General features: G+C 31.6%; 1 protein-coding gene across 1 annotated transcript; it reads left to right on the forward strand.

The window, feature by feature from the left end:
* The first annotated feature begins 2,623 nt into the window (after positions 1 to 2,623).
* LOC139491246 (cleavage stimulation factor subunit 3-like) lies at positions 2,624 to 53,099 on the forward strand. The gene is made up of 21 exons (XM_071278773.1): positions 2,624 to 2,823; positions 4,992 to 5,093; positions 5,467 to 5,562; positions 22,045 to 22,077; positions 23,695 to 23,792; positions 24,424 to 24,525; positions 25,620 to 25,746; positions 26,812 to 26,970; positions 28,176 to 28,257; positions 28,898 to 29,007; positions 30,731 to 30,847; positions 32,191 to 32,265; positions 37,684 to 37,827; positions 39,462 to 39,564; positions 39,955 to 40,024; positions 40,218 to 40,314; positions 40,588 to 40,692; positions 45,109 to 45,253; positions 45,519 to 45,613; positions 46,097 to 46,157; positions 50,969 to 53,099. The coding sequence occupies exons 1-21, from the start codon at positions 2,803 to 2,805 to the stop codon at positions 51,157 to 51,159; spliced, it is 2,133 nt and encodes a 710-aa protein (XP_071134874.1). The 5' UTR covers positions 2,624 to 2,802; the 3' UTR covers positions 51,160 to 53,099.
* Positions 53,100 to 53,330: the final 231 nt, after the last annotated feature.

Raw genomic sequence — 53,330 nt, forward strand, 5'->3', positions numbered from 1 at the left:
CTATAATTATTAACCATGACTAAATACATTGAAAACTCGGATTTTTTTTTCACAATATGGCTAAAAATAACCCGTTTTCCTTCGTTTTCCTTACGTTAAGATTAAGAAACATCAGTATTGCTGGATCCTGGAAGCATTTTTTTTCAAACAATTATTATCTGAATTTAAAGATATTTTTGTTATAAATCAAACTGGTAAGGTAAAAAATAAAAAATAAAGCAAGATCAGAGATCGCAAGATATTTTTTTTTATCGAGGACCTTGAATTTCAATATTGTTGAAAGCTGAACAGACATGTGTAAAACTATAACCAGGGACTTTCAATTCTAAAATTTACTTAGTATAGAAAGTCCCTGCTACAACCGTCGGAATGGGAGTGTTTAACTACGCAGGCATTGACCATAATGTTCTCGTATGATCTGGAGACGCGTTTAAAAAAAATGACAGCTGATTCAGCCGGTAACGAATTTTTAATATCACAAAAGATTCACAATACAAAGGGAACTTCCTCTGCTTCAATGAGCCGGTAAATAAATGTAAATAGTTAACTTTTATTCAAAATTGTCGAAAACAAAGTTTCATCTGTGTTTTTCATATACATGTGTTTGAATAACAGACGGACGGCTAAACTGGAATCCGCTTGTATTACACTACACTCAAACTCTATGAACAAACGGTGTGGCAGTCAGCTGATAACCAGCTTAACGGACGGCCACACAAAAAAAAAAACAAATACTGAAACGGTTCACTTTCGATGAAAAATCCGGAAAATGACAGATATATATCATATAACATGATAACACTGTTAAAACTTAAACTTTTATTGTTTATAATATAAATTCAAGTTCTTCGTGTACATATTGTCAATATTTCATTTTAGTACTTAAAAAAAAATTTTGGTGTAGAAAATTCAGGGGAGGCAAGTGCCTCCCCTGCCTCATAGGTAGTTACGGCCCTGAATGGATTTAAGAATTAAATTATAAGAAACGACTGTAATACTTTCAGTTTCTGCCTATTCGAAATAATATAAAAAATGTGGTGCACACTTTATTTAACCCGCTACGCGGGTTATCAGTGTGCACCACATTTTTGATGTTATTTCTTCATAGACAAAAAATATTACAGTCATTCCTTAAATTAATGTATGTACATCTCCTTTTCACAAATCTATTTTAATTAAGGAATGACTGTAATATTTTTTTCTGTCTATGAAGAAACAACATTTAAATTCAAATACAACCAAACATCCAAAGAACAATTAAATGACAATAAAAAAAAAACCATTTTATTAACCTTCCAACACAACAATTCAAATTGATCTGTACTCTGAGGATCTGTAACACTACCAATACTTCTACCACAGCCATTTTTCTCATGTGCTACTTTTTGAGTAAAATGAGGTCGAAATTTTGTATATTTGCTCAAAATTCGGATTTGTGGCCGTATTTTTCTTTTCGAAAGAAAGACAAAACTTTTTTGTTTTAATAGATGAATAATTTGTTATATCTGTATTTTATAAATATCCTAAAAATGTATACATTTTTTATTCAAAAATAACTCATATTTATGAAATGTTCATGAATGTAGAAAAAACAAAATTGTTTACTGTATATTTATCCAATTTAAAAAAAAATGCACTGTTTACGTTTTCATGAAAATTGGAACCCATTATCTTCTCGCGTAATCAAACCAAATGGCATTTTAAAAAGAGGGGTCCGTGAACTCGTTTTCAAGTTAAATAAGTTTGAATGATAAAAATCGATCGAGAACAACATCTTTTCCCGATAAGTCATCGTCTTCGTTTATTCATATTAATTATATATTTGAAATAAAATCGACTGCGGTGCACTCGATATGCATGGTTCAACAAGAACCCATCTTCATATGCTATTCTTTTTTTCTCTCATTCACGTAGTAAAAAATAAATCCCGAGAATTCAAGAAACAACAAACTTATAGGAGAGGACTACATTTTGGAATATAATATATATATAAAACTTACCATTATTAGCTGCTTTGACTATATTCTCTTAGTAATCCCCACTGAAATTATGAAGACTATCTGAATAGATTTTGAATACAAAATTCATGATACGCATAGTGATACATTTTGTCTTATACTTCATGGGCTTCATGAAGCAATACATATTGTTTACCTTTAGCTGTACTTTCTTTTTGTCTATTTTTTTTTAAGTTGAGCTACTGTTTAAGGGGGCCAACATGTAGGATATATCTAAATAAAAAGAAAGTTTATTCACAAAGCAATTTTCAAACTTGAGGAAAATAAATCTTTGCTTGCTTTTTCTTTTATTTTACCTTTTTCCACGTGTTAAACAATGTTTTAAGTAAGACATTTATAAGCCTCTAAATCCTCTAACAGTCCATTCTGTTATCGGCTTATATCCCTTACTTAAATAGTAGCCGTCCATATACCAAATTTCTGAGTTTAATATGTTAAAATAGAAATGTTTATTTGTCCTGTTTCAAAAAAAATTATAGGAGTTTATTCTATTAAATATTTATTAAATTATAGCTTCCCTATTTATTATATGAAATAAGAAAATTGGGGACAAGATCGAAATAACGTTATTTGTTTTAGACATTTCCTTGATGTTTTTACAACCAATCAAATTCGATTTTGTTTCAGATGACGAGCAGCATGTCTCGAATGTCTGCCGGTTAGCCAAGCACCTGAAAAAGCTGTTAATGCATGGACACACGCGATGCCTACTGCAAATAAATAGTTAACATGAAACCGTAGAAGTGTTCTTGTTATTTACGTGTTGTAGTTATTTATTTGAATCATGGCAGCAATGCCACCGGAGGTAAGAACGTCAATGCAACGCGACATCTTGTTTGTTTATACCCACGACTTTTGACACGCTAGTTACAGTGGCGGATCCAGAGGGGGGGTTCCGGGGGTCCGCACCCCCCCCCTTTATTTTGGCCGATCAATGCATTTGAATCGGGACATATGTTTGCACCCCCCCTGCACCCCCCCTTTGCCCTGGGCTAGCACCCCCCCTTTCGAAAATTCCTGCATCCGCCACTGAGTTATCTGGTTATAAAGCGACAGAGTCTGAAGATACGAATGGATATGCTGTAACCGTTACGTACACTGCTGTATTATAAATTATTCAGACGATAAAAAGCCATTTAACCACGCATTTAACAACATGTTTTGAAATCAGTGCCCTTTAAAATATATATAATGTAGTGCTAAGCATTATATCATGTATATCTTAAGGTTCACCTGGACCCTTTGTCTGCAGCATTCACGATCAACTTACATATGAGCCCAAAAGCCCGCAGCTCAGTTGGCTTGTTGGCCTAAAAGCAATTTTACATGCCAATGTGTGGTTAAGAATGAAGACTTGTTTTAGATAGCTGCTTTCACCTAAAAATGTACAGAATAGATCATGATACTAACCTTTGAGTCTGGATAAGTTTCAAGGAAATATTATACACCATAGCCTAGATATTAAGGTTCATGTGGACTCTATGGTTAAAATGGCCGTATTTTCACCTCAAAATTTACTCTGAGTACAGACAAACCTGTGCATCTATAAAAAATTTCAGGCATAGCATGCCCTAGATAAATAAATTTCAAATATGTTTTGTGTTTTAGAAAAATAAAAACTTACCAGGATTTTGCCGTGCACTTTTTTTCATTCCTCCAGAAGGTGCCAAAATAAACTAAGTTGGGAAACAGGTTTGAGAACTTCCCCACAGGTAATAATTGAAGTGAGCTGTTTTGTTTCACATGGACATGAGATGGACAATAGATACCTGACAATAATTGGTTATTTAAACTGTGTACCCAGTGGCGGATGCAGGAATTTTCGAAAGGGGGGGTGCTAGCCCAGGGCAAAGGGGGGGTGCAGGGGGGGTGCAAACATATGTCCCGATTCAAATGCATTGATCGGCCAAAATAAAGGGGGGGGTGCGGACCCCCGGAACCCCCCCTCTGGATCCGCCACTGGTACCTGAGTGGACCATATCAAGGTAAACTCAACTGTTTGTTAATTTTATCATCTTCTGCAGGGACGAAAAAAAGTGTACGGTAAAATTCAGTTAAGTTATGAATTTTCTAAATCATACAATGCATTTGAATTCTATTTATCTAGGGCATGCTATGCCTTAAAACTTCTCAAAATGCACAGGTTTGCCTGTACTCAGATTAAATTTTGAGGTGAAAATACGGCCATTTTAGCCATAGGGTCCACATCAACCTTAAAATAAAGATTTATAAAGTGCATACTATGTTTAAAAATACAAAACTTAAAAACTGGATTATTCATATTGGCTTAAGTTTATATTGGTCATGTGTTGGTTAGCAGAAAATATATAATTGCACATATATTATACATGTATAAACAATTTCAAACTCAAAGTTGTGACAAAAGGGATAAGATTTGCAGCTTGTTTGAGCATACATGTATATTTTTTTAATAGTCTTCCCAAATCATATTATTCAAGAAAAGTTTTATTTTGTAAGGGTTCAATATTGCTCACTCTCCCTTTAAAATTTAGAATAAAAATATGCCCCAACAAGCTGTAAATTGGTCACTTGACTTGGTAGATTAACATAAACTGAACATGATGAGAAAAACTCCAAAAAGAGATGAAACATTCAAGCAATTAATCATTTTGGAACCATTGTCATGAATGATGATAATACCATTTGTATAGATTGGTTTTCATTCAATAGCTTTCCTTTTAAATCAGTGAAAATAATTTAAATGAAAACTATTTTATTCAAGACAACTGACATTGAAAACTACAATGTCAAATTTTCTTGTATTAATATTTTATATATATACATGTATTACTATGCTTTCTGCATATACAAGCCTATAATTGTCATAGTTTCAATTCTAACATAAACATACATTATACAAAAGTATCATAGACCCCTTTTAAGCTTTTAAACTTATTTAACAATACAGCAGTTGAAGGATTTAATCAATTATTTTTATTGAAAACTTTTCAGCAAGTGGGGTATGTCCCTGACAAATTGAAGAAAGCTGAAAAGAGAATTCGTACACAATCTTACGATACAGAAGCATGGAGCGTGTTAATAAGAGACTCGCAGGTACATATCGTAACAACTAATAATCATGATAATTGAATCTGTATTGTCATAAATTGACCATGTCTATTAAAAAATCATGGAGCTTGTTAATAAGAGACTTGCAGGTATATATCGTAACAACTTACAATCATGATAATTGAATCTGTTCGCATAAATTAACCGTTTTCATGATTAATATCAAAATATAACTGATCATTTAAAAGTATACTACTACATGTATAATAACTTTTGTTATTATACTTGATTACTTATTCATGTATTTCCTTTCAATATTAAGAAAAAATAATAAAAACAAAAATGTAAGACATTTTTACTGTATGTTTGTTGTTTTCAATTGTGAAAACTCATCATTTCTTCCTTTTTTGAATTTTAGATGAAACCTATAGAGAATGCAAGACCAGTCTACGAACAGCTTGTAGAACAGTTTCCTACTTCTGGAAAATATTGGAGGATTTACATAGAACAAGAGGTTATTTAAATTTTGTTTTTACTATTGATGTCACATGACCTTAAAGTGCTGAAAATTAACTATACTGTAGTTGAATTCAATTTTGATTTAAATTTCTGTTTTTAAATGCTTTTTTATAGTTGCATATTTTTATAAGGTACTTTTTATCTTTTGCAATTGCAGTCATTATGGTCATGTGATATCATACTGAGGGTAAAAGGTCTGTTAAGTAACTTTACATTGTTACTGATGAACATGATGAATATAAATCATTTACAAAGTCTTTAGAGTTCTTGTTTTATATGTTGTTGACTTATTTACTTGTGAATGTGATTGAATGAGAGTTGTCAACCATCTGCTAATTTTTTTCTCCATAGTTAATAAGATGGAATCCAGACTAAAAAACTCTCAAAATGAAGCTAAATATTATCTTGCCCATGCCCTTTTATTTGTTTATTTTATACTTTATAATTTGGATCAATGTTTTACATCGTTTTAAATCTAATATGAGAACTAGAGTCAAATCAGTGAATTTGACTTATAGTGCGGGACTGCCCCTTTAAAGCCCATTATTTTGTTATTGAGGAATTTCATAATGGGCGTCGGATTTACATCTCCTACGATACATATTTCTTGAGCCAATATTATATCTTGTAGAAATAACACGTGCTGGTGACATTTTTAAAAGCCTTTGGACCAATTGGAACCAAACATTTGACACCAATCCCAATACTGCCAATAGTGATTAGTTCGAAAAGTGTGTTCAACCAGTTAAAATCAAACTTAATCAGTGTGTAATCAATATAAAAAAATGCATGGCCAGAAGAGAAAAGACAAGAATACACAAATGGAAAACTAAAGACTAGCAACATTTACCTGACTAAAAGGGGGGATAATCCCTTTTTGATTTACAGATATATTAAAAGCAATAAATTCTCTTATAAATAAGTCTTGGTATACAGGTATTAGTTAGAATGAATGGAATGAGAGGAAGTGTTTAATTGAAAATCTTTATTTCAGCATTCAACATAATATTTTAAAAACTATAATATTAACACTTACATTTTTTTGTGTTACATGTATATAATTCAAACTGCATGATGATAAGTAATCAGTGTAGATGTTTATTTATAATTTTATTTAATTTATATAAAGTAAAAACATGAAAAAGAAGGGTAATGTTATGGTACATAAATAAACATTGCCAATGACATATTCAAATGGTTGTTTTTAATTGTGTTTTAAATTCCAGCTTAACAGGAATATTTCACACAAGGCTGAATATATTTACAGGTGCAAAATGCACAAATTTGGAAGTATCAAACACATGTATTCAACATGTATATTGTTAACTTATTATGAAAATTATTTTTAAGCTACAATTCATTGTTATGGCACATTTCTTATATGAAGCAGAATGTGTGAAATTTTCCGCTTCAAATGTGTATTCATCAATTGATAGCTTCAAGCATTAGTAATTTAAGGAAGCTTTCATTTGATTCCAAGTATAGAATTTTTTATTGGTTTCAGCCTTCAATGACAGAATTATCTTGATTGAAGTACAAATGTAGCTTGAGGCATATTTATTACACACAAACAGAAAAATGTTTTAGGTTAAACATGGTTAAACATTGTAAAATGTCAATTTGCAGAATCCATTCATAAATTTCAAATTAAATTCTGTAGCATGTCCTACATGATTGAGCCTTTACACTACAAAATGACCATTGACAGACACATATACAGCAAATAAAAATAAACAAAAGATGTCAATAGGTCCATGAGGTCAAAATACTGTGTGAATTAAAACAGATGACTTTGAACATTGTATAACTGTACAGTAGGTGGAAATTGGGCTTTGAACTATAGCTGTTTATAGACTTTCTTTTCTTAATGTGGTAAAAATTATTTCTTTCACTGTGCTCCATTTTCATTATTCATAGGGAATTGCTAATTATAGAAACAAATCTGTTTCAGTTGACTTGTTATCGTCAAATGTGTATAAAAAAATTGAGAATGGAAATGGGGAATATGTCAAAGAGACAACAACCCGACCATAGAACAGACAACAGCAGAAGGTCACCAATAGGTCTTCAATGCAGCAAGAAATTCCAGCACCTGGAGGCATCCTTCAGCTGGCCCCTAAACAAATATATATACTAGTTCAGTGATAATGAATGCCATACTCAACTCCAAACATACATGTACCTCGTATGCAGATTCCTTATGTTAAGAAGTTTCCGTCTGTCATATGTTCATTGTCAATGATGCTGTTTTCATGTTTCAGCAACTGCTTGAAAATAATTTTTTTGTCGTGGAATACTCCTCTTCTATAAGTTACAAGGTAACTTTATATGGTGTTTGAGTTCCTCTCAAGGTCTTCATGTCCATCACACAGTGAGCAGATATAAGTTGCTCAATAAGGGGGGTTGCTCCCAGGCCTACATTTTATCTACCTCTGGTGATCTGATGAGTTCACCTGACTTTACCTCATTTCATGGATCAGTTATCAAAGTGAAATTTTCATTGTGAAGTTCACTTCAGGTACTCAAAGCAATTCCAATAGGTCGACTTGTCTATATATTGTGTTTAGAAATTAATTGTAGTGTAAATGTTCCTCTGACGGGTTTCATCTGACCTTGACATAATTTTCATGATTTATTGGTCAGTGTTACGTTTTTACTTGTTTTGTCCTTAATCATATTTCATAGGCAATTTATCAACTATAATTGGTATATGGAATGATTGCATGGTGATCATGTTGTCTGGCAGGTCTCAAATTTAAGGTTTATTGGTCAAAAGTCAATTTTTGTAATCAGGTTGGTTTTTCATATACTTGAAGCATTAGGCTAAGTTGTTTATGTATGTCTGGCTGGGTTCATCTGACCTTGACCTCAGTTTTTATGATACTAACTTAAAATCATACCTTTATATTACACACTTGCAACATCAATTCAATCATGATAAGTGAAACCAGTCAACATTTCAGATCGCTTAAGTGTGTGCACGCATAGATCAATTCAAATTTATATTTTTAAGGTGGTACCCAATACCTTGACTAAAACTGATTTGGATCATTTAATTTTTTAAAAATTTAATTTCTGAAACTATATTTACTTTGAACCTCTGACAAAAATATAAAAAAAATTAAACTTGAACCACACACTTTATCGGTAAAATTTCATTGGATATATAGCAGGTTGGCAAACACTAATTTTGATCATTGAGAAGCAGGGGCGCAGTTGCCGTTAGGCACTTTAGGCACATGCCTACACATTTTTTTTCACAAATATTTTTTTTTATTAAAAAAAAAAAAAAAAACATTATCTGTAGATGAAAGCCGGTGAAGTTGTCAAAACTCTTTAATTATCGAATGTTATGTGTACACTAGTCTCTCGTCCTTAGTGAAATGAATGGAATATTGGATAGAATTGAATGTTTTTACGATTTTACCTTATATAGAAACTATAAACTAGAACTTTGGTTCAGATCATTTCACCTCTATCAACAAAAACTTGAATGAACCTCAACTTAGACACATGAGCTTTTTAATTAGTTGTTGTTAGTTTTCAACTAGCTTTCCACTTTGTCTTCACCCGACTTGCCAATGTTGGTCGTCCGTTTGGCTATGCAGGATGTATAAATACGCAGCCACTTCTGATCAGAATGGGGAAATTAAATCTGATGCCTAGTTGTAGAGAGAATGCAACTCTTTGAGGAGTTCGCAGTTGGTCTACTGAAAGGCAAAATTTCTCCTCCTATCCAATAATCCCTCATTTTCCAATGTATGTCATTTTTAAATTTCCAGACCTTCGTCCTGGACGACACTATTACAGGATCTAGCTCCAAGTTGTGTTTATTGCAAAGAAAAATTTCAACAGTCCTGAACTTGCATAAATATTTGACACTGGGTGTAAAAAAAACAATCAGTCAACTGGCTTCCAGTAATTTTGAGTACTCTCAAACCTGCATGTAATGGCCACAATTATTCAAAATTACTAAGCAGGTAGGAACTGCTGGGGGCCTTCAGCGGCCCAAGACCCCCTGACCATTGGTGCCTACAGTAGACTAAATACCCAGCTACGCCCCTGGAAAGCTTATATTTCACAACAATATAAGGTGGTTAAAACATTCAGCAGATTTACAGAGTTATCTCCCTGTAGTGTTATGTACCACCTTAATCCATTTTTGGCCTAGTATTGTTTGTTTTGCCCAAAACAAAGGTTTTCGGATAAGTAAGTGACAACAGTGGTATGATTGTATAAAAAAACCATAACTTATGGTTAAAGGAGTTTTAAACAATCTATAGATGGCTCATTGATATAAAATTTTTGGTTGACATAATTCAATTGTTATTTTGGTTCGGTAACTTGGGAAGTTAGTGGTCAGTTTAATTTTGTCAGTTTCTTTGGAATCAATATTGGTCTTTGCAAGACTCCCAGTGACCTTTTTGTTTTTAAGTTTTTGTGCTTTGTATACAATTAGGAGATGTGGTATGATTGTCATTGAGACAGCTATCAAACAGAGTTCGAATATTGACTCGAAGCAACAAAAATAGATCACTTAATATCTTGTCACTTTAAGTAATATGTCGACTATATTCTATCTGCAGGACCATATTAAAATGAACATATCTTTATACAGTGACCTGTCTCCTGACATTCTCATTTTCAGGTTTTATTATATATTAAATCGGTGTTAAAGTTTTCATGCTAATGTCATTTCACAGTTGCTTTGATTGATATGTAAACTATTTGAAGCATACAACATATTTCAGGTTTATTGTTAAATGCTTGTGCAGTATATATTTTAACTAGCAAACAAAAATATCTTGTACACCAAAAAGCTTATGTCAATTAAAAACAAAACTTGAAACAAACAAACAAAAAAACAAACAATTAGTATTATCAAAAAGAAAACATCTCTGTCAAGAAGAAAGTTGTCTTTAGACATGATTAGAAACATAATTTAGGAGCAAAAACACTGCTTTAGAAATCTGATAAACATTAACATACAATTTAATCCAAACCATGAGGGTTCATGGACTGATTATATACAATATTTAAGGAACAGTGGGTTACATTCCTGTATGAGTTCATATGCTGAAACAGGTAAGCTTAAATGAAATACTAGTAGGATCAGATCATTACCCATTTTGTATGAAGTTTTATGATTCAACAGCACCTTTGAGTTGCTAAAAGAACATATACTGATGAAGGGTTATAATAATAAACCATAACAAAAAAATGGAGACAGTGCTTATAAACCAGTGATATTTGGCTTGTCAAAGAAATCAAACACTTGTTTGATTATTAATAATTAGCTCCCCTGAAACTATATACAATGCGAAAGATTCCTTAATTTTCGTTACCCTGGACATAGAATAATTGGCTTTGGTGCATGTCCATTCTTTCTTGTAAGAACTCTCACTGAAACAAACCTTGCCAGAATTTTATGAATTAAGTCAAATCTTGTAGTCTGTTCAAAACATTTATTTTAAAAGTTATGCTCCCTTAGAAATATAATTATGGTATTTTGCATTGAAAGTGTCTCGCAGCTACATTTCTTGTAGGATTATAAAATTTATATGACAGGTTTATATGTGCAATTTCTAGAGAAAAATTTGACAAATTAGTTTCCAACCATTATTTTTGAAGGAGTTATACCCTTTGGAAATATAAATTTAAACATGAGATATTGCATAATTGAATATTTTGCATTTTGCTTACAAGAAAGCACTCCCACACCTACATTTTTGAAATTTATATCAAAGATTTATATCTGCAATGTCTCATACTAGTTTTAAAAATCAGTTTCAAATATTTATTAGTCCCCTATCGACAAAGTCTAAGGGAACTTTAGGTTTACACTCGGTTTGTCTGTCCAACCGTCAGTACGGCAAATCAGTTTTCCACACTTGTTTCTTACATCCTTGAAGATATCAATTTAATAATTGATATGTAGTTTTATCGGGACAAATTACAGTTCATGTTCGAATTTTGTTCCGGTCTGATGATTTTGTGCAGAGTTATGGTCTTGGGACATAGAAAATTGACTCAAATAATCAGTTTTCCGCCCTTTTTTTGTCATTATTGAAGATTTTTATTTGATAATTGATAATCATATTATATCATCACGATGAGTAACATTTCAAGTTGAATTTTGTTCCTGTCTGATAATTTTTTGCAGAGTTGTGGTCCTTGGACAAAATATATTCACTCTAATAATCACTTTCTCATGCTGGAAGAAATTGATTTGAAAATTAGTATATAGTGTTATCATGAGAAGTTACAGATCAAGTTCCAATTTTGTTCTGGTCTGACAATATTGTGTAGAGTTATGGTTCTTGGACTGACAAATTCATTTTGATAATCAGTATTCAACACTTTTTATGCAGAGGGGGGATTAAGTTTTACCCTTGTCCATCTGCATGGTCATACCTTAAATTGATGATTGTTCTCTCGCTTTAGTTTGCCTCAACCAAATGTTATGTAACTTGTACACAATTCTTGTACCGCAAATCACAGATCAAGTTGAAATTTTGGAGGCTTAATCACTTTTGCCGCTCTTGAGTTATGCCCTTTACAAATGGAAAATAGCTGATTTTTTTGTTTCAGTTCTCTTACTTTAGTTTGCCTCAACCTTGTATTATAAAACTTGTACACATTGCTTATTACCACACAACACAGACCAAATTTAAGAATTTGGTGGTTTCACTAAAACTGTTCTAGAGTGTTGCCCCTTTACAAATGGAAAAAATGCTAAATGTTTTGTTTCTCTAACATCAGTTTGCCTCTACCAAATGTTATGAAAACATATAAACAATGTTTGTTACCTAAAAACACATCCCAATGTTTGAATTCTGGTGATGTTGTGCTCCTTTACAAATGAAAAAAATGTTGATTTTTAGCTCAAGTGAGCTTTTCTCATCACTTGTTGTCTGTCTTCTCCTCTGAAGGGGGTCTCATTGGGGGGTTCCGATCTCGGATCCCGCTTACTGTTTTGTCAGATTCCCGTATCCCGCTTACACTATATATGTAAGCAATTCTCATTTTTTTGTCATTTCCCGGGTCCCGCAAGACCTCTTTTCCCGTTTTCACGACACAATAATTTGACTTTCATGTGTCACGCTTACAAAAAATTGGCAATCCCGCGTCACGCTTAGACCCCAATGAGACCCACTCTGAAACTACTGGGCCAAATTAAACACACTTGGCCACAATCATCATTCAAGTATCTAGTTTAAAAAATGTGTCAGGTGACCAGTGGCCAACCAACCAAGATGGCTGCCATGGCTAAAAATAGAACATAAGGGTAAAATGTAAATTTTGGCTTATAAATCTAAAACCAAAGCATTTAGAGCAAATCTGACAGGTGTAAAATTGTTTATCAAGTGAAGATTTATCTGCCCTGAAATTTTCAGATGAATCTGACAATGGGTTGTTTGGTTACTGCCCCTGAATTGGTAATATTAAGGAAATTTTGCCGTTTGTGGTTATTATCTTGAATACTTTTATAGATAGAGATAAACTGTATACAGCAATAATGTTTAGCAAAGTAAGATCTACAAATAAGTCACCAAATCCAAAATGGTCAGTTGACCCCTAAGGAGTATTGCCCTTTATAGTCATTTTTTACCAATTTTTTGTAAATTTTGTAATCTTTAAAAAATCTTCTCCTCTGAAACTACCAGACCAAATTTCACCAAACTTAGCCACAATCATTATTAGCGTATCTTGTTTAAAAATTGTATGCAGTGACCCAGCCAACCAACCAAGATGGCTGCCATGGCTATAAATAGAACATAGGAGTAAAATGTAGATTTTGGATTATGACTCTGAAACCAAAGCATTTAGAGCAAATCTGACGAGGGGTTAAATTGTTAATCAAGTCAATATTTATCTGCCCTGACAACTGGTTGTTGGGTTGCTGCCCCTAATTGGTAATTTTTAAAGAAATTTTGACGTTTTTGGTTATTATCTTGAATACTATTATAGATAGAGTTGAACTGTAAACAGCAATAATGTTCAGCAAAGTAAGATCTACAAATAAGTCACCATGATCAACATGATCAGTCGACCCCTTAAGGAGTTATTGCCCTTTATAGTCAATCTTTATTATTAATTGGGTAAAATTTTGTAAATATTTACAAAATATTTTCCTCTGTAACTAAAAGGCCAAGTTTATTATAGATAAGAGATAATTGTAAGTAGCAAGAATGTTCAGTAAAGTAACATTTACAAACACATCACCATCATTAAAAACAATTTTGTCATGAATCCATCTGTGTCCTTAGTTTAATACATGTATGCACATAGACCAAGGTGAGCGACACAGGCTCTTAAGAGCCTCTAGTTTTCTTTCCATGCACTAACTTTAGTTTGCCTCAACCTAATGTTATGAAATTTATACACAATGCTTATTACCACAAAACACAGATCAAATATGAACTTCAGTGGCGTCACTTTTACTATTCTAGAGTTATGTCCCTTTATAACATTATATGCAAGCAGTGGCATCATCTATGTTCCATGGACACATTGCTGGATTTTTTCTTACTGGTTTTCTAACTTAAAGTTTGCCTCAACTAAATGTTGTGAAATGTATACACAATGCTTAAATCACCATTAACTGTAGATCAAGTTTAAATATGGGGCATGTCTCTTATGCAGTTCATGAGCTATGTCCCTTTATAACATTATATGCAAGTGGTGGCTTCATTTATGTCCCATGGACACATTCACCATTTATTTTTATGGGCATTATGTATGTCCTACTTCAGGTTAAAGTTTTTGGTCGAGGTAGTTTTTGATGAAGTTCAAATAATATCAACTTGAAATTTAGTACCTTATGATATGATCTTTCTAATGTTAATACCAAATTAGAGATTTTATCCCATTTTCACTGTCCACAGAATAGAAAATGATAATTTGGATGGGGCATCCGTGTACTTAGGACACATTCTTGTTTAGTACTTGAAGATATTGACTTGATACTTCTTGTATAGTTTACACCTTGACAAATTATTAATCAAGTAAGAATTTTGGTCCAATACAATGAATTTTTAACTGGAAGGGAAGACACGTATGTTAATGTTAACTTGATTGACCTCATTTTCATGGTTAATGCTTCTCTTGATACTATTAGCAAATCAACTTTCAGTTTTCTTTGGGAAAATTCTGAGGGGTACATTTCCTTCAGATAGGGTTCATCCGACCTTGGCCTAATTTTTGTGGTCTATTGATCAATGGTTTCTTGGTAGGTCTTCATGAATAGGTCCATTTTATTGGATACAATAATCAGGCCGCTAGGGGATTCAACTACATTTGATGTATTCTATGATTGGAAGATTGGTATGTCTAACTGACCAATTTCATCTGACCTCATTTTCATAGTTCATTATTCAGGTAGTCTGTTTCTACACTATAAGCAGTAGATTTACTATATTTAACAATTGTAATGTTTATGAAGGCACATATTTTTCTAGCAGCAATCATCTGAACTTGACCTTATTTTCATGGTTCATTCGTGAACGGTAAGTTTTTTGGCTACACAATTGTCTGATTGTCAGACACTATAACAATAAGTATACTATTATTAGTATATAGAGTCGTAGACCTTTATTCGGGGTACATTATTTTTACCCAGTTGGATAATTGGAAATTGTCTTTGGGGCATTTCTAGGTCATGTTTAGTCAAATTTTAATTCATTTGATTGGTAAATGCTTTAAAAAATAAGTATATAATTTAACATTTTTATCTCAGAATCAATTCCAAATATATGAAGATGACCTATTTTTAGCTTTATTGAATCGACTGTTACATATTTCTCTCCAATAGTTTTCATTATAGTCCAGTCAATCTAGCATAATTTGACCCTAACCTTGAAGTAAATGCAACAGAAGATTTTTAAGTTTAAATTTTTTGCATTAAACCCAAAATATACACAGAAAAAAGTTCCATAAAATCTAACTTGAAGAAAACTAAAAAAAAATCATGATTCAAAAATTCCTATGGAGATTTGCATTGATATGGGAGATAACTCTGCAAAAAATGCAGAACTATCAATAAAATTGATACAAAATTATAACTTTTCCACTTCTATTCAACAGAATGTTTTCATTCTTGATAATTTAGCCTCTTTAGAGTATAACAAACAACTCTGAGGATTTCATATCTTTTATTAAGCTTCAACCTAGATTTCATAATTCATTATTTGACCATTATTAGATTTTTCAGCATGTCAAGGTAAAGAATCTCAAATTGAATAAAACTTAAGTTAAGAATAAATTCTCCTTTTTGTGGTTTAAACTTTCTTTTAACAAGTTAGATGCTGAAAAAATATAATTAACATATGTAAACAATACCAAATATTCACATCATTTTTTGAAAAAGGTCACATTTTTTTTAGCCATAGATTTGCAATGTCTTTCTTTAATGAAAATGTGCCAAAAAAATTTAAAATACCCATAACACGTTGGTTTGACATTTCATGAGCAGAAGATTACATAATATAGTCAAATACAAACTATTAATCTCATCAAAGTTTCATATTTTACATGACTTTTAAGAAAATCAACCAAAAACTGACAAAAAAAGAATAAATTTTGCGGATTATCTCCCTTTCCAATGTTAATTTCCATAAATTAAAAATGTAAAATTTGAGTTTTCCTCAAGTTAGATTTTATGGGACTTTTTTCTGTGTATATTTACTGCTTAATGCTATAGATTATAACTAAAACATTTTCTGTTGCAATTAGTTTGAGGTTGAAACATAGTTTGACTGGACTATTACTATTTGATTAAATCCCACTTTATATTCAGAATCTGTACCCAACTACTATTCAGTAAGGTCATCATTGTTTGTAGTACAATTTCATGATTAATTTTGATTCAAAAGGATCCTGAATTTTAATTTTTTATTCAGAGTAATAGAATATGTTGTCTCATTTATCAAGACATAACATGAAATATTGATTGAACTGTTTCTTGTACTGAGGAAAATTGTTTAGCCAATTTTACTTTTTTGTGAACGTTTATGAAAAGTTGACATGGGCCCCCTCTGAATCCACCTCTGACAAGTTACTTAAAGTCATAGAAAATAGATTTTGTCAGTGGACATCTTGCATAATTACAATGGACCAGTTATTGATTTTCGTCACTCTTCAATGCATTTATATTGACACAAGCTAACTTTCAACTGAGGTTCTTGTATGTGCTTCTTGAGACAACGGAAACAGTATTTTGTCAGTGAGTGGACAGATTTATAATGGACCAGAAGGCAACAAGTACATGAACAACAAGTACATGAACAACAAGTACATGAAAATTGTTAGAGTTGTTTCCCTTTGCCAAGGTTATTAATTTTGTTCATGTGAAATTTTAAAGTTTACCAGTATACAAAATGAGTTTTTGCAATATTTGTTTTAATAGCCCCAAAGTTTCTTACAAGGTGTTTTCGGTACTGTGATATTTTTGTGTAAAACATGAAGCTTACCACTCTTGTCATCAACATATTTCTTTAAACTTTTCTTATTCTTTGAAGGAAATATTGAATAGTGCACATTGCATCCAACTTTATGGTACATCTATTACCTGTTCAATCATGTTTATTTTATAACAAATTGAAAACTAATAAGTAATTAAGCTAATAAGAGGGTTAACCCTGATTCTGTCCTCATTTTCATTGTCCTTTATGAACTATTTTAAATTTCATGGTTACGTACATCAGATTTTCAGATGATATTAAGTTATTGATCAATTCAATATGTGGGATAGAATAATTTTACATGTAGACATATTTTAGATCGTATAAGGAATATGACCACTATATTTGAATATGGAATGTTTGTAAGGTGCACATGTCTCTCTGGTAGGGTTCATCTGCCCTTGATCTTATTACATGAGGGGGGATAGGACCTTTATCGGGACTCTGGGATCGGGTGTTTTTAAGCTCGGGATTTCGGGATTGACCCTTTTGTGATCCGGGAATCCTTTTTTCGGATTTCGGGATGTCGGGATTTGCTTTATTTAAATTCGGGACCTCAGGATTTCGTTTTTTTTTAAGTCCAGGATTTCGGGATCAAGACCCCTCCTATCCCCCCTCTTACATGGTTCATTGATAAATGATAAGTTTTATAACTCTGTTAGTTTATTAGATAATATAGTCATTAGGTAAACTGTAATTGGTTTATGGAATGATTAAGATTAAGATTAAGAATCGAAATGGGAATGTGTCAACCAGAACAAAGTGCAGAAAACAGCCACCATTGGATCTTTTTAACACAGCAAGAAAATCCTGCATCAATGTCTGTCTAGCAGATCTGCCATTGACCTCATTTTCATGGTTTATTGGTCAATATTAAGATTTTGTGGTTTGATCTGTTTCTCTGGTACTTTTATCAATTGGAACAATATATTTGGTGTATTGAATAATTTAAGATGTCTGGCATGGCTCATCTGACTGTGCCCCCTCCCCCCCCCCCCCCCCCCATTTTCATAGGCAATTGCTTATGTCAAGTTAATGTGATAGTTTTAGCAAGACCACCATGTCCCAGACTTTCATCAGGAATTTAATGATAAGTAAAACAGGCTAGACATTTCAGTGTGTGCACTCAAATTGTTTTAAGATGTTAAAAACAGTTGGGGAACTTAAATGAGTGATTTTTAAATCATGAAATTATCAGCTCATTTCTTGTGTGAGTTTATCGCCTTTGAATGATGATTTTTACCCACTTTTGTTTATCTCTCTCAAAAAAAAAATAGTAGGGATAGAAAAAACTACATAGATAACAAATCAGCTATAGTAAGATCACCAAAAACAAGATTTCATTCATGAACTGAATTCTAGTCTACAACGATAGAGTTGCTATTTTTTTAGCTCACCTGGCCCGAAGGGCCAAGTGAGCTTTTCCCATCACTTTGCGTCCTGCGTCCGTCGTCGTCCTGCGTCCGTCATCGTCCTGCGTCCGTCGTCGTTAACTTTTACAAAAATCTTCTCCTCTGAAACTACTAAGCCAAATTTAATCAAACTTGGCCACAATCATCATTGGGGTATCTAGTTTAAAAAATGTGTCCGGTGACCCCGCCAACCAACCAAGATGGCCGCCATGGCTAAAAATAGAACATAGGGGTAAAATGCAGTTTTTGGCTTATAACTCAAAAACCAAAGCATTTAGAGCAAATCTGACATGGGGTAAAATTGTTTATCAGGTCAAGATCTATCTGCCCTGAAATTTTCAGATGAATCGGACAACCCGTTGATGGGTTGCTGCCCCTGAATTGGTAATTTTATGGAAATTTTGCTGTTTTTGGTTATTATCTTGAATATTATTATAGATAGAGATAAACTGTAAACAGCAATAATGTTCAGCAAAGTAAGATTTACAAATAAGTCCACAAGACCGAAATGGTCAGTTGACCCCTTAAGGAGTTATTGCCCTTTATAGTCAATTTTTAACCATTTTTCGTAAATCTTAGTAATCTTTTACAAAAATCTTCTCCTCTGAAACTACTGGGCTAAATTAATCCAAACTTGGCCACAATCATCTTTGGGGTATGTAGTTTAAAAAATGTGTCCAGTGACCCGGCCATCCAACCAAGATGGCTGCCACGGCTAAATATAGGACATAGGGGTAAAATGCAGTTTTTGGCTTATAACTAAAAAATCAAAGCATTTAGAGCAAATCTGACTTGGGGTAAAATTGTTTATCAGGTCAAGATCTATCTGCCCAGAAATTTTCAGATGAATCGGACAACCAGTTGATGGGTTGCTGCCCCTGAATTTGTAATTTTATGGAAATTTTGCTGTTTTTGGTTATTATCTTGAATATTATTATAGATAGAGATAAACTGTAAACAGCAATAATGTTCAGCAAAGTAAGATTTACAAATAAGTCAACATGACCGAAATGGTCAGTTGACCCCTTAAGGAGTTATTGCCCTTTATAGTCAGTTTTTAACCATTTTTCGTAAATTTTAGTAATCTTTTACAAAAATCTTCTCCTCTGAAACTACTGGGCTAAATTAATCCAAACTTGGCCACAATCATCTTTGTGGTATGTTGTTTAAAAAATGTGTCCGGTGACCCGGCCATCCAACCAAGATGGCTGCCACGGCTAAATATAGGACATAAGGGTAAAATGCAGTTTTTGGCTTATAACTCAAAAATCAAAGCATTTAGAGCAAATCTGAGTGAAATTGTTTATCATGTCAAGATCTATCAGCCCTCAAATTTTCAGATGGATCCGACAACCGGTTGTTGGGTTGCTGCCCCATAATTGGTAATTTTAAGAAAATTTTGACGTTTTTTGTTATTATCTTGAAATATTATTATAGATAGAGATAAACTGTAAACAGCAATAATGTACAGCAAAGTAAGACCTAAAGATAAGTCACGCATGACAAAAATGGTCAGTTGACCCCCTAAGAAGTTATTGTCCTTTATAGTCAATTTTTAACAATTTTCATAAAATTTGTAAATTTTTACTAACATTTTCCACTGAAACTACTGGGCCAAGATCATTATAGATAGAGATAATTGTAAGGAGCAAGAATGTTCAGTAAAGTAAGATGTACAAACACATCACCATCACCTAAACACAATTTTGTCATGAATCCATCTGCTTCCTTTGTTTAATATTCACATATACCAAGGTGAGCGACACAGGCTCTTTAGAGCCTCTAGTTTAAGATTCACATAGATCTAGGTGAGCTTTACACAGGCTCCTTAGAGCCTCTAGTTTGTATTGATACTCTTTCCTACATAAAAGAAGATTACAACATCATCGGTGACTCAGAACCTCTGAAGGTTATGTGACATTTAAATATTTTTTTTATGAAATGTCAATAGTTTATTATATCGGGATAATTCCAGTTCATGACTTTTATAGACACAGAATTGGTGTAAATAATAGGTAAATGTCTTGAATTTCAGTTTCATAAGTACCATAAAAATAAGGGGGTAGTTCAAAATCCTGTACTGGTTGAGAGACCAGATCAGTCCGAAATTGACAGTTTGTCTTCAATGATTTTTAAAAGAAACTCTTTGGAGAAAACTCTTTTAACTTAAATGTGTACCACTTTCCATCCCAATTAGATATTCAAAGTTATGTTAACTTAAAAACCTTTGAAAGTCTTCAAGATTATAAATTATGTGGTATTATAATTCTTGCCCAATACTAGAGAGAGAGAGTCTATTGACGAATGAAGTTGAAAACATTGTGGTCAAGGTCAATACTTTGTTGGAAGGATGACAAGAGGGGGAAACACAGTATCAATTTGTGAGTTTTGTTCCCAGTACCTCTAGTCTATTAACACCTTATTTACTTAGCTTTGTGTTCCTAAACCTACATATTTTTTGTCAGGCAATTGATACACAGACATTCATATTAATTTTTGAACCCAGAGTTATAATGTCAAGATTCAAAGGCTGTAGAATTTCAAATAGAAATAAAGTTATATAGATATCATCCTATGAAATTTTAGTATTAATACAAAATACCAATTTTGAATGGTATGAAAAAAATCTGGAAATTGAAATGATTGTTAATTGAAAAAAAGGTAACAGTCAGACTAAAGTGTCAATAGGCATGATTCATGGTGGGAACAATTATACTAAGGAGAAAAGGACATTGTCCTAATTGTAATATAGAAAAGAGGAAATACATATCTTCTTAGTCACTATTTTTGCAATAGACAGCATAACACCTTTTAAAAAATGCAAGAAACTATATGTTATCAGAATTTTGTTTTGAAAAAAAATTCTCAAGTGGATTGAAAAAGTTTGAATTGTTGATTCTATTCTGTTTTACTTAATTTATTTTTTATTTTGAATTATTAATATTGTGTTTTTCGTGATTACCAGTTCAAATTGTTCATATCATGTAAATTAGACAGCAATCCTACACAACAAGTTAATCAAATATCTGTCTACAATGCAAATACTTGTACATGTATAAACGTCTTGTATAGATGTCAGAAATAGGCCTCTAATGATGGACAACAAGTAAGCAATCCTTATGACAAGCAGAATATTCCATTGTCACAAGACTATGCAATTTGCAGTTGAATTCATCAGTGAAGATAGAGATCTGACATCAACAAGAATTTCTAAGTAGACAGGAACAAAACCAAACATGACAACCACACCATTTATAGATGAATGATTTGAATATGTGTTATTGTTTAAGTAATATTGAGTAGAATAGACCAACCAGTTATAACCTTGTTCAGTAGACTTGAAGATCATGAAAAACTGAACGGGGACAATCACAGACAAGATTAATGACAAATATTTGTGCTGTGGTTAAACTGGAAGTGTGCAGAATAGAGCCACCTATTAAAAATTTGTTAAGTAGAAGATCAAATTGTACAGCCATGAAAGGGTCTTAACAAATTAATCTGGACCAAGCTCTTTATATCAGATGTATCAATGTTGTAAACAGAGAAACAACTGCTTGAAAATGGCATTATTATATAAAAAAAAATGTCTTTATTTTACAGCTAAAGGCAAAGAATTTTGAAAGAGTAGAAAAGGTAGGAAAATGGCAAACACTTTCAAATGTTAAGAAATTGTTAAATCTGTGATTTTTTTAATGAAATTTTGATTGCAAGATCTAAAGATGTAAAAAGATAAGGGAACTTCTAAAGGAATGGTACTATCAAACCATGTTTTATCAGGACTATGAAGGATAAATAGATACAAGATGTGGAATGAATGAATGCCAATAAAACAACTTCCATCCAAATTACAATTTTTTTTAAAATAAACCATTATAGGTAAAAGTTCAGCCTTCAGCATGGAGTCTGGCCTCTTATCAAATAGCAAGCTAAAATTAGCCACAAAAAGGGAAACCAACAGTCTTATCTATATAAAAAAAAACGAGAAAGGAGAAACACTTATGAACTACATCAACAAACGACAACCACTGAACAAAGTATCTTATTGACTTTTCCACTTTCTGTTGACTCTTGAGCTTGGTGGTTTACAATCAAGTACAAAGCGAAAATTATATTTGAGTTTATCTGCAGTTGCAAAATTTTAATTTTTTTTTATGATATCCTCCTCTGTTAAAAGATAACTAATCTAAGATTGTTATCTACACTATTACAGTTAAGTGTCGATGGGAGATAATCCAATAAACTCTTCTCTTTTTTCCATGTAGAAAATCTAAAGATGTATTAATTGGTACTTTCACTTTGCTAAGAATTAAAACCTAATTTATACATGGATGGCAGAACAGGTGATTGGTGGGTTGCACCATTGGAAGAACAAATATGTTCCCCCTGTTATTCAAAAACTTTTAAAGAGAGTTGAAGAACTTGATATATAAGATGAGGAAGAAATATATAGATTATCATTTCTCATTGGCCTTGAACAGTTGGTGTAATGGTTGGAGAAGAAAGCATATGGTGTATGGATTACTTTATCGTATAAAAGCTCACTCTTGATAAACCTGACAGATAACAGTGCTTTTATTGCTGTTCTTCATATTGAAGTCATAGTGAGGCTTTGTGGTATCTTTCACTTTTCTATATAATGTTGTATTGACTTTTGATGTCATATCTGTAGTTAGCTGCCAAACTGTAGTTCTTAGGTACTCATGGTATTATTTTTTACAATTTGGGGACAGTCCCCCCAAAAATAGTATAGGACCAACAAGAGCTACCATTCTAAAGCTAGTCTGTAGTATCTTTAATCCAATTTGCTTTTCCTTCATGTATATTGATGACGTCATTGTAGCCTTCCAAATTGCTCTGCCTCTTTCTTCCAAATTAAACAGTATTTTTTGTTATATTTCTAATGAATTAAACAGTTTGGTTTTTTATGTTGTAAACCAATTAAACATTTTTTTACTTTTTAAACTGAATACAGTTTTTGGTGTTTGCTATTATAAAACAATTTAAGTTTGGTTTTGCTATTTTAAACTACTTATACAATTTGGTTCTTGCTATTTTAAAACAATTAAATATTTTGGTTCTAAAAATAACACATCAATTGGTTGAGGTGTTATATTGACAGTTATCAGAAAAAAACATTCAAATCAGTTTAAAATACAAATGACATGTCTTTTTTAAGTCCAATATGAGTGCTTAGTAATATTTTTTCCAAATATATGATGACCTTTAATATGCTATTGTTATTTTTTTCAGTTATTTCAAAGATGTTTAGTAAAAGTATTAAACATAGACCTTTGGAAGCTGTATCTGAACTACATCAAAGATACCAAGGGTTCACTTCCATCTTACAGGTAATACATCATAATCAATTTTATAGGTAGACTCTTTAGAATATGAAAGAAGGGCGAAAAATACCAGATGGACATTCAAATCTGTAGATTGAAAATAAACTGACAATGCCATGGCTAAAAAAGAAAAAAAAAACAGACAAGTATAGTACATAAGACGCAACATAGAAAACTGGAGCAACATGAACCCCACCAAAAACTTACGGTGGTCTCAGATCCTGCTCCACATGTTGCACCTTTCATGTTGCTCATGTTATTACAAACCTTGTAAATAGTATAAGAATTTTTCTCTACATACTACAGATCACAAAATGAATATTTTTTTCCTGGTTTGATTTAAAAATTGAGAGACAGCTTATAATATGAATAATGTGTTTAGCATATAAGCCAAGAATACTGACCAGGTTGAAATAGAGGGGAGCACATTATGTCTTTAGCTTAGTCTACTACTAGTATTTTGAAAAGTCAATGTTAAACACAACATTTTCCACAAAAATGTAAACAGTTATAAAAAAACACATAAAGCTGAAATATCACAACTAAACATCAACAAAACACAAACTTCAAGAATTTTTGCCTAAAAAAATCAGTTTGCTATACATTGGATTATTGTGTGAAGTATTATTCATTTTAGGGAAAAGATGGCCCAGGCTTACGACTTTGCCCTAGACAAGATGGGTATGGATATTATGTCATATCAGATCTGGGCTGACTATGTTAACTTTTTAAAATCTGTGTAAGTATATATTTGTATAAATGGTAACAATTACTGCATTAATTTTCGCTTATTTTTACATAATAGAAAAACAAAGGCCTGGGGTATTCATCCATTACACAAAATTATTACATGCATGTAGCAAAATAAAAACCACAATAATCAAAGGGAGAGCACTTGTATTGCTGTTCTCCATGTCAAAAGTCACAGTAAGGCCATCAACACAGAACATGCTAATTAAAATCTGGTTCTTAATGATACCTGTGTTTTACCCTCTCAAAGGTCTTGTAGTAGAGTGCTTGTGTCAACTGATGGAGATCATTGGTCTGGTATTTAACCTTGTATAACAACAACAAAATTGAAGTGACATTTGCTGCTTCAGTTCAAAGTATGCAACCATTAGAAGCATTGGAAAATATCTCATCCAAATCTAGTTTGTTTCAGAAGTGAATATGTCATTCTGCTAATACAGCCTGTCGATTATTAGGGTGAGGGTCTACAACAAAATACTTCACTAGCATGCTCTCTTTCTGAATATATTTGTGATATTCTGTACTGAATAAAAAAAGCTTACAATTAATCAATCAATCAGTCATTCTGCAGAGATGCTATACAGTGGCTGATCAAGAGGGGGTTTCTTGGGACTGGAACATCCCTTTTTTTGGACGATCAATGCATTTGAATAGGGACATATGGTTGAACACCCACCTGCCTTTTATCTCTTTATTCTGGTTTGGGAATGGATGGCTGGATCTGCCCCTGCTATGCTTTAAATTCACTTCATAGCGACTTGCCATATTCCATTGTAAATAAATTCTAGCATGAATATAAACCCAACAATTATGTATAAATCATTTAAGATTTGTCTGCAAGTTATGGTAAGAATTGTCTTAAATAACAGCAATGCTTCCACTTTACCTTATGTTTCAATTGATAATAACTTTTTTGTTTTAACAGGGAAGCAGTTGGATTAAATAACAGCTACTTATTTTACCACATTTACTTATTTATAAATTGATGATAATTTTCTTGATTTACAGGAAAGCAATTGGATTAGATAACAGCTATTTTACCATGTTTCTTTATAAATTGATAATAATTTTCTTGTTTTACAGGGAAGCAGTTGGTTCATATGCAGAAAACCAGAGAATAACAGCTGTACGGAAGGTCTACCAGAGAGGAGTTGTCAACCCAATGATTAATATAGAAATTTTCTGGAAGGAATATTGTGCTTATGAAAACGTATGACAATTTATTTCAGATATAGTTTTATGAAGGTATCAGGTGGTTTTACTTGACACAACTAATCCATAAAATACTTAAAATAAACTAATATATATGAAAGGACAGAGGATTCAAGTATTCTCTATGTTGACTATGGATTTTCATTTTAACTTGGTTATTTGCAGAGGGATGATGAAGTGCTTTCAGTTTACCATTTTAAGATAAAATTTGTTAAATTTGCATGTTGAAAATTGTATTTCATCCTTCACACTCAAGTTTACACAGCTTATAAAACTGACTGCTATGAAATTGTATTAGTGCATACTGTAAAGTGAAAACTTTTTGTGAGGGTATATTTTTACTAATTTTGCCAGTAATATAAAAATGCTAGTTTATTCTCTTCTCAAAAGAATAATGTATATTGAAATAAAGACATGGACAAGAAAAATGTGAAAATGAAACCTGGCAATCAGGGTCCGACATAGAAATTTAAACTCTGTCAAAATAAACCTCTTTACAGTAAGAAAATTACATTAATCCAATCAAATAAACCAATTTCTATTCATGTTAATTATGCAAAGCAGAAAGTTCATAAACACCTGTAATGTTCTTTATCAACAACAACAATACTTTATATATTAAGAGGGTTACATAGTAAGCTACTGTGGATTCATTATTATTCGTTGGATACTGATGTTCATGGATTTCTTGGGTACTGGAGAACCACGAATTCAAATGTTCAACGAAATACAAATTTTCTAAAAGAATGAGTGTAGACTTTGCCAAAACCACGAAATTAAATATCCACGAATATGTATGTTTTCTTCAAACCACGAAAATCGGTACCCACGAAAATAAATGAATCCACAGTATATAAAAAATCTTCCTGAAGGCCCTCATCATAGAAAAGCATAAAAAAAAAATGCTAACAAATACATGGCATACATTAGTATAAAAGTCAAGCATGATGATAATGTTCAATACATGTACAACTTGATAAAAAATGTTATGAAAAAATAAACATGATGAAATTATCGATATTCAATTATTTTTTTTAGCGAAAGTTTTAATTTTCTATTTTAGAGTATTAATCCACTGATAGCCAAGAAAATGACTGAAGATAGAGGTAGAGAGTATATGAATTCTAGACGTGTTGCTAAAGAATATGAGGCAGTGACGAGAGGAATAAATAAAAATATGCCGTCCATACCTCCAATGAATATACCTGAAGAAGCTACACAGGTCAGTCTTCAAAGGAATTCGCCCATCAAACTATACTACATTTGATTGTAAAGATTATACACTGTATAAGAGAAATTGTACAAAAATTTTTGATTTCTGTCATAATTGAAATCAAGACTCATTGAAATTGTCTTATTAAGTGTTACAGAATTTATTTTGTTGATAAGATTTTGCTCATTTATTAATTAGTCACTTTTAAAATATAATTATTTATAATTAACTGGATAAAGAAATAAAACGTTTACAATTTCATAAATTGGAAGTTATGTTTTTGTCGAGCCTTCGACTTTAGTTGAAAAAGCGAGACTAAGCGATCCTACATTCCGTCGTTGTCGGCGGCGTCCAAAAATATTCACTCTGTGGTTAAAGTTTTTGAAATTTTAATAACTTTCTTAAACTATACTGGATTTCTACCAAACTTGGATAGAAGCTTGTTTATGATCATAAGATAGTATCCAGATGTAAATTGTGTAAAAATAAAATTCCATTTTTTCTGTATTTTACTTATAAATGGACTTAGTTTTTTCTGCGGGGAAACATTACATTCACTCTGTGGTTAGTTTTTTCTGCGGGGAAACATTACATTCACTCTGTGGTTAAAGTTTTTAAAGTTTTAATAACTTTCTTAAACTATCCTTGGTTTGTACCAAACTTGGACAGAAGCTTGTTTATGATCATAAGATAGTATCCAGAAGTAAATTTTGTAAAAAAATAAATCCATTTTTTCCATATTTTACTTTTAAATGGACTTAGTTTTTCTGCGGGGAAACATTACATTCACTCTGTGGTTAAAGTTTTTACAATTTTAATAACTTTCTTAAACTATCCTGGGTTTGTACCAAACTTGGACAGAAGCTTATTTATGATCATAAGATAGTATCCAGAAGTAAATTTTGTAAAAAGATAACTCCATTATTTTCTGTATTTTACTTTTAAATAGACTTAGATTTTCTTCCAGTTAACATTACATACAGTCTGCAATTAAAGTTTTCAATACATTTATTAGATTCATTAACTATCCTAAATTTTTACCAAACTTGGACAAAAGCTTCTTACAATCATTAGATAGTATTAAGTGGAATATTTTTATTGATTTTTTTCCTCTTTTTTGTTGAGCCTGTGATTTACCGCAAAAGTAGGCGAGACACTGGGTTTGCGGAACCCTTACAAATTTTTTAGATGAAAGATGTCAAAACTTATTTTAGGTTGATTTGTGGAAGAAATATATTTCATGGGAAAAAAGCAATCCTCTAAAGACAGAGGACCATGCTCTTATTACCAGGAGAGGTAAGTATCATTATTCTGATTTCAGAAACTTAAAAAATCATACATCAAAATAAATCAAAATAGCTTACATGTGTACTAAAAATTTTGTATTCTAATGAAATGAGATGAAGTCGATTATTTTCTACACCTTACTCATTGTCACATAAAAGATGTTATTGTTGTGTTGTTTTTTATTAACAACAAATCACCTCATTTTCAGTACATAAGTGACTTATCATAACAGTCTGAAAATGGTTTAAAAAGTATGGCTTTCAAGCAATCTAACTTTCAGTACCAAACATTTTGAAAAATGAATAAAAACTATAGCTTTCAAGCAATCTAACTTTTAGTGCCAAACATTTTGAAAATGGTATAAAAAAACTATGGCATTCAAGCAATTTAACTTTCAGTGCCAAATATTCTGAAAATGGTATAAAAGTCTATGGCTGATAATGAAATGCCACTTTACTTGTCTGAATTCTACTGTTTATCCTACCTTACAAAAAAAATAAATAATGTAGTTATTTTAACATTTGATACTTGAACAAACTGAGTGATTTTTCATTGCAATCCCAAATAAAAATCAAAGCATGGTCATTTTTGTCCACTTATTTTAAAAGAGTTATCCCTACAGTGAAATGATCTGTATGTTGTATTTCAGTAATGTTTGCCTATGAGCAGTGTTTGCTCTGTCTGGGACATCATCCTGACATCTGGTATGAAGCAGCATCATATTTGGAACATTCAAGCAGGATTTTAACAGAAAAAGGGGTAAGCTTTGTCAATATCAGTAAGATTTATTATTCAAAAAGGAGAACAAAAATAAACCAAGTAATAGACAACCTTTAAATTTGATGCATTTCCGTCCTAAACTTTGGTTTAAGTGAACATTATTTGTGCGTCATCACTTTCTTCCCATGGTCTATTATAAATAATGTTTATATAAAAGGGTTGTCATAAAACATTTAAAAAGAATTTGGTTTAAAGGATTGTCATAAATTATGACTTATAATTCACACATATATGATATTACTAATTTTGTTTTGAAACAATTCACACATTGTGACATTTTGATAAGTTTTTTTTTATATTTGAGTTTTGAATGATAGTCTTACAAATGTTCTAACATGTGAGACAAAAGGTCATTATGTCACCTAGGCAACCTATTGACTTTTCATTCATATTAGTAAGAAGGTTTCTTAACTTGTAGGTCAGCACTTTCATATCTTTTTTAAGCTAAACTGTTGGTAAAAACATGTGCACACAAAGGTTAAAGTATATTTAGTTGTGAAACTGTCCATTTCATGCCTTCTTATAAATTGATTTATCGGTAATTTGTACATTTTTTCTTTGATGTGTACTCGCTGATAATGTCAGTATCAGTGGACTGGCCGTGATATAAAAATTATTGGGTTAATATGCAAATTACATGCGCGAATGCAACGCGTAAGGATTTACTTTCCCCTTTCATTCACAAAATTGCGCATGATTTTTATCGCAGAAACGCACAAGATTTTTGGCGAATGAAACACTTGACATTGATTATAACTTTCACAAAGTTAGTTTAGCCTTTTTTGTTGTGAACATGTGTACAGAAAATGCATGAAAAAGCCGACAGACTTAAAAAACAAATGCGTTATCTATAATCTATAATTGATATATGAAGTACAACTAACACATCGTCCGTGGTGTTCCAATCCGAGTTTTTATTCATACAATATCAGGCTGCGCTCAGCGAAGCATTTTATTTTTTTATGGAATTTTGAATAGACAGATAAAATATTAAAGTAATTCATTATAATTTACTTCTAAAAAGGACTTAAGTAATGATAAAAACGATGATGAGCTTGCGGTCACATGACAAAATTATGTATATTTACTGATATTCAAAGCACTATGAGCCAATCAGAAGACTTATTTTATCCAAAGTTAAATTATTGTAGAATATAAGTCTCTTTATGCTGATTTCTACTGATTTAACAGTTAAAATGACTGTAAATTCAGAACTTTCTGTTTGCAGTTATTATTGTGATTTATTGAACACTACATAAAAATTATAGCTTTATTATTAAAATCTCTGGAAAAGCTTACAATTATTGTAATCAACAGTTTTAATTAGAATTTTGATTTTTGTGACACCTATAAATCTAGTCTCAATTTTTGCAGTACAAATGTAATAAGGAGGGAGATCTATGTTAAGGGAAATAACTCTTAATAGCATCAGTACGTTTGTGTCAACCCTTTTCATATAATATATATTCTAAGCTTCTAGGTTATATCGGCTATTTCCAATCTGTTTCAGGAAAATGCTTTAAATACATTGCTGAAACTATAATTTTACAAATGCATAACTGATTTAAAGAGTTGTCTCCCTGAAGTAGATCTATCCTCTTAAAGCAATAGAAATTGTCTGAATTTACAGCATATGAAACTAACATTATATTACTAATATAAGATATAGCATAATTTGGTAGTTGCTTTTAAATTTTTGCAGGACCAAAATGCCGGTAAAATGTTTGCAGATGAAGCTGCAGCAATCTATGAAAGGTCAATTACAACATTGATGAAAAGTAATATGTTACTGTTCTTTGCTTACGCTGATTTTGAAGAAGTGAGTAAAACAACTAAATAACAGTAAGATGTATATGGTTCTGATAATTAAAATCCTTTAAATTCACACATGAATAAAAGGAGATGTTGGATATATAGATCATTGAAGAATCCAGACACAAAATACAAGTAAAAACCGTTAACAGTCAACATACAGTCTCCAACAAAAGCCAAATACTAAATTTTAGCTGTAATGCACCAATATCTATATAGAGAAAAGTTGTAAATCAATTTGACAGAGGCTATCAAAGATCTGATATTAACACAAAATCTGAAGGTGACAAAAACAGTAAACTATAACTAAAAAATTAACATTGGCTACTGGCAGGCGCATGAACATGTGGCATGATTAAACCTTTTTAATCTCAAAATCCAACCTATTAATTTGGGTCAGAGGAAAAAAATACTGAAATGTTCATAAAAGTTCAATAAAACTCCATAACAAGAAAGTTCCGTAGATTTTCAAATTACCTGAATTTGTGGGTTTTTGATTTCTGGTAATTTAAAAATTGAATTATAGTTTATACATATTTTGATAAATTCCTTGGGTTGAACTCCCCCTGGTTTTATTTTCATTAATGATAAGGTCAGCTTGTCAGTTTGGCAGGGTTTTTTTTATTAAGAGATCAAGGGATAGGTATTAGATAGGAAACAGCTTGATGACAGCATGGGTGTTATCAGACATGTTAGAGAAACTCCCCCTGGTTTTATTTTCATTAATGATAAGGTCAGCTTGTCAGCTTGGCAGTTTTGTTTTGATTAAGAGATTAAGGGATAGGTATTAGATCATAGATAGAAAACAGCTTGATGACAGCATGGGTGTTATCAGACATGTCAGAGAAATATCTGTATATAGTTTTGATAGGATGGTCAGTTGTTGTTTGAGCATTGCACTGTTAGCAGTAGTTTTATTGTTAGTGTATATTATTTTACATGTTTATTTAAAAAGGGACTACTCATAACATATGTGTTTTGTTCGTTTTAGTTTAGATATAGGTATAAATTGGATATTATTAGAGCATTTTAGTTTTAAATGAAAATTTTACATTTTGTTGCAAATTTGAATTTGTGGTCAAAGCTACAACAAATTAGTACCCCCCCCCCCCCCCCCCATGATTGTAAGTGCTTTCACAATATATGCAAACATAAGTTGTAGTTTGTTTATCATTTCTCATACAGATACTTAATGCATGACAAATGCTAACATATGTTGAATGAGTGTTTGTAAGAAAAGAATTTCAAAAGGACTATTTCACGAAAGGTAAAATAAGCAAAACACCTACAAAAATTATGCAATTGTATCGCAGATCAATCTGTACATTGTCATGCCTTTTTTTTTAACAGGGAAGAATGAAGTATGAAAAGGTGCACACCATATATAAAAGATTTCTTGCCATGCAGGACACAGATCCTACTTTGGTAATTAAAATATATATAGTTATTAAAATTGTTTCTCTTCACTTCAGTGTCAGATTGTTCCTTGAACTCATGATCATGAAGCAGCTGTTTATTATGTATGGAAAGAAGGACTTGTCTTGAAGCAATTGCTTGCAATTATTATATTCCCACTCCAAATTAGGGGTATACTGATTTAAACTCTTGTCTTTTTGTTTGTAAAACATTTTTTACAGTTTTGTCATCATCAACAAATCTAATATGGCACTAGGCTTGATTTTGATATGCCATGCCATGTGACATATTTTCTGTACCTTTCAAAGTTCTATTTCCACTTATTGAAAGATTTTTTTTATAAGATAAGATAATCTTTATTTCAGATTCAAAAGGTTATTATTCATATATGAATTACACAAAATATTCTGTTTGAACAGAATGTTATGTATATTAAAATATTTACAGTATTAAATGAAAATTTATTATGAAAATATCATGCAGGTGTATTTCATTTTTGTCACACCTTTCTCTTCACAGTGGGATTTCCAGTGACGCTAGAACAATAGAAAAGGTCAAAAATAAGGAGAGACAATTTACGCATAAAAACCGATATGCATAGGGATGAATATATCTTAAAACACAAAACCATTATATAACTTTTATACAACCACTTTAAGTAAAGTATATGTTAAACGTAAATTTGTTAATATATGATTTTTTAATTGCCAAACATGCTGTTAATTGAACAATCTATTGTTCAACATAGTGGGGTGTAAAAAACTGCCAGATTGGACTGCATATTTCAAACCTTAATAATGTAGCTTTCTGAGTATTCAATTTTTAATGTATTCTGAAATGTAGTTTCGTCACAAGAATTTTCAAAGATGGGTCATTTTGTTAATATGAATGTCGGTAAATTCGTATGATCGAGCACACCAACAAGTGTATCGTTGGGAAAACTCGATATAATGTAATCAAAATATGTGACAAATTACCTAATGTGAAGTTTATTAAAATCATCATAACATAATTGATCAACACATTATGTTTGAAAAACATGAGTCCTATAATATAAGACTTTAAAGGTTCATATCATTTACATTCAACGTTTTTATTGGATTTTTTTTTTACTACAATGTAACCTCGAGGTTCAATGTTGATAGTAAAAAAAATCCCAGAAAAATATTGAATATTGTTAATGGTATGAACCTTCCAATTCTTATAATATCGGAATAGAAAATATGTGATCCGAATTAACTGTGCACATGTGTTAAAGAAGACTTTGCACTTTTTTGATGTACAGGGGTAAGGTTTTTTTCTTAAACAATATTATGATCCCAAATTTGATGAATTTTGTTGGCAATACTTTAATACAAATACTACATATAGGAAAGCATATGTTTAATCTCAATGTATAATTATTATGAAAAATGTTTGACTCTGTCAAAAACTAAACCTTCCCCCTCCCCCCGTTTTGCATGTAATGGTTGAAACATAAGGGGATTCACACTAACTGCCTAAAAGGCGGGCCGCTCCAGTCTTGAGTCAGTGATTTCATATATAATATAAACAAAATATTGTCTCACACTGAATGGGCGACTGGGCAACCTGCACGGCCCAGCTTGTCTTGCAAAACAGCCAAGATTTACAAAACATTACCAACAAAAACCTTCAGTTGGGCAATCTTACTGGAATCTGAATATCTCTACTGATAAATAATGCAACACTAATGACACATTTAAGTTTTGAAATGAATTTATTCACAGAGAATGTTTCTCATTGATGTACATTTCTATGCTCTTGTCTTTTTGGAGTTTATATTGGAAATTAAAAATTGCTGCATGAAAGAGACTAGCTCTACATTCCTATGCATATGATTGTCATATGTACGTGAGAATCATTCCATAAAACACCTGTTTGATATCCTTTCAATGCCAGACACTGTCTAGTGGTTTTTCTGCCACAATTACAAGGAAAACCTGGCTTAACTTGTGCTGGATCAGACACTTGAATCTTACATCGTTATTGATGTTAAGCAGTTAGTCTAAAGGGCCATCCAGAACTTTTGGATTTTATGACAGTCTTCCTTCCATACAGAACATCGCTGCAAAATAATTTGAACATTCAATTAGGTGATTAGAATATTATTTGAAAATATATGACGATCTTAGACCAACGTTTGAACAGAAATGCAAAAAAAAAAACCAAAAAAAAACAGCCATTTTATTTTACAATGAAATTGAAAAAGTAGTTAGTTCCATGTCCCATCATCTTTTGGTTGTTGACCCCAGATGAATATAATCTAAATTTCGTAGCATTTTCACCCCCCTTAACTGAATTTGTTCAAGCCAAAGTATTGTGGTTTTGCCCCTTTTCAGATTTCAGTATGTCATGTTGTATATATTTTATAAATTAGATGAATTTCTAGTAAGTTTCGACGATATTCTTTATCATTTGACAAAATACTATGCATCTGAATTAAATTGTTTACTAATTGAAAAAGCGTGCCTTCTTTTACTTTAATTTACCTCCCTTTATTTCACATAGCAACACAAATTAAAAACTGCCAATCTTTGCTGCATATCAATGTTTTCCCTTGATAAAATATATATCATGCAACATAATCAACTTTACAAATTGAGAGAAATTAAAAAATCAAGGTGTTCCGACCATTGGATAGTATTTAAAAAAAATAATGAAGGATGGCATGATTACAAGTTTGAACCCTGACGACACTGAAAATCGAAAATTCACACATTTACCTATCATATAATGATACGATGAGGTGATAAACTTAACAATAAATATTTTACCTGATTCGTTATCATATTCACATTATGTTGACACGTCTTAGTTCATTTGTGCATGGAAGTAATATTGAAAGGAATAACATCGTCGTCACTTCAAAGGTTTCATCTGCGTTACCGCCCATCTTTCAATAACTTGTTAATTGGTTCAATATCTGGCATGGAAGTTGATTCTCTGCATGTGATCGATCAAATCACTGACACTTATCGGTCATTTTCGTGTTCACGGAGAACTACGAACAGACAAGTTTTTGTCGTTAATACGTGCGAAGTAACCCGAATAGTCCATTCGTTACATTCCGTTGATGTACGCTGCCGAAAAGAGTCATTCGTTCAATTTTTATTTTAGTCAAATTTTTCCCTATTATTGGTTAGTTTGATCATAATAGTTTAAACCGACAGCTATCACATACGAGTTGGAGAACAAGATTGTGTCATTTCAATTTTAATATTTACAGACAGTTAAAAAAACACTTCCGTAAGTTAAGAAGATGATTGTAAAAAAAATACGTTTGGACCCCCTTTATTAAATACGAAAAATCTAAATCCTTCGTGTATTTATAGTCAATTAAAATATATTCACAATTCTAAACGGTTCTATCCTTCAATTTAAGTTCTTGATTCATAAACTAATTTGTGTAAAAATGAATTTACCGTAAGACAGATAGATTCAAGCCCATTTCGTCGGTTTGTTATAATTTTTGCTGTATAGTTTATTATATTAATACAAGCATTCCACAATAATATATATTTACGAAAATATTATCCCCATTTTAGTTGTCCAGTTTCAATAATGCAATCAATGACATTTATGACATATACATAAATTTAGAATACTTGAAAGTAAATATTCTTTTATTCAATCTCGATTAACTTTACACTTACAACAGTAAAAAAATCTATGCCTACATTTGCCTACATTATTTTGTTAAACATCATGTGAAACCTGATCTATTCATCGGTATTTATCTGTTTAACTCAGGATCCGCTTTTAACCGGAAAATACTTTTAGAACAGTTTAAAACAAACGGTAAAAAGCAAAAATATGCTAAATTAAATACAATTTTCCATTTTAAACTGCTGTAGTTTGAACAATTCTCGTCCGTTTTTCAAGTTTTTTTTACATCATACGACTTCATCTGAAGGCAGAGGTTTAAATGATACAGCGCCACCTTCTTATTAATAAACCTCGGATTTCACACAGGTACTTTAAAATTACCGGACTCGATAAAATCATGTGACTGATAAGAAATTGCAGATGCCATTTTACAACCGCGGTATCACAGATAGTAAACAAAGGGGTCTTACTGCTGAGACTATAATTGGATAAAATCATATGACTTTAGTACAGGGCTCTACAGGCCGTTAATACATGCTAATTACTCAATGTTATTCCTTTTAAATATTACTTCCATGGTTTGTGCTAGCTAATTTTAAACAAGCTAAACAATTACATCATCATCCGTTTTTCTTTATCGATTACCTCTAGTCAGAAGAGCACACTGTTTACAGGGGAGGTCATTTTTGTCACCAGTTCGCCCACTGTTCATAGCTTCATGATATATATATATATATATATGTGGGAGTAAAATAATAAATTAGGAATATGTAACAGCACATGCTGTTTTTGATATTAATAATTATATAAATGGTGAAGGATTTTTAAATGTGTTCCTTGTATTATTAGATTGTGCGTCAGAAACTTCTCCGTAGGGCAATTAGCAGCTGGAGCCTTTTTAGCTTACCTGGCCTGGAGGCATCCATTGTCTTTTTGTCTATGAACTTTTACAAAAATCTTCTATTCTGAAACTATAAGGCCAAATTTAACCAAACTTGTTGCAGTCATCATTGGGATACCTACTGTAATTAAAGAAATGTGTATGATGGCCGGATTTTATGATGGCAAATTTCTTCATTATATTTTTATTTTTGTTGGCCGTTATCTTGAAGGGGATAATAGTTTAGGGGAACTTTAAATCGCAAAAATGATCAGTACAACAAGTTCTACAAATAAGTTTACATGCTCGAAACTGCCAGTCAACTCTTTATTAGAGTTATTGCCCTTTGATGATGATTTTTACCAATTTTTTGCATTTTTGCCATGTATCTTTAAAATAATAGTAGAAAGATAGAAAATTAAATAAACAAAAATGATTAGCAAGACACTTTCTACAGGTAGGCAATTTTCCAAAGACTCGAGCTCCTTATTGAGTAAATACGATTTAAACCATTTATTTGCATTTTGCCTTATGTGATAAAAGTTATGAAAGAGGAATAGACACTTTATATAACAAAAATAATCGGCAATGCAATATCTACCAACAAGTCAAATGTGCCGATATAGTTAGTGATTGCCCTTAAATGAGGATTTTATTACCCTTTTGTGTGCAAAAACCAAATTAGATAGAAAGATACTAAACAGACTTAATGATCAGCAACACAAGAATCATCAAAACAGAGACATTTGTCATTTCAGTCCTTTGTTGAATATGGTGATTTTCTTACAAAATAATGGTTGTGGAATATTTGCTCCAACAGGAAAAGATATTATGTTATTGTTCATAACAGAGTTTGCAGGGGAACGTATGTGGGGTTGAACAATTGTAGGTTGACAACTAAATAACTAGATTTCTTACAGGGCTATATACAATATATGAAATTCGCCAGAAGAGCAGAAGGGATTAAGTCAGCACGTCTTGTATTCAAAATGGCGAGAGAAAACAATAAAACAAAATATCAAGTTTATGTGGCAGCAGCATTGATGGAATATTACTGCAGCAAGGTTAGTGAGAGATAATATACTGTGGATTCATTATTATTTGTTGGAAACCAAATTTCATGGGTTTCTTGAGTACAGGTGAATCAGAAATTCAAATGTTCAATGAATAACATGGTATCAATAAGCTTTGTATACAGAGATTGGCAAAACCACGAAATCAGATATCCATGAATAAGCAATTTCGGCAATCCATGAAAATTGATACCCACAAAAAAAAATGAATCCAAAGTAATTAGAATTTGTGTGTACCTGCGGCTGTTGAGTATTTAGTAAATACTCACTGCCAAGAATCAAGGGATTAATTGACAGCAGTAAAGGCTTAAATTGTTGTTGCTATGATAATGCAGCAGTAGAAATTTTCATTTGATATTGGACATAATGTTCAATATGTTGTGGATGTAATCAATCTTCTCTCTTTTATTTGAATACAAATATTTGCTAAGACAAAAGTTTGGTACACAAAAGTTTATTTTTTAAGTTTAGTATATTAACATGATTAACTATACTTAAATAAAAGTTTATTTATCCCATCAAATGCAAACTTTTCTTGAATTCAATATGTTTACTGTTAAGTTGTACACATGTAGTCCATGCTTTAGTAAAAATGTGGTTTATGTAAGTGTACATTTTTTCAGTGTGTAGAATTATCATAGTACATATATATGAAATATCCTAGTGTGTATCTTCTTCATACTAGTGTTTTTATTCTGTATAACCTGGTGTAAAAGTATTCATTAAATTTTTACACTTGTGAATTTACTCCAAAAGGTTGGACTAAACTGTGGGAAAAGATTCTTTGTAGCATATGTTATTTCAGTAGCATGTCGTAATCTGAAAAATTCATTGGAGTGTGAACAGATAGTTTCCTTTTAAATTAAACTATGTTCATACCCATAGCCAAGGGGGTTCGGACAAACCCCCTTCTTGAAATCAAATAAGCACTGTTAAAGTCAACGTTTTGTTCAAATTGTGACTGTTAAAGTCCAACGAACCCCCCTTGGAAATTCCTGGCTACAGGCCTGATGTTCCTCCCTTGAATTGCTATATATCATCATGTTTCATTAAACTACCGGTATTTGAAGATAATGCATATATATGTATGTATGAATATTTGATGTCAAGAATTGAACGTCCATCTATTCATATATGTACATGCAGTATTATGATCCCAATAAAAGTATTATTTGTCATACTTTGTTACTTTGTTTATTTCATTATAGTTTATTAGGCGCAGACCATACTGTAAAACTTTCACATATTTTATTTTTTTTAATTAGAAAAGAAGAGTTGGTTCTTACTCCTTTAACAGCCCTTGATTTATTCAAGAATTATAAAAAATGTCAAAATTTGAGTGTTGATCCAGATTTTACTGATCACTGAATATAGAAATGTGATAGTACTAGCAGGGAATGGTGTCCTATGAACACATATTCTTGTTCACTTATGAATAGAGAATTTAAAGTTCCAGTTAATGTGGCCAAATCTGTCTTTTTGGTACTTTTCATATGTAACAAAGAAAACGAAGGTGTATTGTCTGTAAACATGTTATTTCAGCACATCTTGTCTCTGTTTAAATTCATTATTTCAGTGAATTTATTAATTAAACTTCTTCAAATATTGTTATTCAAACCTAACAGGAGAAAAACGTTGCCCTGAAGATTTTTGAACTCGGATTAAAGAAATACGGAGGACATCCTGAATACGCTCTTTGTTACATGGATTTTATGTCTCATTTGAATGGTAAGTCAGCATATTGTCTAAGATTATTTATACATATACATATTCCTTTGCAGATTTATGATTGCTATTTCAATTCACCTTTTCTAAGAAAGTCAGCTTGTATGTTATAGACTTGAGTTTTGTTTTTAAATATATTTTACTTTGGTTAGAAAATGTTATATAAGAGGAAGTTGAATGAGATGGCTTTCTACATATATTTTAAACTATTTTAGCTTTCAAATCCAAGGATGCTTTATTTTGTACTATACAAAGATTTTTCCTTAAATGATTCAAAGAAATGTTGGAAATTCTACTTCTAAAATAGTTGTTGATAAGAAAGTAGAAGAATTTTTCATATCTTTGTTTTTCACATGGTGTATTACTATTGACTGAATTTTTTTTCTTTTTCAGAGGATAATAACACAAGAGTACTGTATGAGCGAGTTTTATCATCTGGACAAATACTTCCTGAAAAATCTATGTTAGTATGGATAGTTGATTGCTTGAATTCCATTCGCTTTCTCATTGTTAATACAAAATTAGATTTAGGGTTCTTAATAGTTGTACATCAATTGATTAATAATTTTTATGAATTTGAAAATTCCAAGAGTAACTGTTTTATATTTGAATCACATACTGTGTTCCAAGTTTTGTAAACTTATTTTTGATTTCAGAGAAATTTGGAGTAGATTTTTGGCATTTGAATCTGAAGTTGGAGATTTAGCCTGTATACAGAAAGTAGAAAAGAGAAGAGCACAGGCCATAGAAAAGGTTTGTTACAATATAATTTGAATCAAATTATTATTTGTTTTGTTCTAGGAGTTAGATGACATGCATAATTCACATGGACTAGTAATGAACTACAAGTAAAAATCAGAGATTTAAAAACAGTTATATAGTGCAGATGGGGCATCCATGTACTTGAGAAACATTCTTGTTAATTAATAAAAAAAAAGAAAATAATCTTTATTGCTTTTCTTGATGAATTTTCATCAGAACCCTAAGAGACAACGGAAGTAAATATTTCTATTTTATAAATTTCAGGTTCAAGAATTTGAAGACAAAGACACAGCTCTGTTGATAGATAGATATAAATACATAGATTTGTATCCTTGTACACAGACAGAATTAAAAGCTATTGGTTATTATGTAAGTATCCAGACTTCCAATTTTGTTCTTTGTGCTTATACTTTTATGTACCATGTATACCAAGGATCCGGAATTTTTTTCACCTAATTTCGGTCATTTGGGGATAACTTAAAAGTTGGTGCCCTTTTAAACAAAGATTGTGTGTATGCTCATACATGTACAGTCATACGCGTATCATCAACGAACTTGTTTAACTGTTGCATCGCATTTACTTCAGAAATTTCCCTACCATGTTCCTTAAAATCGATCTTGAGCAATAAAAGAAAGGCACCAGTTTAAAAATGAAATGATTTTAATGACTCAAAACGATAAACTTCTCAAACTTCGCTTACGTTTCTTTCGATTTTGAAGACAAAATTAAATATTATAACCGGATGTTTTACGACAATAGTAAAACGACAAATTCCGGACTCATTTCCGGGATTAGTTTTGTTTATCAAATTCACAGGAAATCGTCGGCTTTTTAACTGTTTTACCTTTAATAGTGTTTGAATATTAATTATAATAGTTGGACTTGTTTAATTTAGCATGAATACATTTTTAATTTACGATTCAGTGTCTAATTTGCGGAAGAGAATTTCAAGCATGCGTATTAGTAAACAAAGCACGTGTGTTTGTAGTGAAACAATATTTTGTTCTACGTAAATTAATTTAATTTTAATTTAATTTTAAATCAGAATTGACAATTGTCTAAGCTGAGAAAAGTAATTAAATAATGCAGACAGTTGTTATGAACTTTTAATTTCTTTAAACTATTTATAGTTCTGAGCTCGTGATCAATAAAAAAAATTAATTAAAAACACAGGTAAAGAGATTAGCGATCATTAGCCAATATTTCCCGGAGGCACTACTATAGTTATTAGGAGGGCCCTCAGGATTATAACACTTTACTGGAGTGGCAGTTTTATTACAGGAAAAGGATAACAACAAAAAATAAGTTCAAAATGGCGATTTAGACAATGTTAGAAACTTGATCTCAACGAAATGACATTGAATGACCGAAATTATTTCTGTAAAAAAATAAAATTTGTCCTAAATCCCAATTACTCATTTAGGACAAACTACTTTCAGTTTAGGTCAAGACTGGCATATATGACCGTTTCCGGACCCTTGATGTATACACATGGAAAAAAGTATTGCAACACCAAATTGAAATTGAAATTAAAAAAAACACTTTTTATTTTTTTGTGATATAATTTGGTAAAATAGAACTACTTAAACATTATTTAAGTATCACCTGAGTTTAATCAATAAATATCGACTCGGTAAGTTTTTATCTGCACATGCAGCTACTGTACCCGTAAACAGCAAAACAGGTGTTTTCATCCTCATTGTTTTCAACACTTTAAATAACCAAAATTTTAAAGTTATGTGATTGACACCTTGTAATGGGTCATCGACAACTCTTAACTGCAGCAAGATGACAGATTATCAGCATGAGTGAAGCAGGAGGTCGCTGTAATAACTGCACGTATTGTTGGTCATCACCATTCCACTAGAAGTCGTTTTGAGAATTAAAAATGGCACTAAACGATGTTAAAGACCTTCCGAAATAAAGAAGACCCTCTATACCATTTGCTAGGGAAAATCAAGCATAAAAAAGGTTGGTCAGAAGGAAACCCCTTGCATACAATACAATCCAAAAAAGAGAGTGTTTGGCATACAGGGACCTTTTAACAAGAACTGTTCGAGATTGACTCATCGCTACTGGTTATCGTGCGATAAGACCATTTCGGAGACCTTTGTTCACGAACAGACACACAGTTTTCCGTATCCAATGTAGTGCAGAGCTCGCTAAAATTGAAAATTAGCATCATGGAGGAAGATTCATTGTTCCAATGGAATTCGGGTCATCTTCCGTGGACGGATCGTAGCCCAGATTTGAACCATATCGAGCATATATGGGACACTATTGGGCGGGAAGTGCGTGAAAGGACACCCCAGTTCAAACACATCATGAAATAAACAATGCCCTTCATCAGAAATGGTTGCTGCTACCTTAGCAACAAATTAGTCGATTTTTGGCAGGAATCAGAAGACGTTAAGATGCGGTTATCCGTTTGAATGGAGGCTGCGCACAAAGTACTAATTCTTTGGCGTGTAACGATCAACCATGATGTGAACAGTCATCTGAAGATTAATTTTGAAATGTCTGACATTGTAAAGTTCGACTACAGTCAAAGTTGTAAAATGCATTTTTTTGTACAAAAAACGCTTCATTTTGTTACATGTATTAAAATTGTGGTTATATAAATCATTTTTTTTTAAACATTTTTTGTTCGTTTCAATGCCAATGTTATCATAAACTATGTTTCAATAATATTATACAAATATCTTATTATATATCATCCAAAAAAAGAGGCTGATTTTTCAATTTTTGAAAAATCAAGGTGTTGCAATACTTTTTTCCATGTGTATATTTGAAGATAGCCTAAATTTACAAATTAAGTCTGCTTTGAAATGAAAAGGTTTATTTTGTTTGTTACTGTAAATTATCTCTTTGCCAATAGTATTGCTAGGTAGATGAAATATGTGGCCATTTTTTATATTTGAAATATTTGTGTAGCCTTTCAGCTCACTTTAGGCCATGTATGATGTAAGCTAATACCATCACTTTTGGTCCAAAGTCATTGTCAAGGTTAGTTTTAAAACAAAATGTTCTTTTCCAATGGTTAAATTTTGAACTTAACATGGACTGAATGATCCTTTGGAGTATCTAGTATGATACAAATAATTGTCGTATTAGATCCAGGGAAATCTGTCAAGATCTACTTTCTTTCTGTAATCACCAAATAATTGTCGTATTAGATCCAGGGAAATCTGTCAAGATCTACTTACTTTCTATAATCACCAAATAATTGTCGTATTAGATCCAGGGAAATCTGTCAAGATCTACTTACTTTCTATAATCACCAAATAATTGTCGTATTAGATCCAGGGAAATCTGTCAAGATCTACTTACTTTCTATAATCACCAAATAATTGTCGTATTAGATCCAGGGAAATCTGTCAAGATCTACTTACTTTCTATAATCACCAAATAATTGTCGTATTAGATCCAGGGAAATCTGTCAAGATCTACTTACGTTCTATAATCACCAAATAATTGTCGTATTAGATCGAGGGATATCTGTCAAGATCTACTTACTTTCTAAAATCACCAAATAATTGTCGTATTAGATCCAGGGAAATCTGTCAAGATCTACTTACTTTATATGATCACCAAATTTATCAGACAGCTTCTTATTAAAGATATTGCCCTGGTTATTTTATAAAATCATAATTTCCAAATGATTTCGAAATCAATAATAGATAGAACTAAAATATAACAACAAAAATTATCATTGCAAGATCTAAAAAATTCCTAATATGACTGAAACCTTTACAGGATCTCCTTTAGGGGTTGGTTGTTGGTGTGAAATGATGATTTTAGACCAATGTTTATGTTTTTTCTTGCTATTGTTTTTCAGAGTTATGTACTGCTATTATGGAGAAAATAGCCTACCGATAATTTAGTGTTTTTTCCCATGACATAAGATGGCCTTTATAATCAAGTAATATGACATTTAGAAATATTCTTTATGAAGGTCTTTTTAACACCTATAAAGTGAGGTGTGACTTCTGTATATATTTTGTTAGTAGTTACTGTGTTATATAAAAATCAGTAAAGTTATTATGAGAATCCCAATCAATATCTTAAATTTAAGTACAACACTAAAAAATGGACTTTGTCATTTCTGAATATACTAAGTGGAGATGAAAAGCTACACGTCTTCTTGTATAGACTGAACTAAACAGCATTTTTTTCTGCTGTAACTTAAAATTTAAGGTGGTACCAAACACCTTGAAATCCATTTTGACTATTTAATTTTCACACAATTGTGACAAATATAATTTTACTTTGACCCTTTGACAAAAATATAAAAATGAAAAAAAACTTGAACCACATATTTAATAGGAAAAATTTAACTGGATATAATGCAGTTTAAGGAACCCCATTTTTTTTTATCATTTAGAAGCTTGATATTCTCTTAACAATGGAACATGATTGAAATGTGAAGCTTATTTTTACAGAGTTATCTCCCTGGAGGGTTATGTACCACAATAAATCTTGTTTTTTGCTCGATGAATAATAAAAGAAAATTTCATAATTACTATATCCAAGTACTAAAATAGTCGAATACTTCAACTTAAACATCAATGTGGTTGAGAAAATAAATGTGTTAACCTAGTAAGAACAGAAAGAACAGAAGATAACCAATCTTTTTATTAAAGTGCAGTGCTATATTTAGTTATTACGGTTGTTTTCATTGCTTTTATATACTTGTACATACATTATCTAGTTGCACAGAAAGTACTTTGACCTTTATCCTTTTATGCAATATTATCATACGTTTAACATGAATATTCTTTCAGGATCTAGTTAAACAACAGGTAGTTCAGGCTCCATCCAGTTCTGTTACTAAAGCTGTTATGATTGAGGAGGATAATAAAAGACAACCAGAGTACCCAAAGCCTGACATAGAACAGATGTTGCCATTTAAACCAAAGGCTGTTGTTTGTAAGACAATATTTGAATTCTTATCAATGTTTTACAGGCAAATATAAAAACTATTTACATTTATATTAATGATAAGACTTCCTGTTAAGTAAATCAAAGAAAGATGGATCTGGCAAAAGATTAATAATTTGTGAAATTTAGTTTGCATTTATGAAATATGTTTGATTAAAGTATGTTTTAAAAAGTATATGTATGAAAAAGCTAATTTGAATTTTCTGTAGAAATTTTTAAGTAGTGATGTTACTTGTACTTCTTTCTGTTTCAGTGCCTGGTTCCCATCCTGTCTCTGGTGGAGAGTTCCCTCCGCCTCCTGCAGCTGGTAGCCTATTGACTGTGTTACCACCTCCAGAATGTTTTCATGTAAGTGTTAACACAGACAGAAATTTTAGTCTAGGGAACAGTCTACAAACAAAACAAATTAAAAGTAACAAGACAGGTGACAACATAGATCATGATGGAAGAGGAATTGAAAACATAAAACTTTTAAATCGAGTAATCCTTTTGACAATACAAAATAAATACTGTTTAAAAAAACTCAGTTGCATCAGGTCCTACAGAAGGTAAGCATTTCCTGTTTCTTGTGCGACTAGCACGCAATGGATTAAATTTGATAATAGTCCTATTTTGTGAAAGGATGAGAAGCACTTAAATTTGTCCTCAAGTCAGCTGATTTTATATTAACCTACCTGGATTGGACTCTGACCACCGTGGCTCATTAAAAATTCAGAAGAATTTTTAGTTAAAACAGTGGCTTATTATTTCACATCAAAATAAAAATAATTATTCTTTTTGTTTTAAACCTTACCCATTTATAACTACAGATGAAATTTATATTTTTTTCAGGGACCATTTGTTATGATGGATAAATTCATAGAACATATGAAGAATCTGACTCTACCAGAAGGTATTATTTAACCTATTTCTCATATTCTAAAAGTGACACTATAATAACATAGGACAAGAGGTTTTTTTCCTAGAAATTTGATATATTTTTCATTTCCTATAAGTGACCTTATAAAAACATAAGAGGTCTGACGACAAAAGTGTTTTTTCTTCCCTTGACTTTTTATAAGAAAATTAAAACTTTGTAGAGCTATGTCAGTTTTTGAGAAAAATAACTAAGATGATATAATCTGGTCAGAAATGTCAGGTTTGATGTCATGGACATGTCAAAATAAACATTTTGGGTTATTTATAATTGATTGTTGGTAAAATCTAGATATGAACAATGGCCTAACACAAAATGGCATTTTACTCGCATCTCATCTATGTATAAAACCTAGTCACCAAATTTGTTTTGAGCTAGGGTGTTGCTCATGTTTAGATATATTAATGACAAGTTCTCAAAAAGGGACTACAACTGGCTGATTTTCATTTAATGCAAGAAGTTTTAAAGCTTTAAGCAAATAAGTAAGAACGTTTTTAAAGATACAAATACTGATTTCTAACAGACTCAAATATATAGATGTTATTTATATATTTTATACTTCATTTTGATTTTTAAATTCATTGGGTCAAAAAACCTTTTAGTTAATAAATGAATATGTTCCCCCTTGAATAACTTCAAGTATACTGGTTTACCTTTATTATAAAACCATACTGACAGAGAAGTTGACATTCTGCAATGTCATTGTCTATCACTTCACCTGTTCATTTGTTTGTTCTTCTTTATGTTGTCTTTTCTTGCTTTTCCTTTGGAACTTATTATTTGGTGGAGTTAAACATTTCTTTGAAAGCTCAATCCTTGCTTAACTTGGAGCAGTGGTATTACAGCACAACATTTGAAGACAAACTAAAAATCAGTTGAAAATGCCTTGTCTTGTCTTGTCATATTAGCACAAATCACAAACAAACTTGATGATAAACATGATAAATGACAAAAAGTATCAATGTAAGAGTACTTAAAATAACTTTAAAGCTAATTCAAAGCCATCAACAACTAATAAATAAACCATGTTCTCCCAGACTAATGTATCAATCAGTACACATCTAACAGATCTAGTAAAGATGTCAGACAGTCAGAGAAAATGCAATGCTGAAGAATAAGTACACGATATCAACACAATCTAGGACAATAAGTTGTTCTTCATGTTTATAACAATTAAGCATTGACTATGTTTAAAATGTGTTTTTATTTCTACTGTATTGAGGAGTATTTTTCATATGGTCTTGAACTTTTATTTTGAGTTGTACGATACTAGAAATTTTTAGATCTGCTGTGCAATCATTTTTATACGACCGCAAAAATTGAATTTTTTTTGGTCGTATATTAGTATTACGTTGGTGTCGTCGTCCGTCATCGTCGTCATTTGGTTTTCGCACTATAACTTTAGTATAAGTAAATAGAACTCTATGAAATTTAAACACAAGGCTTATGACCACAAAAGGAAGGTTGGGATTGATTTTGGGAGTTTTTGTCCCAACAGTTTAGGAATCAGGGGCTAAAAAGGGCCCAAATAAGCATTTTCTTGGTTTTCGCACTATAACTTTAGTTTAAGTAAATAGAAATCTATGAAATTTTGACACAAGGTTTGTGACCACAAAAGGAAGGTTGGGATTGATTTTAAGAGTTTAGGTCCTAACAGTTTAGAAATTAGGGGCCAAAAAAGGGCCAGAATAAGCATTATTCTTGGTTTTCACACCATAACTTTGGTATAAGTAAATTGAATCAATGAAATTTAAACACAAGGTTTATGACCACTAAAGGAAGGTTAGGATTGATTTTGGGAATTTTGGTCCCCACAGTTTTTGAATTAGGGGCCCAAAGGGTCCAAAATTAAACTTTGTTTGATTTCATCAAAAATTGAATAATTGGGGTTCTTTGATATGCCGAATCTAACTGTGTAAGGGTCCAAAATTAAACTAAGTTTGATTTTAACAAAAATTGAATCCTTTGGGTTCTTTGATATGCTGAATCTAAACATGACTTAGATTTTTGATTTTTGGCCCAGTTTTCAAGTTGGCCCAAATCGGGGTCCAAAATTATACTTTGTTTGATTTGAACAAAAATTGAATCCTTGGGGTTCTTTGATATGCTGAATCTAAACATGTACTTAGATTTTTAGCTCACCTGGCCCTTGGGCCAAGTGAGCTTTTCTCATCACTTTGCGTCCGGCGTCGTCAACTTTTACAAAAATCTTCCTCCTCTGAAACTACTGGGCCAAATTTAACCACACTTGGCCACAATCATCATTAGGGTATCTTGTTTAAAAAATGTGTGGCGTGACCTGGCCAACCAACCAAGATGGCCGCCATGGCCTAAAATAGAACATAGGGGTAAAATGTAGATTTTGGCTTATAACTCTGAAACCAAAGCATTTAGAGCAAATCTGTCAAAGGTTTAAATGGTTGATTAGGTTAACATCTATCTGGCCTGAAATTTTCAGAGAAATCAGACAACCTGTTGTTGGGTTGCTGCCACCAAATTAGTAATTTTAAGGAAAATTTTGCAGTTTTTGGTTATTATCTTGAATATTATTATGGATAGAGATAAACTGTGAACAGCAATAATGTTCAGCAAAGTAAGATCTACAAAAAAGTCAACATGACCAAAATTGTCAGTTGACCCCTTAAGGAGTTATTGCCCTTTATAGTCAATTTTTAACCATTTTTCAAAAAATTTAGTATTCCTTTTAAAAAATCTTTTCCTCTGAAACTACTAGGCCAAATTTAACCAAACTTGGCCACAATCATCATTGGGTTATCTGGTTTAAAAAATATGTGGCCTGGCTAAAAATAGTACATAGGGGTGACATGTAGATTTTGGCTTATATCTCTGAAACCAAAGCATTTAGAGCAAATCTGTGGAGGGATAAAATTGTTTATCAGATCAAAATCTATTTGCCCTGAAATTTTCAGACAAATCAGACAACCCCTTGTTGGGTTTCTGCCCCCAAAATAGTAATTTTAAATAAAATTTTGCAGTTTTATCTTGAATATTATTATAGATAGAGATGAACTGTAAACAGCAATAATGTTTAGCAAAGAAAGGTCTACAATTAAGTCAACATAACCAAGATTTTCAAATGACCCTTTTTTTAGAAAATATTTTCCACTGTAATTACTGGGCAAAGTTCATTATAGATATAGATAATTGTAGCAACAAGAATGTTCAGTAAAGTCAGATCTACAAACACATCACCATCACCAAAACACAATTTGTCATGAATTTATCTGTGTCCATTGTTTAATATGCACATGGACCAAGGTGAGCGACTGAGGGACACAGGCTCTTGAGAGCCTCTAGTTTATTATGGGCCCAGTTTTCAAGTTTGTCCAAATTGGGGTCCAAAATTAAACTTTGTTTGATTTCAACAAAAATTGTATATTTGGGGTTCTTTGATATATGCTCAATCTAACCATGTATTTAGATTTTTGATGTTTGGGCCTGGTTATCAAATTGGTCCACATTGAGGTCTAAAGGGTCCAAAATTGAACTTTATTTGATTTCATCAAAAATTGAATTCTTGGGGTTCTTTGATATGCTGAATCTAACCATGTATTTTGATTTTGGATATTTGACCATAATAGGTAATGTCCAATTCAAAATTTAAAGTTTTTAAGTTTAAGTTCTGAGACCACATTCATTATGTGTCAGAAACCTTTGTTGTGTCAAGTATTTAATCACAATCCAAAATCAGAACTGTATCAAGCTTGAATGTTCTGTCCATATTTGCCCCAATGTTGAGGGTTTGAACTCTGCGGTCGTTTAAAGCTGCGCCCTTCGAAGCATCTGGTTTTTAATTTTAAGCATGATTTCATTTTCCTCATCATTGTTTATCTGAACTTTCACAGAAGTATGACCTTGTCTGTCTGTTTATCTGTTATTTGTTCTTCTTAGTGCTAATTTTTCTAATCTTTCCTTTGGCACTTAAAATGTTGTGGAGTTTAATATGTCTATAAGAGCTCAACCCTTTCTTAACTTGGAGCAGTGGTGTAACAGTTGAAAACAAGCTAAACATCAGTTGAAAATGCCTTGCCTGATCATATTTGCACAAATCACAAAAAAACTTACGGAAAAATGACTTAAAGTATCGATGTAAGAGTACTTATAATAACTTAAAAGATAATTCAGAGCCATCAACAATTAATAAATAAACCGTGTTCTCCCAGAGTGAGACAAATGTATCAATTGGTACAACAGATTTCCATTAAAATGTATAAATGTGACTACCTGAATTGAAAATTCATTTTAATTAGCTAGTACATCATTTCTTGTCTAACAAGTTCCCTTTTTCCATCAAACAGGATGCATCATTATATACATGTACCATGATTGAACTTTTGATTACATCCACTGTAGAACATGTTACAATGAACATTGGATTAAAAAAAGTAAAGGCATCGAGAACAGTCAGATATATAAATACACAATAACAACATTTATAACAATTGAACATTGGGTATGCTTGTCATGTGTTATTTTTCTTTTTTATAAAGGAGTGTTTTTCATTTCATATGGTCTGGAACTATAATTTTTGAGTTGAACCATGCTAAAAATTATCAGATCTAATGGGCAATCATTTCCTGTTTGTTATAATATCATCTGAGCATTGCATTTTCTGTCAATATCTATGGGAAGGGCTTGTGTAAATTCTTTTTGATATTGCTTTTAAGTCTGACAGCCATTTTACAAGTTATTATTATCTTTCTGATTACTCTGATATACCCTTGTTTTTAAGTAGCACATCAAAATCTTCTTGTTTTTTGTGACAGCTCCAATTATTATAGAAAATGGTGTTGAAGGACTTCTCCGACCAGATTCAGGTACTCAGTACTCAATTGACATTGCACTTGGCAGAAAACGAAGGATAACAGAAGGAGAAGATAGCGATGATGAAAACTCAGAGACAGCGCCACCTCTACATGACATTTATAGAAGTCGACAACAGAAACGTATCAAATGAGATATTTTGTTGTTTTAATGTATTTCAATGTAGTAACATCTGTTGAGAATGTAAATAAAACTGTTAACAAACAGATATATTGTCAGTATATATTAGTACTGACAATAAATTAGAGGTTACACTCTACTCAAATATGTAGGTTATTGTCTTGTCAAAATGATGCAACAAATCTGATAAATATGAGTGAAATGTGATTTATCCATCCAATTAATGTTAGATTGTAACAATGTGTTGATTCGTTATTGCATGAACCTTGTGTATTTACATGGCAGACTAACTGATATTCACAGAATTTTCATAAAAAACTGCATTGAAGTGGCATAAAAAGTTAACTGAATTCATAACTTTTTGATTGAATATATTAGATTTGATGATATTGTCAATTTGTATTCTGGTTTCCATCCAACGTATAAATGTGACCACCTGAATCAAAAATCCATTTTAATTGGTTAGTACCTCATTTCTTGTTTAACAAGTTTCCATTAAAACAGGATGTATTATTATATACATGTACCATGATTGAACTCTGCATTACATCCTCTGGAGAACATGTTACAATGGAAAAAAATTGTTCCCCATTTTGACAAAATGCAAGACCTATATGTGCAAATCTGGCAACAGCAGCATTAGCTTTTTATATGAATATTTGAAAGTATCATATAAACAACTAGACTCCCAATGTTAATCTGAGTACCTGGCAAAGTATTATTATCTCTGGTCCTGGATCAGGCAAGTAAAAACAATAGAGTGTGTTCCTGATTTACATAAATTATCTGGAAAAATCATAAAGGCAATTACATGATAATTCATTCAGTGTTGTTTCAAGACCTTAAAACTTTTATTCAAATATCTAAAACTTCTACAAAAAAGATTTCAAAAAAATATATGCTCTGATGTGGATTTTCATTATTTTTATTGCAAAGGAAAAAGTTTTAGGGAAGGTAAAAAAAGAAAGGTTCCAACATATATAAATGATTTTTTTTTATTTTAATAGATTTGTTACCATGTTTAAATTTCTACAAAAATCTGTTAAATTCATTTTTAATGAAAATGTCAGTTTGCTATGTATTTCTTCACTTAATTTAGAGTTCACAATATGTCTGAACTCAATTTGCATTGGTTGACCCAATGACTTTTGCAAAACAATCATTTTTGGTTGTGTCTTCAAATAATTTCACTGGCGGACAAACTTGAAAATATATTATTCAATTGCTATGGAGGAGAAAATTTTGAAACTTTGTATTCAATTTATATCTTATAAGTTGGATATTTTAATATGCCAGAAATCATAAGTACAAAAGTGGGTGGAAAATGGATGAAGCAAGTTTTGCTATTTGGACTATTATTTTCTTCATATTGATAAAATTTCTGACTGCTTTTCTTACATCCACCGTTTAATGCTCTAGGTGTGAATGAACAGAAAAAAATAACTAACTGGGAAAGAAGTACATTCTTTAAGTGAGAACTATATCCTAACTGAAAGCAGTAAATGAATTGGATATTATTGTGAACTACAGTAAATGAATTGATTGTCATTTTAGGGAATTTGTAGTACTGTATCATTCATTGTCATTTTGGTGGGGAATTCATTTCTTTTGGTTATACATTTCATTTTATTTGCACTATAATACTTCTTATTTTTGTATGAATCATTATTTATAAATGAATTAAACTGTGAATTTGTGACTTTCATTTGAAAGATAATACAGTTGACCTTTGATGTTTTGGATATGAATCATAAAGTTCTTACACTGAAAATTTGTTCTGATACTTATTGTATCTGGAAAAGTTGGAAATAATGTGTTCTTTTAGGTTAATCAATTGTTATATACTATCATCATCTCAATAAAGCATTTGTGTATACATTTATATATGTAGAAAGAACATCATTTTGTCAAATTTCACAGAAGACAGAAAAAACTAATAAAAATGATTTAAAAGATAGTGTTTTTTTGATGGTCAACTCTCTGTAAGAAACCTATTCTAGATTTCCTTGTCCATGTATATTTGATTTGTGTCAACCATTCTCTCAAATCAGCTTGTATATCCATTGTCTCACATCAAACAAAGACACAAAGGCATAGTTTTTTCAGATGTGTCAAAAATTTGTTTAATTATGTGATAAGCCATTTTAAGGGAAACCACATATGGTAAGTCAATGGAATGTGTGA

The sequence above is a fragment of the Mytilus edulis genome, chromosome 10 (genome assembly GCF_963676685.1).
Source record: "Mytilus edulis chromosome 10, xbMytEdul2.2, whole genome shotgun sequence".
Taxonomy (NCBI): domain Eukaryota; kingdom Metazoa; phylum Mollusca; class Bivalvia; order Mytilida; family Mytilidae; genus Mytilus; species Mytilus edulis.

Coding starts and splice junctions, on each gene's coding strand:
- LOC139491246 (XM_071278773.1), top strand. CDS start 2,803: ATGGCAGCAATGCCACCGGAG. Junction 24,526..25,619: donor GTTAACTTTTTAAAATCTGT/GTAAGTATATAT, acceptor CTTGTTTTACAG/GGAAGCAGTTGGTTCATATG. Junction 46,158..50,968: donor GAATCTGACTCTACCAGAAG/GTATTATTTAAC, acceptor TTTTTGTGACAG/CTCCAATTATTATAGAAAAT.